The sequence below is a fragment of the Cupressus sempervirens genome, chromosome 4 (assembly GCF_028749045.1).
Source record: "Cupressus sempervirens isolate cs-2001-9-10 chromosome 4, ASM2874904v1, whole genome shotgun sequence".
NCBI classification, from domain to species: Eukaryota; Viridiplantae; Streptophyta; class Pinopsida; order Cupressales; family Cupressaceae; genus Cupressus; species Cupressus sempervirens.
The window spans coordinates 266,692-338,780 of record NC_143121.1 but is presented as its reverse complement, the minus strand read 5'-3'; the positions used below and the strand labels follow the sequence as shown (position 1 = coordinate 338,780).

Sequence of the window (72,089 nt, the reverse complement as noted above, 5' to 3'; positions counted from 1 at the left end):
AATCATTAAAACAATGTACTAAACAACATCTATTCCAATAAGATGTCTGTGCACAGCATCATGGTTGTAGAGACTGTAGATAAGATAAGACAACGATATTAATGTCCAACAAAAGACCAAAAAGAGGTCTATGGGACTGAAAGATTACAACAAAGCAGGGTTGAAGCCAGCAAGAGCACACAAAGGTGTCCGAAGAAAAGCAACAACAACAAACAAATACAAGCAACAGAAAGCACTAGGAGTCTTTCTTAGGTGAGAAGAAATCAATCATAGAATGATACACATGTCGATACGTAGAGGTACTACATTGTCTCCGACCTGTCCCAGAAGAGTGTCGCTGGTGCCTATAAGCAAAATGGGTTCTGACACATCTAGAAAGATCCCTAGGTCGAATAGAGCTAGAGGGCCTTTTCACACCACACAAATGTGTAAAAAAGGCAGTAATGAGCTGAGTAGATGAGTTCCGGTGTGGAAGTAGAGTCTGAATCATGTTATCCCGAAGCATAGTGGCCTCACGCAAATACAATGCAAGGCATCTCTGATCATAATAGCTGAAGAAATCATAGAGAGAGAAGCACTCTCTAAACAAACAAAAGAACCTCCCTCTGATCTCATAATAAATAGGGCATCAAAAAAGAAAGTGAGCCTCATCCTCTACCTACCCTAAAGAACAGAACAAACAAGTTCGCTCCTCCCTGTCAATATGATGATCCAACTGAGCTCGAAGACGGTGGGAACCAACTCTGAAAGAACCTAAAGAGATTCGCAGGGCATGAGACCAGCGTCGTGAAAGATAGCTAGGTCGAGCAATAATCCCATCTGAGATCTCCAAAAAGTGTGTCGCATAACACGACATCCATGGGTGTAATCCACCAGGAGGGTTAACCCAGGTAGCAGTAATGTAACATCTATAAATATTAAGACGAACATGCTCATTCAACTCTTACCGAGAAGGGAGAAGATGAGCAGGGGCATCCAAAGAAAACTGAAAAGGGGAGAGACGATCAATATCAATCCCAATCGAACTCAACAAAGAAGAGACTTGTGCATACCAACACCACGCACGAGCACCAGACTCAGCAGCCGCCATGAAAATCGGAGAGCAATAAGCTAAATAGGAGTAACAAGTAAATAGAGAAATATTGTAAACGCACAATAGTATTTTCCAGTGGCAGAGTCGAAATGCTAATCTAGGCTAATTATGACCTCAAATTTGATCCATGGCTTATGTGAAATTTAGAATTCACGTGGCAATCCAATAACAATGCAAAAATGGCCCAGCTTTATCCATTATAAATTCTGACTATTCTCAATTCAAAATAATATAAAAGAACATCAACTGATGCAATAAAATCAAATACAATGTGATGTAGTGTTGGCGATGAAAATTGGGCATATATAAGCACTAAATCAGAATTCAGGAGTATCTAAGGCAGAAAAATTTCAAGTTCAGAAGCTGGGGAAAGAACTTGAATAATTTGATGAGCATTTTTGTTTATAGAGACAGATGGTGTTGCATTGCTCCTAACCTTATCAACAAAAAATTAGAAAACGTACACAAATAGAGACAGTAAGTGATACTATTGCATGAGATTTCCAATGGCAGAGTCGAAAGGCTAATCCAGGCTGATTATGACCTCCAATTTGATGCATTGCCTATGTGAAATTTAGAATTCTCCAGGCAATCCAATAATAATGCAAAAATGGCCCAGCTTTATCAATTATAAGTTATGAGTTTTCTCAATTCTAAATATTATAAAAGAACATCAACTTATGCAATGAAATCCAGTACAATATGATGTAGTGGTGCCAGTGAAAATTGGACATATATAAGCACTAAATCAGAATTTAGGAGTACAAGGAGAAGGCAGCAAATCTTCGAGTTCAGAAGCTAGGGAAAGAACTTGAATAATTTGATCAACATTTTTGTTTATAGAAAGAGATGGTGTCGCATTGCTACTAACCCTATCAACAGGAAATCAGAAAAGCTACATAAATAGAGACAATAAGTGATACTATTGCATGAGATTTCTGATGAGCAATCAATTTAGTCCAACTCCATATTAAATTCAAATTTGGGTAGAAGGAAAATGTGCAGAGTAAATAATTGTACGAGATTAATAATATGCCAGTAAATGGAAAATCAATAGCAGAAATTAAACAAATAAGTAAACAATGGCCTATGCATTTTATACCAAATTTTGACTCAATTGCTTATGCATTGGATAAGAAGGAATATAATGAACAAATCATAAATTGGAAAGCGGAAGACAAACATAGCAGAGATCTCCACTTTAAACATAAAAATGTACTGAAGACAATGTTTTTCTCTCAATAACAAAATTTTAGGTTGCATGTTTTTGACTGTATGTCAGTTGTCTATGTTTGAATGTAGCATACAAATTTTTCAGTTAGGTAAAATGACTTTTACTACAGTATCTGCAAAATATATTTATTCGATATTGTTCATCAAAGGATTACTATAAAGGTCACAAAAACTATAGTATAAGTGAATCGTGTATAAAATATTGCTTCCAGCATATGTCGAAGGTGAAAACTGGATTCACTGTGGTTGAGTATGCTGAAGCTTTCTAGTGACAAAAAATGTGGGTTGCAGTCTGTTAGCTTTATCTGACCTACAAGACATTGCAAAATGGCCTATTAAGTCGGAAGGCATGGAAGGGAAATAAATATTTGACAAAGCAAAAGGAATAGAAAGATGAAATAGTTGTTGCTTACACTGGTGGTTTCTCCTATGATGGAGATGATGTTATCATTCATTGCAATAGAAAAAGTCCCTTGTATTTCAAACGTTCGTAGCATGTACACGACTGTAGAGAGTTTTTTTTTTTTGTAGGTGTCAAAGGGTATGTTTGCAAGCTGTGGCAAGCGTTCCTGAAGCATTTTCCCAGTCATGGTGCATTCAACAAGGTTATTTTCAGTTTCTATGGTGCAGTGCAAGAAAGGTGCATAGGCGAAGTTTGTCATTTGGCCACATGGAATACACTGGATAGTTACAATGGGCGACGATGGCATCAAAGAAGTTGGTTGGTTGCATTTGGTGCACAGCAGTTGGTATGGCTGCAGATAAGCATTTTTTGCTCGAAGAGTTCCGGTGACCTAGGAAAATAACAAGTATTCTAATATTAGCTAGAAGTGTGTTTTAGGTAGAATATTATTGCAGTAGTGTTGGAGAGATGGAGTGATTTCGTTAGTTACTTGGATACTAGAAGAGAGTATGTTCTGTAAGGCCTTTATTGTACTTTCATCGTTGAGGCTATCGACATATGTTGATGGTGTTGTTTTAATGCTATTTGATCCTCTAGGGCCACCACATACAACATTCTTGAGGAGGAGGAGCGGTGTTGTAGTAGAATGTAGGATTTGTTTGACTATTGTGAAAGCTTGGGCATGGAATTCAGGAATGGTAACCTGCAACAAAAATGAATGTGTCAATCAGCAGAGCAAGAAACTGTATATTGAGCAGGATAGAAAACAAGTATGGATGTACAAATGAAATAAGAAGATTACAATGGATGTGTCTGATATAGATTCTCCATCCTTGACGTGGAGCTCGAACTTCTTCGGTGTTTATTTGTGAGCTGCGACTATAACACCTAACGTGCCAATCGAGTAGTTATTAGGTGATTGAATAAGCTAACATATTCGTGTATCAGGCATCAATTTTTGCTGCATGTAGACTTTGTCAATTGTTTCGACATATGTTTGTGCGGTGAGCTGAATGCAATAGTCTGCGTCACCTCTTTCATACTGTGTCTTTCTCTTAAGAGAGAAACCTTTTATGTGAACACTTGCACCAGGCAAGAGCTTTGCGATAAATCTGTCGATTAATTGGTTGGTTATGTTTACTGTTATGGTCATGTGACCATCACTATCGACGAGATCAACATGCACTATAGGAGCCTTTGTTGGGCTTGTTGGATTCTTTGCATATGCAGGCCCATAAGTGACGAGGACATCACCTTCAAAGATAGTACCTGATTGCGTTGCACAGATATCTACAATTGTGGAGACATTGTTTTGTTCTGGGCTGAGTCTATGAAGGAAGGGGATTATTATTATACAGTCTTCAATGGTATGGCAATTAAGAATATAGTTTTCTAAGAGACTAATTATTTATACCTTTTCCCAAGGGTTGTATCATGAGATCCGTTGTGATGTGCCAATAGCTTTTGCTGTCCATACGAGGATATGAATAAAGTTCTATAAAATGTGTAAAGAAATGTTAGGACAATAACTACATATGTAAATAAATTAAATGCATGCATGGAAAGGTATGTTATGTTGTCTATATTATTGACATACCTGTTCGTGGGAATTGAAGTGTGTTTTTGCAGTTTGTTTGTAGCAATGCTGCTATCAGCTTCATGTGTGTTGACTTTGGCTTGATCCATCAAATGTCTGTTCATGAAGTAAACAATGACATTGTTCATATATAAGAGCAGTACGATGGTGAGTTTGACAAAGATAAAACAGATCTTGAAACTTGTTACTAACTTATTAGGATATCAAAATTAACTACAATTGAATGGATGTAATTGTGGTCCTGATTAGGGAATGCAGATAGTAAGTCTATAGTTAACTACCAAAAATGGAGAGATGCAAAGAAAGTTTTAATCAGATACCTCTGAAAATGTAAGTAACTTTGCTTAATTGAAGATTTCATTAGTTAGAACCTAGAAAATTATATAGCTAGAATTGAGAAGGGAAAAGTAGTTCATTTGATTGTTAAAACATAAACGAATTTGATTATGTTGCAGAAGGTAGATGTTGCAATACAAATGTTGATAGAGATATTTATATTAGAATTGTCTATAATCAGCAATCTCCAAATTAATGAGGAAAATTCTAATTCAGGGTGCATAGGCTAAGTTGATTTCACCTTCTTTCTCTTTAAGCAATAAGGATTATTTTAAATATAAAGACATCAACTAATTCTTTCTTATTCTTTGTCCTGCATTTTTTATTTCCAATATTTTGCAGTCTTCTTTTCCAGTAATATGCCAAGAAACTGTGATATTGAGAGCTTATCAGATACCAAAAGGACAAAGAACTATACTAGGCCATACTGAATTACGACAACCAATATATTGAACTATGACAAAAATTAACTTTGGCCACTTATAACTTACTCATTTAGTTGGGTTTATTATTGAAGCTATTTTCATAGTGTTGTGTTGGACCATAGGTTCAATATCCCTATTATTTCTATCTCACACCATAGTTGTTTGATCAATGCCTCTATTGGAGAAGGAGGCTTTTCATCTTCTTCTCAAGAATTTGTAGAAATTGGTTCATTATAGAATCATAATCATACTTTGATTGCTTGTTGCTTTCTATCTCATATTGTATGTTTTCCTTCCTAAGAACATTGGTCCAATGTTTGACTATTTTGTATAGTTGATGCTCTTTAACCTGAAAAGTTAATGTGACTTGTAAATAAATACGAAAATAAATGAGTCTCCATAGAGACTTAGAAAGAACCCTATGACTATCTTTAAATACATCCTCATTTCTTAATAATCAAATATGCTAAAGCAATAGAGGATAAATCTCACAAACCAAAGGGAGTTAAGTTGTTTTGAGATATTAGAGGGATAATCATAAATAACATCAGCAATAGATAGATTCTGATCCATATGAAAACCAAAAACACTCCATATCTCCTTAGGAAACAAACATTTAAAAAATACATGAGTAACATATTTAGGCTGCTGGCAAATAAGGGAAAGATAGGGGTCACCATTTAGTTTAGAGAAGGGTAATTTGTACAGAAGAAGTTACTAGAAGAAACATTGAATTTTGGGTTAAACAGGTCGATGGCAAAGGTTGTGGAAAAGTTTTAGTCCATTCATGGTGGGAACGTTGAAGTTGCATTTGAGATTGAGATGATCAACGATGATAAAGGAGCCAATCAAGATATTATAAATAGTTTTGGGTTTGGATGAATATAGTAGGAAGCCTTCAACTACTTCAACAGGGGTAACATATCTAAGGTTTCTCCATAAACTTTGTGTGGCTTAAGACTTTTCTACATGTTTGTCAGCATGGAGTAGGTTTCTCCTTCAAGTGATGGGGATATCATATTTGGAGTTGAATCCTATTGACTGATTAGATTACCTTCAATTATGAAATCACCAAGACTATTAATGCCTAGTTCAGAGCACCTAGATAATCCAAGAGGTGATATGGAAACATGAGGAATTGTGAAATGTGAAAGTATGTGCAGGATAATGGAAAGTTTTCTGAGAGAGCATGGCTTTGCGAATACAACAGCAATTCATGTTAACCAGGGTAAGGAGTTTAAAGTGGAGGTGATTAGGTCAAGTCATGAAGCCTTTGAAATCATTTTACTAGTGAATGGAATAGGATAGAGAAGAGGGATGAGTATAGTAACAAGAGGAACTGAAAATGTCTTGTGCAATAGGATGAAATGACAGGATTGTGATTTGAGTATGTATAGTATAGGATGGAGAGTCTTGAATATGTATTTAATGACTTTCTTCAATTTTGGTAGTATGATATATTGATCCTGTATGGTCTTTTTTTGGGAAACTCACTTTAAAATGTAACTTTTTTGTTAACTATTTATGATACAAAATGAGATCTTTGCCAATCCTAACAAACAGAGATGTAATTGATGATTATTTTAGTTTCGATAAATTGAACACTTGTTCTTTTGTCAAATAATGTTGCCTAGTTCTCCTTAACGAAGTCAAAAAGGAAAAATAAGGTACAAATCAGTGCATCTTCAAATTCTTGCAATGTAATGAAATTCAATTAGCTAATTTCACAAAACAATTCCTTTTTTTTCTTTATGTAATCCAAGAAAAAATCATGAATGATAATTTTATTAATTTTATGTGTGATAATTTTATGAATAATATCCAAGATTCAAAGACATATATTTTAGAATGTAGAAAATTCATAATGCTTATTGGAAGAATCTATTTAAGACCAAACAAATTCATTAACAGATTGGCGAGAAGACAACAAACCATTAATCTAACAATAACTAAATATGTATATAAATTAAATGGGTGCATGGAAAGGTATGTAATTTTGCGTATATTATTGCCATACCTTTTTGTGAGAGTTGAACTCTGCTTTTGCAGCTCGTTTGTAGCAATGTTGCTATCAGCTTCATGTGTGTTGATTTTGGGTGGATCCATCAAACAATTGTTCATGAATTAAACTATGACATTGTTCAAATGTAAGAGCAATACGAAGGTGACTTTGACAAAGGTCATGTGAATGAGACTAGTCAATATTCTTATGCATTAAAAGATATGTAAAACTTATATGTCTTTGTATAATGTTATAGTAAGAGGGAAGGTTGTAAAGGAAATAACAAAGTTGTGTTAAATACAATGTTCTAATGCATATGTAGAGAATCTAAGCTGATGTGTACAAATAATTTTCCAAGACAAAGACTTTCTAATTTAGAAATGGAGTTGTAGAGATATTGCAAAATGATCTGACCAGTATGTATCTAGGAGAATGAATTTTGTAGATTCTTGAGTAATATTACTTATCCAAAAGTGGTCTAGTAAAGTACCTGCAAATGTTGTTGCTTTGTCAACTATTAAAGAGAATTTGTATTGTTGCATGAGTTCGACGAGCTTTTTTTGTTTTTGACTAGGATGTAGCATGTCAATGTTGAAGTCTCTTGTAATGATATGTTTTGAAATTGTTGGCAATGAGGTAAAGATATGTTGCATTAGATTTGATATGTCAGTGATACATGCACCTGGTCTAATATAGACATTAGTAATTCGTATGGTATGACCGCTATGGAATATATCAATGGTAACTGATTCTAGAGAGCCTGTTGCAAAAGAACTTGTATTGAGTATTGTGCTTGATTTTGTACAACAAGTCAATAAACCATGAATAGAAAAAGAAGAATAGCAATTGTATATTTCATATAAGAAAGGGAGGTGTGTGTTGGTCTTGTATCTTGTTTCTTGCAGGCATAATACATGTGCTTTGACTAAGTCATGGTCATGAATGATTTCCTCAACATGTAATGGAAGGCTACGAGTATTTAGCAAGCATATGATAAGATGCAGTGTTGGTACGAGAGAGAGGCTATGTTGAAGTTTCCATGCTGCTTCAATTCGAAGTCACTCCATTTCCTTGTCAACTTTTTGTGAGACTTTGAAATTTTGATGTTCTAGTTTGTGCATCAAAAGTGTTGTGTAGGTTAGGCCATGTTGGTATACTTTTTGAGGATCAAAAGCAAGTCCATCCATTGTCAGGCCCTAAGCTCTATGAATAGTTCTTGCAGATGCTAATTGAAGAGGGAATTGTTTTCGTGTGATAAATTTACTAGCAATTTTTATTTTTCTGACTATTTTCATTATTGGGGTCCAAGAAGGTGAAATAGAACTGGTGTATAAGCTTTGCATTTTCTTCCGTCGCAATATGCCAATTGTACTATCATTGAATTGAATCCATAGAATGTCTTCAAGATTTGTTGTATGTAGTTGGAAGACTCCATCAACACCATTCACGAGTCCATCTTGTGTGTCAAGATTAGTACCTATTAGCTCAACTAGAATGCTTGGCTTTAGATATATTATAGCAAGCAATGATGTTTTCTGAACTTGGGAGTGAAAATTATCAACATTTGGCTCTGTTTGATCAACAACTTCAAAGACATAAAGTGTACCAGGCAAGAAGTCCAACATTTGTCTATTGTGTTCGAAAATGGTCGAGTTTCTATGGAACAAGTGCAGTAATTTAGGATCATTAGGAGCTGTTTTGTAACATGTTATATTCAAGTAGCCAAGGTCTTCATCGTTTTGTTGGCCAGTTCTTGCTCGATTGAGGACAGATATGAAGTGTTTGTTTCTTTGTCTCACTACAGTGGTTAATTCAAAGAACAAGACATTTTTGAGCCAAAATGTGTATGGGATTTTTTCGCTGTTTATTATTGGTTGTTCAAATATCCAACAATTGCAAATGGGTTGTGCTTGATATAAATCACCACAAAATATGATGCTAACATTTCCAAATGCTCTTGTTGGTGTATGTTTGATTTGTCGAAGTCTTCTATCAATATAATATAGCATTCGAGAACCGATTAGTGACACCTCATCAATGAGCAAGACCTGTAGTTGATCTAATTTCTTGCTTAAGCTATCAAGAGTGTTTGAGTCTAATGGAAACATCTTTGAAGAGTTACATGGAAGCTGGAAAATAGAATGTGCAATTATGCCACTTGCATTAAATGCAACTTTTCCTATTGAAGCAACAATAATGCCTTTGGGCTTGTATAGGTCACTGTCTAGTTCCTTATCATAGATCCAGATCATTGCTTGAAAAAGGACTTTTGCTATAAATGTTTTCCCAGTACTAGCACCTCCTATCAAGAACAAGTATTATGGTTTGTCAAATGCTAGTCTCTTTTTCATGAGAACATCTTTTACTATTAACTGTTGCTCTTCATTTAGTTGTCTTCGCAAGCTGAAGTATTCTTCATTTGGAAGAACGAATGGGTGTGGAATTTCTAAAAAAAGTGAGCATCTATTGGCATCGATGGTTTGTGAGGCTTTTATATGTTCCATGTCAGATATGATGTCATACTTCTCAAATTCATTTTTGTCTTTTTCTTGTGCACGGTCAATGCCAAGGTCTTCTATTAGGTCATTGTTTTCGATAGCTTGTGTTGAAGCTTCATCAATGTCCCATTTGTTATCTATCGGCAAGGTGGACATTTTTTCATTTCTAGCAATTTGTATTTTGTGTTTTTCAAATGCAGAACTCCATGATTGATGCCCAACCAATAACGAGTTTTCACTATTTCTGAAAGGGACATATAGCATAAGTTTTTCTCGACAGCAATTTTCACGATCAGTATGTGGATTATAGCGCACATAACGTATGATGTGTGGTCTTCTTCTTTTGTTGGGCTTTGATAGGTTGTTTGGGTAAAAAGTTGTATACTCTGCAAGCGACATTTGGTCAAGGCCTGTTGGTCGTTGTATGTACTTGTTTAATGCAGATGCATGCATGATATTTTTAGAGTCATCTTTCTCCTTTGCTAAAAGCTTAAGACTTTTGAGCATAACAATCTGAGTTTCTAGTGGGGACGTGTTGATGAAGATGGTACTCCTTAAGCTTCTTTGTAATGGTAAAGACAAGGCAATATGAACTGCTTGACGGCTGGACATTTGTTGGTAATTTAGCAATGCGTTCCCTAATTTGCGAATGAAGTTTGCCTTCTCATTATAAGTATAGTTGCATTGTTTTCGTATTTGGTTGAATGCTCGCGACAATCTTTTATCTTGTTTTGTCATGTATGAGCTACAATATGATGCAGCAGCATATGCATCCAAGATAAATTGTGTGTCTGTATTTGCATACCATAGTGCAGGGACTTTTTGAGAAAATGAATTTATCCACATATCGGTTGGTTGTCTTTTTAAAAAGACAGTGTTTCGAGACAATGATGCTTGCAAAATGGCAATGTAATCAGCCTCTTGAAATTGGAATTCATTAAGGAAATTGTCAAACGTAACTTCCTTTGTATAATGTTTGGTTTCTAATTCTTTGAAAAAAGCTTTAGCTCTATCTTTAATTGCAGGATCAATATTTAACAATGGTTCTAATATTGTTGTTTATCTCATTGGAGGAAAGGGAAAGATGAACCTACAACTGGATGCTCTATACTTTTTGCATGTTTTTGTGTGGTGGTGAGTTTGCATTTTGATAAGGTTTGGATCTAATAATGTAGAGTCACATGAAATGTACTCATCAATGAAGTCCTCTATGGTATTGGTTTTGCAATGGCCAGAGATATGTGCATCTTTGATCCATAACATAAAATGCACATGTTCATTGCCTCGGTTCTAGAATTTAGTGACGAAGAAAAAATTGGAGATTTTTCCAAAAAAGGAATAATTTTTTAGCATCATTTTTCTAAATGCATTGACCCTATGATTGAAATAGCGACTACAAATAACTGGTTTTTTGCTGATTTTGGAGTCGAAGTCTTTATCTTGTAAAGATTCATTTTGGCTTCAATGTTGGGTGTTTGAAATATGTTGCAATGCATTGCACAGTGGCTACCAAAAGTGTTCAACACTTGTTAATGTAACGAAAAAGGTTAGAGGGCCAAGTTGTCGAATCATGGCAAAAATATTTTTCTGTGTATCGTGTAAATAATCAAGAGATGTACAAATACTTTTAAGAGATCTAAAACCTATTGGAGATCTCGAAATGTTTTCTAGGTTTGAACGGTTACACACATCCCTTGCATATAGTTTTTTACCTTTTAATTCAGCCTTCCTTATACAAACCCATGCTATTGACGATATCTGTTGAATTATTATTTTGATAGCTTTGAAAAAAATGTTTGTTATATGTGTTGAAAATTCATTGTCTTTATGCATAAGCTCCCACTTAGCAATTTTTTGGTAGGTGAATTTTTTTGTGATTTATTGAGCTCGTGGAAATCCAAAGAACAGTGTTGGGAAGTTCATTTCTTCTGAATAAGTGTCTTGGAAAATGCCAAGAGGTTTGAAGCCTTCTGTTGGTGCAATTTCAACAATAGTTGTATGAAGGTCATTGATTGAATGCAGTTCGTTAAACCAATGTATAAGTGATTCACGTTCAAGATCATCTTCATCTTCAGGTTCAGGTTCATTGTCATCTATTTCGTCATCTATCTTGTCATTTGTTAGTTCCTGCATCTTCTTATTTGCGAATAGAAGTTGCGAATCTTTATTGATAGAGATTTTTTCCTTTATATACAATGGTGTCTTGGACAAGATCATCAAAGCATTCATGACATATGTAGGTCCTCACATTTCCTTGTGCATATGCATTTTCATATTGTAACTTGCATTTTAGTCTAATTGCAATAGTGTTTTTCTCATCAATGTCTCTAGGCAATGCATGTTGCACTTTATCAAAATCTATAGGAACATTGATTATTGTACCATTCAAGCCATACTGTGCTCTTTTGTATCCCAATTGTCTTATCTGTGCAAAAGCAATGCGCAAGGAGACAAGCGTTTCTTCTAGACTAGTCAAGGTTTGTACTACAACATTTTGTTTATTCTGGCTTATGTTCCATGGAGCAACATGATCAGGGATATTTCCATTTACAGTAGCATCTACACAACGTCTACAAATGAGATTGCCTAGTGCAATGATCTTTGTCGTTGGTTGAAGAGGGAGCATAGTAAAAGCATTGACAAATGCCTTAGTGACTTTGTGGATGTCTTTGTTGAAGCACAACATCTCGCAAATTGTGCATGCTTGAGTCGGTGTATCGTTGATTACGTGCAGGTATTGTTGTATCGATTTTTCCTGTGTTTCATTTGGTTTAGTTTGATATGGATAGCTTATAGCCGGATGTCTTGTGTGCGCGGCTTGCGAAAGACATATTTTGCCTTGCAAGTTGTAGCTATTGCTGCTTCTTTCGTCATATTGTTAGTGTCAGGTGGTTGATTGTTGTCCATGTTTGTTGATGGTTGATGTCGACTGCGGATTGTTCTCTTTAAGCGTCTAAGTGAAAAATGAATTTTAGCATTCTTTCTAGATGCAGTTGTAGTAGCTGGAGTGCTTACGATGTTTACAGGACACAATTTCCTTTTACTTGTTTTTGTTGACATTTCTTTATCTTGTGAGATAGTATGTTCAGTTATTTTGGTCTGATTCAATAGTTGTTCCTTTGGTTCAAGTGGTTCATAGTGGCAATGACCTATGGTATTCTCAAAACATAGCAAGTCAATGGATGTTCCTGATTGAATACAATTGCAGTAGATGTGCACTTTCGATAACAGATTTGGATGCCATATGTTTATGACAATATTGAAGATGTGTGACAGCCAATGGAGACATGTTGCAGAACCTTGCAAGTTGCTCCTGGCAAATTCTAGGCCAATCTTTCCAACTAGTCTACGTGCTTGGAAGAGTAATTCATCATCTGAGATAGGAAACTGGTTGTCCATATGAAAGCAACACAATGCAAATTTGTCTTTTACTTTCAATGCATTGGCCAACGATTGGGCCATGAACAATCGCAAGGCAATTGCATCGAATCGGTTGTCAACCAAGTTGGCTACAGTTGCAAACAAACTTTCACCATATGTAGAAGTAAATGCAGTGGACTGTTTCAGACCAATGTGAGCTAACTCTTCATCCATTATGTTTGAAATATTTTCTCTGGGAGACGATAGAAGCGACATTTGTTGTTCCATAGTTTGTATTCTGTTGTATGTAGTTACTCTCGAAAAGATAGGTTCATAGTGCTCAGCCAATGGATTCATATCATAGAAAAGAATTGATATTGTAGGATGTGGTGCATCTTTGTTGAAATGGAGGTAAGCTTTTTTTCGTGTCAATGACCAAATGCATATGGGTGTGTCCAGCCAAAGAGACAACCAATGGATACAAAATGTGTCACCCCAAAGGCCTGATTCACCCAGTGAGTTGGTTTCAGTGGCCGAGAGGCGCATTCTGTGCAAGTATGTGGCTAGGTCAGCTACTTTATGTAAATCATAAAGCAACGAAGGGTGAAATTCATGCAAAAAAGAGGTTGACGCTACATCAGAACCATGGTCCAAGGAGTGCAAGAAATAATCGACAAGTCCATTACGAAGTTCAATACATGTATATCAACAATGAAGCAAAACTTGTATTGTATCAAATAAATAGTCACCAATGTTGAAGTTAAATGGACTAATTTGAAAGCAATGCATAGCATCAAGAGCATCGTCAATTGATATATCTTGAATTATGTTACTTGATTTGTATCTGTCTGGTATTGTTGGATTTGCTAATGCTTGGCCTGATGTAGTTGGCATAGCTGAAACTATATTCATCATTTGAGGAATCAAAAACAGACGAAGCTATTGCAAGTTGAAGATAAGTAGATGAAAGAGATATCCCGTAGAGCCAACTTCCTGCAAGACAACGGGAAAGACATGTTGTCGACTCTAACATTGGAAAGACAACGTGCTTAGCTATGCATGAGAAATATTCATACAAATTCATGCTCTGACAAAGATCCTGATGCATTAAAGCCAAGGCACGACGAGCCTTGCTCACCCATGAAAAGACAAACTTGAGAAGAGGGACTTAGTTGAAATCCATGCATATGAAGAAGCTAAGCTAGCTGAATTCAACAAGTCGTATGATAATTATATTATAGATGGATTATTCTTATATGGAAGGATGGAACGAGACACAAATTGTTGTAAAATCTAAACAACGCATTAGGTTTTTTTGCGCCAAAAAATGGTTGTAGATTCATGGTCGGTAAATGAAATGGAACCTATAATTGAAATTAGTATGAAACATGTAGACTTTAAATCTATTATGCACATGAACATATATCTAAATCTTAGTAGGGAGAGTACGAGGAAGCAGATCAAGTACAAGACTAGTAGCAAATGACATCATACATGGTTATTGAAGAAATAGGAACAACTAAATTCAGTTGTCGTATACAATTGGTATGAAGTGAGCATTGCCAATGCCAAATATGCAAACATGGGATGAAAAATCGATGCCTAATGCAAAATGCTATGCCATATAAAAGTCCAATGTTGGAGCCTGACAAGAGAAAATATAGCTTCTAATATTAAGAGGACTAATCCTTTGTTGAAGTTTGTTGATTTGACTGGATGATAAACTAGAGAAATCCATAAGAACATAGAATATTATTTAATGTCTATATTTATTGCTTACAAACTATCTTATTTAACAGTCTAAGCTACTATTTTTCCCAATAACCTCTTCAAGATCTACTTATTTGTTGTTAGTAAGCCTATAGAGTTTACTGCCGACCTATCTTTTAATTTTAATGGTCTTGCATGACCATAATTAGTTTTTCAATGCAGTGATGAATACAATTTATGAGAGAGTACTTCTTCTCTAGCACATCTGTAAAGGATGAGGACCATACTTTTGTTGCCGATCTAGTAAATGTAAGGAAACTTGGCAACAAATAATATAACCGTTTCCACATAACCCATAATAGATCTAAAATTAACACGAAATTAAAATCCACATGCAAGAGAATAGACAACATACCCACAAAATGTGACACAAGATATACCCTGGGAAACCCTCATTGAGGGAAAAACCCAGCCTCCAAAAGCATCCATCATCATGTATTATTCAGCAAAAAATGTCATTGCCATACAACCATGGAAGCCTTCATGGCCATAGCCACAACCGAGCAAACTATGTGAACAAGCATGAATCCACACATCCCATGCCATGCTTTCAACCTTCACAAATGCTCCCTTGGCTAACCTGTCAAGCCTTGTCCCGCTCAACTCTTGCCTTTTGTCTTCTCCTTGTCACTCTCACTCTCTATACAACAACTACCCTTGTGGTTGCTTATATAGTAGCAAGTCCCACAAAACCACCAAGTGGTATTACATAAACCATGTGCTAAAACCATGTGCTACCTAACCCACTGACCCCACATTTAATATTGGGCATTTAATTCTTTTCCCCAATATTAAATAATTACATAAAATATTTTTACAATGTTACAATACAACTCATCAAGAATATTCCATGGGAATCTTTACATGTTGCATGTCCATCTAGATGCAACATTACATAATAAAATATAACAATATTATGCAATGTGTGCAACACCCATTATCTCAACAATCTCCCACTTGTTGTATACATTGCATAGGGTCAATCCATAGCCACATAAATGAACAAGGGAACAATCCCTCTCAGCACATCCACCATCATGGATCAAAATACACCAAGTGCTCCATCCTGGTACCTGCAACAAAATCAAAGTATCCAGCATCTCAAACATGAATGATCTCATCTCCTATTATGCCACTACCACTGGACATACACAGAAGCCATCCAAAGAGAAAGCCACCCAACCTGTCACATTAGAAGATCATAAAATCCTGTACCAACTAAAATTTCAAGCACAAATAACCTGATCCAAAGGTAATCACATGTATCTGTAGTTGTCAAAATATCCATAGCTGAAATAGCATCCACAACAAAGTGCCAAACCCATCCAACTATCCATACCTCAAAGGTATAACAAGTGAATCTTATATCACCGACATATCCAATCTACAACCTGAAATCACAAGCCTCAAGAGCAATACCTGCCACATATATACCAAGAAGCTCCCATTGCAAAAGATAATGTCAAATCTATAACCAATCCACTCAACACATCTCAAAGAAGTGAATCCATGTAGTATCAAGGACATCAACAATACATAAACTGATATCCTGCGAGAACAACTCTCATAACAAGTCTCCAATAGTCTCCCAAATTCTCCACAACCAACAAAGGAAAGAGATAAAGAAATAACTATGTCATATCTCACATGACATACATGAGCACAAACCAGTGATCACAATCTCCAACCAATCTCAAATCTAATGTAGGCAAAAACTGAACATACAATAAGATAACCAAGACTAGAGAAACCATGCAAATCATAACCTGTATCATGTCCTTCTACACACACCTCTAGATGTAAACTGTGCAAGTATGATCTCCTCCATAAAACCCCAACAAGAAGCCTCAACAACACCCAAACCATACCATATAACTAATCATGGATGTAAGCCTCTCACAAGAAGATCAAACTCATAAAACCATTCTTAAACCAAGGAATAACCATTCCTAATCCAAAGAATATGCCCAATATAAAACCATCTCCCAAACTCAACCAGCATAACAACATATGCACATGGAGATAACCAATGCTAAACCATCTCTCAAATGAACCCACCAGAACTAACTCATGTACAATAGTTCAAGATCCATATCCATGAAAGACAAGCATAAATATAATGCAACTGAGAGAAACAATGGGTTATACCTCTCAAGTAGCAAACCGCCGAGTAGACCAAGAGTGGGGAATGAGAATGCTCATCAAGATACCCAAGTCTCCAACCAAGACTCATCTAAGAACAATCTTCTCTCAAGTCCATATCAGGTGACTGCCCCTCGGACTTCCTGCTGAAACCATCAACCGTCCCAACAAATACTTCTCTAATCCAAGAGAAACCAACATCACCACTGTCTCTAAGTATCCATGAGCACCTGTAACCAATCAATCCATGCCAACTCCAAATGCAACATAGCAATATCATGAAGTATCCAGCTTATGATCAGTGTACTCAATACCAAGAAACTAAACCAAGATCAATGTCAAAGTTCCAACCATGGCCTCAGGAACATAAACATGACAACATGATCTTACCATCTCAACTATAGAGATAACATGCTCTACATGAACACACCATAACTTGTCACAACTCTAAACGCGTATCAAGAGTATACCATGACATAATAATGAAACCATCCTCACACCAAGGATAACATGCCAAATAAAAGCATAAACCACACCTTTGCCAAGAAACCTGTGAGTCCTCAAGATGCAACCATCTCCACACACCATGAAGAAAACCATCTCCACATACCAGGAAGAACCATCTCCACATACCATGAAGATAACCAAGAACTCCATGAGTCCTCAAGATCTAACCATCTTCAAACACCATGAAGATAACAAGTGCACCATGCAAATGTCAAAGACGCTTCTGCAGCAACAGGATCTAAGACAAACCTCCAACATCTGCAAACACTCAATAAATATATCAATGCCAACAACTCCCACTCAACTGTGGTACCAAGTCACCTATGGCATCATAAAATCCATAACCAGGAACTAATCCTGCACTGTCACCTCATCACTATCACAAGCTCCCACTAAACTGTGTATCCAAGCTATCCATGACATCATGATGAAAAACTCATCCTCTAACCATGAGAATCAACCAAGGCATCAAACCATCAAAGAAATCAAAGTGCACATCATGAGCTCCTCAAAAGAAACCAAATAACCATGATCCTCTACCAAGAAGATATACCACCATAACCAAATAAAAAATCTAAGCTAATAAACATCAAGGATGTACTTGTATAACCAATCATGTCATGCCAAAATACATGGCACCATGATCACATCCATGAACCGAGCATCTGGCTCTCAATATGTCCAACCTGTCAGCATAAAATAGTCAACCACAATCCTCCACCATGACTGTACCTGGTAACAACATCTCATCCCTTCTACATGAAGATAAAATCATGTGACTTAGGGCATAGACAACCCAAATCCAAGCAATAAATCTGGATATGCATCAATAATGAAAGATCAATGGGCAAAGACAACCCATAACCAAGCCATAAATGCAACCTGTAAGTATAGACCGCTTACAACACTGCACAACTTGTAGACCCAACAAGTCATCATGCATATCCAAACCAAACACTGATAGCTATATCATCATGAGACCAATCTGAAATATGAACTGAGTATACAATGACATCAAAACTTAAATCTCCAATGCCATAAACTCACAATGTTACCATAGTCAAAACATACTTATAAACTGTTCAGATCAATATATCAACAAATAAATCATTCCAAACCTACACCAAATCTAAACCAATGTGTAGAGCTCTCCAAGAGCTTTCCATTGACTACTCGAAGTCCAAAATCCGACTCCATATGCCCAAGTTATGCCCTAATCCGTGCCTAAAATAAACAACATCTAACTTTAGGGCTCTTAAAACTTGACAAAATTTCAAAATCACAGAACCAAACCTACACCATGTTGTAGTGCTCTGAATTAGCTTTCCAATGCCTGTAAGAACTCTGAAATCTGATATTCTGAGAGAAAGTTATGGCCGTTTTACTAAGACAGTCTTTTTACCATTTTCAGTACGATTTTTCATTTTTTATTTTTTTCAGTGACGAAAATTCCGACGGGATTAAATTTGACGGCCATCATGGGCTGAAACCAAAAAACTCTTTCATTTCCTCTAAACATGGCCAAACTAGGGCATATTATATATCAAAATTTATGGAAATGTTGACCCGGATCCAATGGTGAGGTCTGTTTTTACCTAGGAGGTCATTTCTGCAAGCTACCCCCCAAAACCCTCATTTAAATGAAACATCCGAAAAAATCCTTTTGTCCCAAAAATTTCACATGCCTAAATCTTTTAACATCCCATCATAATAGCAAACCCAAAACTCTCTGATCTGCAATAAATCATTCATATATCTTGCCCTTTTCTTTTATCCTCTCATGCATTCCCATGGATTCAATCTAGGGTTACAAATAATAAAACCATAGCTCTGATACCACTTGTAAGGAAATTTGGCAACAAATAATATAACCGTTTCCATGTAACCCATAATAGATCTAAAATGAACACGGAATTAAAATCCACATGCAAGAGAATAGACAACATACCCACAAAATGTGACACAAGATATACCCTGGGAAACCCTCATTGAGGGAAAAACCCAGCCTCCAAAAGCATCCATCATCATGTATTATTCAGCAAAAAATGCCATTGCCATACAACCATGGAAGCCTTCATGGCCATAGCCACAACCGAGCAAACTATGTGAACAAGCATGAATCCACACATCCCATGCCATGCTTTCAACCTTCACAAATGCTCCCTTGGCTAACCTGTCAAGCCTTGTCCCGCTCAACTCTTGCCTTTTGTCTTCTCCTTGTCACTCTCACTCTCTATACAACAACTACCCTTGTGGCTGCTTATATAGTAGCAAGTCCCACAAAACCACCAAGTGGTATTACATAAACCATGTGCTAAAACCATGTGCTACCTAATCCACTGACCCCACATTTAATATTGGGCATTTAATTCTTTTCCCCAATATTAAATAATTACATAAAATATTTTTACAATGTTACAATACAACTCATCAAGAATATTCCATGGGAATCTTTACATGTTGCACGTTCATCTAGATGCAACATTACATAATAAAATAAAATAATAAAATATAACAATATTATGCAATGTGTGCAACACCCATTATCTCAACAGTAAAAGTGTAATAGCATAATGTGTCTATTTATACTCAACTCATGTCAGAGGATGAGATTTAACTATGTAGAAATGGGAACATTGGAATGATACTCGATGAGACTCCATATATCAATATGGTAATGGCAAAACATTGTGGCGAATTCATTATTGTTGTTGAGCCTCTGTACAGGGGAGGATTTGGAATCGTAAGTGTACAATAAAGGAGGAACTACATTTTTACTTGTTAAAAATTCAGAGATGAGCCAACTGTATGTATCATATGGTGTAGTTATTTGCCAAAGGGTCTTAAGTGATTGCATAAATAACAAATATAGTGCTAAAGTTAACTCAGTACAAAATAGAATTAGAGGAGATTTGCGGAAAGTGAGTTGCTTCCCATTTTCCATGGCTTGTTTGAGATTACAACAAGAGCCTATTGCTCAATGCTTTTGGCTTAGTTTGGACTTAAGTTTCATAAATTCAGACAAAGTAGTACAAGGGTCGAAGATGAAGTATATTAGAAAATATTCAAACAATTTAGTTAATAAATAAGGGTTAGATATCTAAGATAAAGTAGTAAAGAATGTAAGAGCATTAGAGGAATTTTTTATTTTTCATAGTTTTTAGAGATTGTCGTAATTACTTAATAATCTAAAAACAGTAGAATGCATAAAAATATAAAGACATATTTTGAGAAGCAATAATATGATTACATTTTAGAATATTTGAATTTAATAGTTAAGTTGTCTTTGCCTAGGATTGTAAGATAACAAATTAGAAATAGTCTAATAAGAGAAACAAGACTGGTATGTACCAACAAGGATAAAATAGACAAGCCTAATTATGTATCAGGAAGACTAAAATTGTTAGAAATTAAAATGCATACAACAGTAAGAGAAGAAAAACATTATTAAATACTATCGACTAAATATATATAAAGTCCAATTGGAAAGGAAAGAATTAAGAGAGACAATGCTGGTTATGTACCATAAAAAGATCAAGTTTTAAGAAATTTAAAAACATACAAGATTGAGAATACAGAAGGATTACTAAATTCTATATAGTTCATGTTTTTATTTGGGTGATGAACCAAGATTTCTATTTCACATTGCAAGATAACATTTCTTTATCTGTATAACTACATGCAATACACTAGTTCATATACTGTGCTTAAATTTCGATAAGCAGACTACAATGACGAATATAATGGAGGCTAAAAGTGTTTATGAAGATAATGTTTCTTCAAACCAAGTTGGTTTAATCCATGTAAGTTAGCAGGATGAGCATTGTGAAAGGCAACACTCTTATTTGTTGTTAGTTTACAGTTGTGCAATATTTAAGCATGCGTCAAAAATTGTAGGACGAGGTCATGGGTTTATTTTTTACATTCTTCAAGATTATGTTTTGTGGTAGCCTATCCTGTCTTTATGCAAAACATGACAGTACAACTGGGACGTCAAAACTGGCACATATGCCTCTTGTTAGATAGAGTGTCTTAATCTGAAGTTGAAACACGTAATATTTAAAAAGTCTTTTATTTGATTTAAATTCTAATTTTCTATTGGTCCAAATATTTTTGGCAGGGGTAAATTTTATTTTTAGTTGCTGAAAATGGGACAAAAATCCGAAGCAAATAAGCTTGTATTGATTGCGACAGCCAATGATGTCAGAGATCTTCGAAATGGTTGCGTAAAACGATTCCAAATACTATAGGCCAAGGCCGTGTATTACATTCGATTAATGAAGAAAAATGTTATTATTATGCAAAGTAGAGGTATTTACATTCCTTTTTGACCAAGGACTTGGAGTTATTTTCAATAACAATGACGATTCTGGAAGGCATACGCAAAATCCCAAACATTGCCATTGTTCTAAGGCTTACGCACAGTGAAGTATTAACGATGGGAGAAATGATCTCAAACACACTTGGCACACATTTAATTAATCCTCAATTTATAGTTAATGATCGCCACACCAAAACAACAAAGTTAGATATGGAGAAACAACACCCTCTATTCATCGATGGTTATATGAATATATGTTTTAAAGTATGAAAAATAAATAATTTATAGATTTTCCCTAAATGTGTATATGAATATATGTATATACACTTAGAAGGAATCAGTAACAGAAACTTCTTGAAGTGCTATAGGTTTATGACAAATATTTCTATCAATATATTATAATTTGATTTATATTATTATTTAAAAATATATATTATAGATATTTTTAGATTATAACTGTATCTCACTTATATTCGTGTATTAATTTAATAATTAAATTATTATAAATTAATTTGAATTTTCATAATTGATAATATATTTTTTTATTTTTTTTATAATGGTATAAATTTATCAATATTTCAAGTTCAAATCTAAAATTTCAAGTAATAAATAAATATTGATTTCAAATTATTAAAAAATATACTGTAGAAAGTTTGAAATTTATGAATTATATTTTTTTAAATTTTTTTAAAAATAAATTGTTATAATCAGATTTGATTAAATCAATTTATCAATAAAAAAATCAACATCCATGGTGAGAATACTATTATGTTATTGCATAAATAAATATAATGAAAAGAATCAGTTGAATATGCCCTTAAAATTTAATTATACACTTATTGACTTCAGATATTCGTAAAAAGAAAACCAAATAAAACTTTTGTGATTATCGCTTGTTTTTTCAATAATTTAATTTTAATACATGCATTTGAGTTTACAAATGTTATTATGTCTAATGATGTTATAGTGAATATTAAGAATATTTAAATAATATTTAAAAATAATAGCATAGGTAAAGTTAATTTTTTTTTAATTAGTTATTATTAGTTGATTGAAATATTCATATCAATATGTTGCGAACTTTATATTAGTTATATAATAAATTAATTACAACCAAAACTTATATATTATATCAAGGTATAGAATTTTGATTGGATCAAGAATCAATGAAATTGTATGGTATTGAAAGTTTTAAAATTATTAGATAACATTGTTATTAAATTATCATTTAAACCATTTATATATTAATATTTATATTTATACTGACTATAATATGAACAATAGTTTATACTATTATCCATAATTAAATTAACGTACTTAAATCAAAATGAATGATTGCTGAGGTATAGGCAAGAGCGGACAACACATTGGTAAATTGTGAGCCTTTCGGCGGAGAGGTCTTTGATCTGAATCTAGTCGTGCCTCAAAATAATAATTTACATCAATAATAATAATAAATAACCTAGGCTTCGACTATTTACCTATCGAAAGAAAAAATGATTGCTGATGTATAACAAGTTAAGTGGCTCCAAACCTTGACATTGTCCACCATATAATTTCATGTACTAAAATGAAGCATTTATTTTGAAACCTATGTTGAAACATTTGTTTTTAAAACATATATTGAAAGAGGATGCCTTTAGCTTGTAAGAAACATCAAACCTGACTTTAAATGTAAAACAAAAGTGACATATTTATTGCTATTTTCATGATTATAAGTAAGAAAACCAGTAGTTGTCATGTGAATCAATGAGACTAAATATTTTTCTTCTTTAATCATAATCAAGGAAAAGAGTGTGTCAAACCATAGTGATAAATCTATTAATCTGTCTTCTTTTTTGGTAATCCATTAAGAATTTATAAGTAGAGTGAGCGCTTTAATTAAGGGTTCAAGGTTTAAACATACATTGTACTTGGGATTAACACAAATGAGGAATGTTAATAGCGAAAACTGGGGAAATGACTTTTCTTATGAAAAAGAGAAATGTGTACGTACCTGTTATGTAAAATGTATGTTCAACAGGACAAAGACTGTCAGATCGTTCAGACGTAGAAAGAGCTCAAAAACTGTATGCAGGCACCAACTATATCGATATACATGAAAATGATGTCATAGTCATTCCATAAGGACATAAGTTATGATCATTTTGAAATAATTTGGACTTTTAAATCTATCTTTCTCTCAAGATAACAACTCCTAAATATAAAATGTGTTTTTGACCATGAAAATTGTAGACAATAAAAATGATATAGCAATCTTGCATTAAAAAAGAAAACACACAAGCTTATTGTGAGAAGACCCACCTAGTCAAAGGAAAAACCCACTACTTACTCTCATCAAGATGAAGTGTCCCAAGATGAGCCGTTAAGCACAAGTAGCCACCGGAACATAAAGCCTTTCATATGTCTTACAGATACTTAAAAACAGACAAATGGGAGATAGATACTTTAAAAGAGACAAATGGGAGAAAGGAAATATATGGGTAAGCATATATGAATCAGGTGTGTTGTGGAAAAATCAAAATAAGCTGAAATGTTTGAAAATTGTTCAATATTTATCCCATGACTAATTAATAATAACACAAGCTTCAGCACTTAAAAGTAAATTGTGTGCTTATATCATTGGCCCACTCTGCTGGACAAAGTTTTGCAACAGAAAATTAATTATTTATAGCACAATATGACAATGCCTAGACCAGGTCAAAAGTTGATGTTGCCAAGCTAAGGTGACATTAGTTGTGTTATAATATACGCCACTAATTTATGAAAACTAAACTGTTAATAAATTATAAGAACAAAGTATGAAGATGATACCTCTAATTATCTTGATTGATTTATTTGGGGTTGTAGTTACATATCCAAGATTACATAGATGCACAACTGCCTTATGATAAATTCATTCCCTATTGAAGAAGATGCTATGATCTTCATCAGAATTTTCAGCAGACACAAAACTTGTCAATATGGAAAAGGAAATGCTGATATAGGCTAAAAGACACTACATACTAGTAGTGAGTATAGTTACAAAGACTATAATTTCACAATTGTCAAGTATCTCCATATATTTTATTGTCAAAATAATATCAATAATAAATTAAACGTTTGCCATTATTTGAAGTAATAATTTTTGATTCAATGCAAACAGACAAATTTATTTTCTTTTAAGTAAAAATATGAAAATAATAATAATTTCTTCAATTCTTCTACATTTTGGAAGAAGAGACCATGTAGGTATCATGTCTGCCTGGTGTTACAGACGAGATGGAAAATCTGGTGGCGGCCGTGCCTTTTTTCTGCACGGGCTTACATTTTTTTTTGGCAGCAGAAGTGAGTAAAGGAGGACGGTCTGCAACTAATTGGGAAGTGCTGGGGAGTAGGCTGAAAGGAATTTGATATAATCAAAGTCCAACAATATTCAATGCCTCACTTTTGGGCATATTTATCAAATGATTTGTGTCATATCTACCCAAATTGGGTAAATAAGATCTACAGTTTGAACTACTATTAATGTGTTCTCAGCTCTAAATTCAATTCAAACACAGGCTCAGTAAACAGCATTTTCACACAGCTTAAAAGCACTAATTTTTTACAGAAGGGACTTATGAAAATGTCCTGCAACTAAATATTCACCAGGAAATCAACAGAACACAAAGCTACCTAAAGATTGAAGTGAATTATGATACTTTTGTGCTAGAACGAGCTTGTTCAGATTTGAAGAGAAAATGAAAAAAGACCATAGTTTCACTCATCATCTCACCAATGCATTACTCAAAATTTATGCAACAAAGAAATAGTTTAGTAAAACAAAAGCTTAGAGAACAATGTCAAAGGAGTACACAGAGCATCTGTGCATAGTAAGCTATTTTTTTCCCTCTTATTTATCTTGCCTTCTATATCTGAGAGTAGAAGAACATGATATGGACCTCTAAGCTAACCTGGGGTGTTATAGTAACTTGTTATCTCAAAAAATAGACAGCCCATGAGAACTTAAATATCCTAGCGCAATGAAATTTGACTTTTAAAATGGATAAAGAATTGCCAATATGGGACATCAAAAAACATTGGGGAATGCATAAGTTTATTTTCCATGCAACCTGTCTATGCATCAATGAACTTGGGTTTCTCTTAAATAGGGATATAATCCACCTGCTGGAGATGATTCTGTTCAAAAACATACAAGTCACAGCTTTTAATGGATCCTCAAAAGTGGCTGTTAATCATTTCATTGGCAAAACTACTAACAATTTGCAAGCACTAAATGCAATGGAAAATTTCAGACACTAGTATGCTACTAGAAGCCTTTGTTTAGCCACTAAGGTTCATTGGATATTGTGAATCCATCAGCAATAGAAATTTGACTTCCTTACCTGATGGCTTTCCTTTTGCATAAGATTCATTAACACAACTAGATTTAAATGGGTCTCTGTATGCATAAGATTCATGAGCACATCCAGATTAAAATGTGGGAAAAAAGGCTCAAATGATTGGTGATAGTTTCATATGGATTATTTATGTTATTCATGTTAAGAAGTGGATGCATCTTTAAGAGCTAAACATGGACCTTTCTCTTGGAATTGGATTAAAAGGAAGAATTGTCTTTAGCATGAGGCAATGAACCAGTAGCGCCACCCGCAATTCTTATTTGGCTAGTTATTCTCTGCACTCTTGAAATAAGAAATCGCAACAAAACCATTTGTGCAAGGATTTATAATTAAATCTTCCCATTTTAATACACAAACATAGAACAACATCCACTTTGGCCTAAGAGAAAATTTGAACAAATTTGCAGATTGAAACAAATATCTATTAACCTCACATATGCAGAATGTTAAATCTTCAAATTTGAATCCACCATTAACAGATCCAAATCTCACCTCATGCATCAAGCTTTACAATGATGTTCTAGATCAAAGTTAAATATGTTAAAAAGCTTTTAGCTCGAACAAATGCATAAATGCAGAGTCAAACACATTGATAGAACTCTAATTGCTTATTTGTTTTGGAAATTGTGGAAGCAATGTTGGTAAAGCTTCTAAGGACTAACAGAATACATCCATGATGGCTTGAACGAATTTGTTGGGAGTGGGCTTCATGTTAGGATCCAAGATGTACAGCTTTTGGGAAGCTCAAAATTGAAAATATAGTTCGGCGGGAAAAATGTTGAGTTTTTCCACATGTTAAAAGCATTCCCAAATTCGCCTCCTATATCTGTTTGTTTCTTGTCAAGTTGCTTGAGTATTGTTCATTAAAATTCCTTGCTACTAGATTATCTCAAATGTGGATAATGGGAGTTTGATCTATGAATATGAAAGTATAAATAAATAGACTTATTTACTATAAGACTTGAATATATTCTTTCTTGAGCCAAAGCAAAGAAAGAGACTTGCGATTTCTTAAAATGTAAGTTTGAATAGACAAATCAAAGAGAGGCACATTTTTACTTCAAAGCAAAGCATTTGAAGGATTATCATAACCACAAGTCTAAAATACAACCTATTGGAAAAAAGCTATGCAATAGAAATCCCCATTACATAGCGAATATCTCGGAAGAAATGTTTCTTTACAGACGAAGTAAAAGCACTCCTTAATATAGACGAAAAACAGGAAATTTCGAAGCGAGTATTTGTTTGTATATTAAAGCTAAAAACGAGCAAGCTAGGTAAGATAAAACAGCCGTGAGTCGACTCTACATTATCACTGATAAAAGAGCAGAGATAAAAACATGACACTATATTATTACATGTAGGGAAATCTTGGAGCAAGTAAAACAAAATTGACATTCTACCATAAGAACAAAGAACACACATAAGACAGACAATTCAAGAGAAAGGAAATACCTTGAAATCAATATCCAACGCCTCGTTCGAGAAACTCGACGTAAATTTATCTATTTTCCAACACTCCCTCTGCCCTACCACCGAAATTTGCAAGTCGAGGGTTTCAACAAAACAGAATAAAATCCAGTTATCCATACGATGGCAAAATCGGCAAAATAAAGAACTGAAAAGAAACTTCTTGATGGAAAATTTGACAAACCCTAAATGAAACCTACTACTCTCCAGACTTGGACGCAATTTTGACAAACCCTAAATGAAACCTGCTACTCTCCAAATTTGGACGCAATTTTCACAAACCCTAAATGAAACCTGCTACTCTCCGAGCTTTGATGCAATTTTCACAGAACTAAAAACAACTTAATCCGAAATTGCAACCTAGCTATCAAACAATTCCACAGAAGACAATGCATAGCGAAACACATTCCGACCATTTTATTTTCGCTTGTCAAATCTCTCCGTGCAGGTATCAATTTCGCAACAATGACATTAAGAAAATCATTAATATTCACACTAATAACATAAATGAAGACAATAAATCCCCTGCCTCCTAACCTGCCAATTGGCTCGATGATTTAATTCCCTCTGTCAAATCGTCTGAATTATTTTTCCATTTTTTGACAATTAAACCACTAGCAAAAGACATTTGACCAATAGAAAAGCAAGAAAAATTAAAATAAAATAGGGAAAATGCAATAAAAATACATTTATACCATACCATATGTTCATTTCTCCTATGTCTACACCCATGATTAATAGCTTATATTACGGCTGAAAACAATAGTCTCCACCTTTAAAAAGGCCGGGACTAATAATAATAATAATAAAATAAAAAATTAATAATAATAATAATAATAATAACCTGCCTAATAACAACTAAAGAGTGGTCACTTCAAATATTCTCACATTGTTTTTTTTGCATCGTACCCTATAAAATCCCTTTTCGTCTATTCTGGCTCCACATTCTAAATCATTATCATCTATTCAGAGGGCGCGTAGCCTGCCTTCTACCCGGACCAGGCAAACCAATTTTCGATAGGCACCTCGAAAGTTCTGAAATCAATTTTGCAATGGCTTCTCGATTTTGGACGCAGGTAAGGCATTTTTTTTGGTTCTGTCGTTTTCTTTTTACTATTACAAGACATCGATCGATTTGTTTGGAATGGTATTTGAATGGCGAGGGTTTTGGAGATTCACAGGCCATTAGAGGCCATTTTGAGTGAAAGGAAGGGCAAAATCGCCCGTAGATTTAGTATGTAAATTTAGTATCTTTTAGGTCAAGTGGTGCTATGAGATTAGCTACGTAGAAAATTATATGCTCTCCTGTTCTCTCTTTGTTTCTTTTTTAATATTAGAGATATATATCGAAAAATCAATACCTTATAAAGAGCAGCAGTCCTAATAGGTACCAAAACGGATTATTAAGTAAACAATAAAAAACTTGACACAAGTGAGAGTGCTGAGATAACATCAAAACAGACTAAAAACAACAACTGCCACGGGCCAATAGCACTATTAATATATTCTGCATGGCCACATTTATAGATACAATGGGGAGGGACAACTGTGACTCCCTATTTGTTATGCTTCTTTTTCTTCGAAACCTGCCTCTCAGGTTTTTCAAATCTTTCTTTCGCTTATGTAATTATGGAGTAGTTTCAATTCTTCTTTGTTCAGCTTGTTTCTTCCTTAGGGGAAGAAATGAGCAGATGTGATGTTTGATTTATACTTCAAGGTAAGTCTTCCTTCGTAAAATCACAAATCTGTCCTTAAGAATCTTCATAGCAGCAGAGGCCTATAACTTTATAATCTTAAAAGTGAGTTCACTTTTGGATTCAGTAAGGTGCTTAATTTTGTCCTGAAAACACTCTCCGTTCGTCTTTTACCACCAATACCAAAAAAATTTCTTTGTTTAAGACAAGTCAAAAATGGATTGAAACAACATTAAAAGAATCTATATACCCAGCAAGAATCTGAGACGAAGAAACACCAGAGATATCAAGTCAATTAACAGGACGACCAAACATAAAATACCAAAAGGTAGTGGCACATCTACAAACAAAAAAAGATTATCAAAAGTCTTAGGCAACTCTTAGGCAGTTACAAAACTCATAAGCTCTAGTATACATACCACAAGACCGTAAAACCTTGTCAACAAGCTTCTTAAAGATCAAATACCCAAAACATGTTCTCCTAGGTTCGAAAAGTATAAATTTGTCATTTTAGAGTCAGACCTATTTAATTTCCAAGCCTTTTTCAACTCAGTATAGACATCTCCGGAGCCAACCAGCATACGATGAAGCTTGCTGACGGAGACTACATTGAGTTTAGGACCATCTTGCAAAGTGATTTTATACTTCAGGTCTTCATCACGGATTAACTTTCATCCTGGAAAATTTCCCCTTGGAGCATTAGAAATCATGTATAAGTTTTCTTTTGAGAAGAAGGCAACACATACTTAGAGCTCAACTGCTCCCAGTGATCCACTTTGCCATTAACCAGAATATCATGGATTTTGCAAACTGTAAAGGAAGGCCAACCTTTAGTAGAACATCCCTGCTGAATTACCAAGGGTTTACTATTTAACATTATATTTCACCGTAGGGTCCTGTTTCCAACACAGTGTTGAGGGTTGTTTGACACTGCCGCCCTATTCAAAACCAAATGTCTAGACTTGAGCCCAAGCTTTTCACAGTGAAGAAAACACCTCCGATCCATAAAATTAACCCCAAACTGCTCAAAGAGAATGCTCTGAATGTGAAAGGACCCCCAAACCTTACTCTTTCAAGGCTTGAATAGCAACTGATTGTTTCCCATCAATACTTTCCAAGGTTCACTTCACTGCATAGCTTAAAAAAATCTTTTAGAAGCCAACACAATAACTTGACCTTTCAAGTCTTTGATGCTGTAGAATCCCAAGGAATTCCTTTAAAGATTCTAGTCTTTATTAGACAATATCATTAACTGGAATGAAATAATTTTTTTCATTTGCAATCTAATGATTGATTTACTGTCTGGAATTAATAGTCTTACTGGAAACGATACAGATAGTATAATAGATTTATTGATGAAGAACATAGTCAGGCTGGAAATAATATTTAAAATGTATGTCCTCACAATTATATACAGAATGTGAGAGAATGATGATATAAACTAAGCACCCATATAATTAGGATTACTCCAGTCACGTTCCTTGTGATTTCTCCAGTCACGTACCTTCAATGAAATGGGAAAATCTCCAGATTGGGCCTGCGTTCCAGTAAATTTGAGTCAATGCATTCTTCTCTGAAATATATGACTTCTGTCTTCCCCCCACTATTTATTCTGAAGCCACACAGTGAAGCATGAACTGTTTTATTGTTCAATACGGCTGTTTAACACTTATGAACCTTCCACAATTCTGATGGCAGATTGTATCTTCCTCTCATAGCATCTGCAAGATGACACAAATTAATTCACAATTACATTTACCTTCTTCCTGCCTGATGACTTCCATCGTCCACCAGAAAGGCTAATTCTTTATTTACGCTGGCAAGATAAATTCTTCTGACTGTGTGCAATCCAATTACTGAAGGGACAAATCCACCGTTCATTGATACTCATGAACTTTTGTCTGTTATCATAGCAAAATACTCCTCACGATTTCCCGTTATTATCACCACCAGGCCAGGTGTACATAGTCTGACGAAAGGAGTTTGTCTATATCTTTGGTTGCTGACCAACTTCAACCAAATATTCAATTCATCTAGTCTGTCCCTCCATTGCACATGGCACCAATTTAAATTGAAATAATTTGGTAAATTTCTGGTGAATATCCAAAACTGATTCCATAATTAAATAATTATTATGTTAATCAACATTAAATATTATTTCTCAGATATTATTAATTAATTTATATTAGTTCATAAATTGAAAATTGAAACTAATATAAAATTATATATATATATATATGTATATGTATGTATGTATGTCTATATGTCTTATTTAACTCCATAAGAATACTAGAATAGTCCTCGTAGCGGGACATTACAGAAGCTTAAACCCTCTTGATGTTTAGGCAAGCAACTCCAATTCCATGCAATATTGTGCCTCTTTGTATTACCTTCACCATCAGACCAAGGAAGATCTCCTCAATGTTTTTTTGAAGCTTGTTGAGTAGACATTGGCCAAAAGCTAGGTCAGGAAGTGATAGATGGTGTGGGATGCCATCATTTTTTGGACCACCTGAATTCACCTTGCCAAGGAAAGCGGATGTGTTTGCCATTTAACACAACTTTTTCTCAACTTTGTGAAGCTATTTTGGATGCATGATACAACTTTGCTGGGAATCCCAATCAATCTTCTAGGAAGAGTTTTGGCAAGAATTCTGTAGGAAAATTTTAATAAAGTGATTGGCCGTTAATTTCTGACAAGAGATCTGCCCCCCTCGTTAGGGATCAATATATATTCTCTTGTTTAGAGGTTTGTTTTCCATTCTGGCTTTCAGATGATCTTGGCTTAAATTAAAAAATCTCCACAATATATACCTGTGGGTGAAAATGATCCACAGAATCCACATGCTATATGATTGAATATTTTTTTAAAGATTTTGTTGTTAGTACATCATGAGGATCTGTAATTCTAAATTCCTGGCAAAAATAGTTTGTAGATAAATCAAGTGAACAGTACAATGGTCTGTACTAACTATGGAACTGGAAAATTGTATGTTTCTTTGGTTAAGAGAATTGTACTCTGACCTTAAGGTTTAAGGCTCATCTTATCATCTCATTTTCAAAATTGTTTATCTCTTTTAATGTTTTTAGGGTGATAGTGAATCTGAAGAGGAAGAGAGTGACATTGAAGAGGAAGAGAATGAAATTGAGGCAGGGGATAGAGAAGGTGGTGATACTGCAGCTAGATCCAAATATCTATCAAAAGCTGCAAGTGACAGCGACGAATCTGATGATCAGCGGAGGGTTGTTAGGTCTGCAAAAGACAAGAGGTTCGAGGAAATGAGTCTTACTGTCGATCAGATAAAGAATGCCATGAAGATTAATGATTGGGTCAGCTTACAGGAGAGCTTTGATAAGCTTAACAAGCAATTGGAGAAGGTGATCCGGGTCACAGAATCTGTCCAAATCCCTAGACTTTATATTAAGGCTCTTGTTATGCTAGAGGATTTTCTAGTGCAAGCTCTGGCTAACAAGGAGGCTAAGAAAAAGATGAGCAGTAGTAATGCCAAAGCTCTCAATTCAATGAAGCAAAAGCTCAAGAAAAATAATAAGCTTTATGAAGTTGATATTGAGAAATATAGAGCCAGCCCTGTATCAGAAGATGATGTGGATAAATCTGATGAGGATGATGATGAGGATGAGGATTCTGAAGTGGATGTTGAGGAAGACCCAGCCAAATTAGCTGCTACAGAGTCTGATGAAGATGAAGATGGAGAGGAAGGGCAAGACGGAGATGGTGGTTGGGAGAAGCCAAAGAGTAAGAGGGATAAGTTGATGGACAAACAGTTTATGCGAGATCCAAGTGAGATTACATGGGAGATGGTGGACAAGAAGCTTAAAGAAATAATAGCCGCTCGTGGAAGGAAAGGAACAGGTATCTATAAATAGCTATACTTAAGAGTGAAAATTTGTCTCAATTACTATGAATAAATTTATTTTGCTGAGAACTTTCAGCCTTTAATTTTAAAGGTATGGCTAGGCTTGCACTTATATACTGTTTGGTTCTTTTGATTTTTCCTAATAGGCAGGGTTGAGCAAGTTGAACAGCTCACTTACTTAACAAGAGTGGCAAAGACCCCTGCACAAAAACTAGAGGTATTGGTGAATGTTGTTTCTGCACAGTTTGATGTGAACCCCAGCCTCAGCACCCATATGCCGATTTCTGTGTGGAAGAAATGCGTTCAGAATATTCTTGTTATGCTTGACATTCTTGCTCAGTACCCGAACATTGTCATTGATGATTCTGTAGAACCGGATGAAAATGAAACCCAGAAAGGAGCAGATCATGAGGGAACTATCCGAGTTTGGGGTAATATTATTGCATTTCTTGAACGAATTGATAATGAACTCTTTAAAAGTTTACAGTGCATTGATCCTCACACGAAGGAGTATGTTGAGCGCCTACAAGATGAGCCACTGTTTATTGTACTTGCACAGAATGTTCAGGATTATGTTGAACGGATACAAGATATGAAGGCAGCTGCAAAGGTTGCCTTAAAACGTGTGGAACTTATATACTATAAGCCTCAGGAGGTCTATGAGGCCACGAGGAAACTGGCTGAGATGCAAACCAGGACAGATGCTGCTGCATTTGAAGCTGATTTAAATGGAGTTGAAAATGAAGACATTGAGGGTGATTATGACAGTAAAGCTGCTACTGTAGAACCCAAGCCATCTGAAGATTTTAGAGGACCTCCAGCATTCATTGTTACTTCAGAGATTGTTCCGCGTAGGCCAACATTCCCCGAGCATAGCAGGACTCTGATGGACATTTTGGTGTCTCTTATCTACAAGCATGGTGATGAACGGACAAAAGCAAGGGCCATGCTCTGTGATATCTATCACCTTGCTATATTAGATGATTTTTCACGTGCTCGAGATTTGTTGCTTATGAGTCACTTGCAGGATGGTGTGCAACACATGGATATTTCTACACAGATACTTTTTAATCGGGCTATGGCGCAACTTGGTCTTTGTGCTTTTCGAGCGTCTTTGATCTCAGAAGCCCATGGGTGTCTATCTGAACTCTATGCAGGTGGCAGGGTGAAAGAACTACTGGCCCAAGGGGTTTCACAAAGTCGATACCATGAAAAGACTCCAGAGCAGGTTTGCATTCTTTGAGACTTATGTCTTTGTAGGAATGGCAAGAGGTTTGATTTTATGAATTTATTGCTTCTAGTAATTTTGGCAATTGGGAAATAGTTGCCGAGTTATTGGTTTGTTTGATTTCGGATACCTTAATTTTGATCAATAATTTTCCACTTCCTTCAAACATATGTACAAACATTGTCATGTATGCTATGTTTTGTATGCTACATATTTGTATCATTATATAACAATATGGATGCATAGAGCAAAAATCTAATGTTTATATATTTTGTTGTATTGCAATTAATTGTGGCACCATTTGGAAGGTTCTAACCATGATTAATCCTCATTGAGTCACCCATATAACTATTTGAAGCCTCAGTTTTGCCTCCTGACCTGCCAATCAAAGTTCTTTTAGTAATTGACATTATACCTGTAGTTTATAAAAAAACGTCCCCTTGTAAATTTTTTGGACCGTTGAAGATTTTCTTCAAAAACCTAAGGAGTTGATAGGTCTTTAGCCCAAGTAAATCCATTCAACTTATTGCATTACAAAACCTAAAATGATTTACTAATAAATTAGTGCGCTTAATGTGTGTTGTGTATGAGCATGCTTATTCAGTAACTTTACCGAATGTAACAATGCAAACTTAAATTAAACCATTTTTATTGTTTGGAATGTTTGGAATTGTCTATGCTCTCCATGTTTCCAGTTTGGGATAGCAGAGTACAACAGGATGTGTTTCCAAGGCAGATTTTTTGGAAGGCCATTTTTGAGGAAATGGCAAAAGTTGGATAGTAAAAATACTGAAATTTTAAAATATAATGAAATTTTATATGTCCATATGACAATTATAATGTTGATAATGTGTACATTATAGATATTATAGAACCTTAATACATAACATTGGCTCTGAATTTACTAAATTTAATTGCTTTTATTCATTTTTGTTAATGTGTACATGTATTAAAATATGATGTCATGGACGTGGCATTCATCATAAACATTACAGAATCAATATTCTTGAATTTTCAATATTTATGTTATTTTATTGTTATTAGCTAATGTGAAATATATTAAATAAAAACTATGTAATTGGTTTTGGTTTGGATCTTTCTTTGGGTTGTGAATTCAGTTTGTGGCTCCATTAAAATCTATTTGGGATTTGTGTTCATTCATATGAAAAATATGAAAAAATCACATGCGCCCGCACATGTTTGTGTATATATGCATAGTTTGCAAACTCTGAGTTCTCTCAGAATTGTCGAGTAACTCTTTTTTTAGGGGGGTCTGAGTTTTAACGGAGTTTTCTGCAATTTTTTCGTAGACACAGGGAAAGCATGGGTTAAAACACCAATGCAGATAAAATGCTCATGAGCACTTTTTAATTTTTATATAACTTTGCAGCATTTTCTCTCTTGAGATTTCAATTTTATTTAATACCATTTTTGTTTTCCAGAAAAATATGTTTGTGAATGAACTTTACTTTTTAATACTTTCTAAGTTGCGGAGTTGAAATTTTTGGGCTTGTCCAGTACTTTGAATTTGGGACTGCAAACTATGTTTATGTATATATATAGCTTAAAAGCACAAATTAAGTTTCGAATACTACAAAACATAATATTGATATGATCAACAAATCACCATATTGATATAATCAACAAAACCACCATAATCTCTAGTGTCATTGAAAACATAAAACAAAATATTATAAATATTTATTACTCAAACTTCAGGTTCAATATTAAAATAATATTATCAAGGTCAACATTTAGTTTTGAGAATCAAGAATTTTCTAAATCATTAACATTTGAAGAACCACAAACAGTGCTACTGCTATTTGCACTAAGGGTGCCTGTTTTCGGTATGCTTTGTTTCCATGCCCCAGAACTTTGTAGAGGTCCGAGGCTGACACCGTTGGCACATTAGCTGTCCTGAAGCTGCAATTTGTACAATGATTTTTTTAGTGGCAAATCTTCGCCACAGCAAATTGTAATTTGGTGAATAAAACCTACATATGGGGTCAAACACGTCGCCGATATATCAAAGTAATGAGACTTGGACCCGGCTCGGACTCGGCAAGGGTAACTTGACTTGTGACCCGGCCCGGACTTGGTAGTGACTCGGCAAAGTGATAAAACCTTTGAAATTTAGAGATTTTTTTGGATTTAAATTAATTCCATGGACCCATTCTTGAATAAAGATCAAAAACACAATAACATCATAAAATAGAAGGTAATTTGATCACATACGTAACATATATCGATTACGTAACTACAAAGTCAAAAAAATTAAAAATCAGCCGAGTCAGATGAGTCAGCCGAGTCACCTAGGCAAGTCAGGCGAATCAGCCGAGTTGACCCGCTGAGCCAGGGTCAGGGGTCATTTTGACCCGGCTGAGGTAACTTGACTCGCCGACTCGGATGACTCACCTGACTTGTGGTGAGTTTTGTTACTATGTGATATATTAAATAAGTTGGGTTCGGTCCAAATCTCAGGCTAATCATCCATTAGTTTACACATAATTGCTCCCATGTTTCTGTCCAATCGCCAATGTAATCTACGTTTATGACACAGTTATTTTAAAATTTTTGCCAATCTTTCTCTAAATTTTTTTAATTGGACAATGTTATTTCGCCCTTAGAATAAAATAATATTTTCCTTGGGGTTGATCATCGACTACTATTTTACTGACATGTGTCTCCAACTACCCCCATTTAGCCAACTATTTTATATTTTGGGCTTTGGGACATGTGTCTTAATTTCGGGAAGAGTTAGACTTTATTTTATAACATTTAAAGTTAGGCCTGAAATAGAGACGAGGTCATTGATATATCTTACATCAACGGTCCAGATCAACTCCTTTCACCATAACAATGATAACATGCAAACTGATGACGACCAAGTTGGCAATAGAAAAGTAGACATTATTAATTAAATCTTAATGTATTGGAAGACTACAAGTACACTGTACAATGTACACTCCACAGACCACCTGTGACTCTGTAAAGCCACCAAAAATTTAAATAATTTCTTGGTAGCAACTGACAGATTAGCCAACTATATTAACATTTTGCACTGTATGAAATGATTAATTTGCCTCTTACATTACAAAAATGTTTATAACCAACAAAGAAAATCGCTTACATTTATTTGCATGCCAATTTTTTTTTAATTTGCCACAATTATTATTAAATTTGGATACAGGAAGGAAAATTTTGCCAATAAAAATTAATTTTCTCCCTTGCCTTGAACGAAAAAATTGCCCTCGATTAGAAAATTTTTCTGCACATATAATGTATATTTTTGTCAAGAGAGGTTTCTTAGAGTTATCCCTGAATTTGTAACAGTTCAATTTTGACTCCATACAGCTTGGCTGAACCATCAGCTTTCTGCCTGAAAAAGTAGTGATTTGCTGTCTCTAGTTTTCAAGTTACATGGTTGTGATATCAGATTCATAGATTGATGATTTCCCTGGCATAATAAATGCTGACTAGTAATTTAATTGGATGCTTTGTTGGGAAAAAAAACCTTCATATCACTTTTGACTCTAATCTGATCAAAGGCTCTCTCTCCAAGCTGGATTGTACAGAGTTCTGATAGCAGGTGTACAAGGCTTTCTCTCTCCAGTCTGGATTATACAGACCTCTGATAGCAGGTGTACAGACTGGTGACATGAGTAAGGTTTTCCATATCCTAGAAAATTAATGTTGATCCTATGGTCAACTCTCCAACAAAAGAAGTAAGGTTTTCCATATCCTAGAAACTGTACAGGAAAGTGATATAACACAAGAAAGATTGAGATTTCAATAACATGAGAGTCGGTTTTCTAGGGCTTAATTATCTCTTACACCTGCGAAGCCATGCCACCAAATCTGATTGAAAGGGCTTCATATCCTAGCAATTACATATTATGATGTGTATTCCTCGCTCTGGCTTTGTCCCTCAAGCCTGTCATATGAAAAACAAGGTATCCATTTTCAATGCCGAGGTTGATAGTTTATTGTAGTTTTGTGTAGTAAAAAAAGTGACTGGAAATGTGTTTCGACCATAGCCCTAACTTACCTAGGCTTTACTTAAAAATATTACTATCCAGAGTATATATTAATCCACATCAATAAACTGACATCTATATATATTAAATTGAATATCCTAACAATTCCATATCTATGATGTGTATTCCTTGTTCTTGCATTGTCCCTCAAGTCTGTCATATGAAAAACAAGGTATCCATTTTTAATGCTGAGGTTTATAGTTTATCGTAGTTTTATGTAATAAAAAAAGTGACTGAATATGAGCATCACTTGGAAATTCTCCAACTTGTCACTGAGTTCCTCAAACAGGGGATGGGGTCTGAAAATGCGGGATGCATTCCCATGGGTCTGAAACTGTGGGATGCATCACTTAGAAATTCTCCAGCTTGTCACTGAGTTCCTGAAACAGGGGATGGGGTCTGAAAATGCGGGATGCATTCCCAAGGGTCTGAAACTGTGGGATGCATCCCTGGGCTATGTAGGTTAAGCAGGAGTAGTGTCATCTATTTAGTTTATATGCAACATTTTGTGGAGCTATTGACACAGATTTCCAAATTGGAATGTCTATTGTCCTTGTCAATTCTCATATTATCCTAACAAGTCCTCACCAAGGAGCAGATTCTCCACTGTATGATTTGTAATAGTTACCAGGGGACTGGTACTGATATGAGAGACTTGTACGATTATAGCTAAGTTTCCTGTTTGGGTTCGGTTCCGAGTTCGAAGTCTGAGAACCGGTTCACAAGCTCGTCAAAATTTTGGAAAGGGTTTTGGGTTCGTTAGTACAAAACATATACAAATTATAAAAAATACATGTATATATACATATTTATGAAATATGAGTTAAAATTAGAATCTAGCATACCAGCATAAGCAAATTTAAATAGGAGATAATTTCCACAGCAAGTCAAATTGTGATATTGCTATTAGGATTTAACTGCGTGATTTGGAGTCAAACTCAAATGAGTGCTAAGTGTTCCATTTATTCTCATGAGAGATTGATTCATGTTGAATCACTACTCATGAAACATGGGTCAATGAGTTTGACTCAAAATCACATAGTTAAATCCTGATAGCAATATCACAATGGGACTTGTTGTGGAAATTATCTCCTACTTATCAATTGATGAGCTTAAGGGGCTTTCTAATGAATGGTTCATAAGGCACAACACTTGGTGAAGGTTTTGCAAATGGGGTTGCAAGCTTTGGGTTTAATCATGGAGGAAACTCTGTAGTTAAGTGCGCTCAAGTTGGAGTAGTACTGGGATGGGTGACCTCCCAAGAAGTCCCAATGCTTCACCCCTGTGAGCATCACCTAGATCCAATGAGTGCTAAGTGTTCCATTTATTCTCTTGAGAGATGGATTCATGTTGAATCACTACTCATGAAACATGGGTCAATGAGTTTGACTCAAAATCACACAGTTAAATCCTGATAGCAATATCACATTTAAATAACAAAAACACCATAAACTTGTAATCATAGTGATCTTACCATCATATAGTCATAGTGCTCATACCATCATATAGTTCAACATCAAAGATTCAAACCATTAAAAATAAATCGTAGCATCAATTTCAAGTATCATTGTTTCACATTTATTGTTCAACAAATGGAATAAAAATCTATTAATATACTAAGTTCTTCAATCTTTATCTTCTTCTTCATATTCATCTTCTTCTCCTTCATTTTCTTCTTCTTTGGCATCAGTTGACTCAGCAATAGAGCTAAGGCCAGTGGGCTCAGCAGCAGCAACAATGCTGTTGGCATCAAATTCTTCAAAAAATGACAACAAGAGGCCCCAAAATATGACAATGAGAGGCCATGAAAAGCATTTCGTAACAACCTTTTAGGGTTGTGGATGCCAACAACTTAATATTTTGCTAAAAAAAAACTTTTTTGCTGTTTGCGGGGATCAAAAAGCATCTGGTTTGAACTTGGTTCAATTTTTTTGGCCTGGTTCACCCAGGTTTGAACTAGATCGAACCAGCAGGCAAAAATTGGAACCCTGGTCAAACCAAGTTTGAACCGGACCCGAACTTTGAACCAGTTTGAACTTTTGCATACTCGTGCAACTTAGGATAGCTACCGCAATTTTTGAAAGCAAGACATGTGGCACCTGGAGACACCATTTTTTTGGATGTAATTTAATAAATTCAGTAAACCTGCAGTGAAATACTTCCCATGCCTATAGAAGGAGACCATGTGATTGCATGGAAATGAAATGCTCAGGAAAAATATTGCATGTATCCCATGTCTTGATAAAAACTGGTCTTTTCTTCACCACGTTCTGCAATAGTTCAGCAATTTTTGTTGTCTTTTTCTTCTTTTTAGTAGTGGGAGACATCTCATTTTGCACGGGAGATTGGAGAAGTTTTATGTGTTTGGGTGCATCTCAAAATATCTCTAGCGCTAGAGACATGTCCTAGTCGCCGAGACAGGCCCTGTTTGCTAAGACACACCCCAAGGTGTCAGAAACAAGTCTCTTGGTAAATATGATTTGTATGCTTATTCTACTTAAAATAGGACTGATTTAATGGGTGAAAGTTGTATAGGCTGTGTAGTTACCAGTGGATGTTTCAATGGTAACCATGTGAAATGCCGGTCTGCTCGGTGTCATTTGTGCTACAAATGAAAACATTAAGGACAAGCTTCTCAAGTGGACCGATGAAGCATTGAATAAGGTGCAAGGAAAACAACAATTCACCAGAGCTATGGGAAAAGCTATGACATTATTTGTATACAATAAATCCATCACCATATAGAGATTTTAAAATCTTGCACCTGCAATTTTATTAAATTCGAAATTCAATCACACTGCATGCTGTGAATACTTGATTGCAGTAATATAAAAGCACTATAGAAACCTTCAATTTTTAGTCTAAGTACTTCTTGATAACAATAGTCGCAAAGGACAAGGAAGCCTGAAATTTGTTTTCAGCATAATTAATGCTTGTTAGTGTTTTTTGAGGGCAAGGTAGGTGGACAATGATTGTCATGAAATAGAAGTAGTGCTGGTGTCATTCTAAGATACATTGTAAACATTTATGACATCTTTGAATATACTCAAATGAGTTCTCTTATATTACATCCTGTTCTGTTACATTGTACTTTACATTCTCGTATGTGTTAAAGTTCAGGGTCCATTTGGTTGCAGGAATTACCGAATGCAACATTCTTAAAGTAATTTCTGGAATGCCATTTGGACCTGTTTGATTGAACTGGAAGAGGAGTCGAAAGATGCATCTTCTATGTTTGGTTGCAAGAATTGAAATTGGAATTGGAATAAGTTTTTTTTAAAAATTTTAATAGTTTGAGCATCAAACCACATTAACGAGTCTTTCTGGAGTTGGGCTTGCTCAATACATTTGAAAAAAATCTGTTTGAACTCCTCGACTATGCTTCTGTCATCGTTGGTCTCACTACTATTCACCAAAAAATAACTTCCCTCCAATAATTTGGCTTATGCAACTAGGGCTGGAGCCGACGAGATATAAAATCTGGTTTTAAAAAAATGGAATAGGATTAGGCTATTCTTATTCCACCTTTTTCTACTATGCTCATTCTGGGCTAAAATTAGAATTAATAAATTCTAATTCTACCTTTTGTGTTTACAACCAAGCGCTGGTCGCTTGGAGTAACAATCAGATTTGATAAAGTTGGTAGATGAAAAATGCTCAAGTCCAGACTAGGAATTCAGGATACATACAACATTTTTGGTCAGCGGCGATAATTGAGTTATCAGATATGGCTACAACTTTGCGAATATGATATATACATTGCATAGCTTTTGGTATGGTCACTTATGTTTATGTGATGATTAGCATTTGTTTTGGTAGAGTGAAGTGTAACTGATTCAGTATAGCAGTTTTCCAAGGTTCCTCCATGTCTCTTCTGGAAGAATGTTTACTCTTGACCCTTCATCTACAATGGTGTTTGTGAGAGTACAACACATGAATTCGATTTCTATCATTGCAGGGGTTCGTCCTACGCTGACAGTCAACAACATTGGGTCTGGCAGTGTGGGAGTTTCATTCGTGGTGCCTTCCTTTCTCGACCTCAGTTGTCCCCTGGTTGTCATCTGCCTTGCCGTTTACCTGGTCACCAATGGTGTTACTTGTTGGAGCCTTAATTTTTGCAAATTAGAGCCTCCATGAGAACCATTGCAGGGGTTCGTCCTACGCTGACAGTCAACAACATTGGGTCTGGCAGTGTGGAAGTTTCCTTCGCGGTGCCTTCCTTTCTTGACCTAAGTTGTCCCCTGGTTGTCATCTGCCTTGCCGTTTACCTGGTCACCAATGGTGTTACTTGATGGAGCCTTACTTTTTGCAAATTAGAGCCTCCATGAGAATTTTGAAGAGTATCATTACATATCGATTGCTTTAGCATAAGATAATGTGTAAGGCAACAATCTTTTGTTGGAAGCAGTCTTGGCAAAAGGGATTTTCAGTCACTATGACAGCCCTTGTGTACCATTGTTGTATGAGAAAGCTGGTTTATATATATACATAGATACACTACAGCACTAGACAGAGTTGCTTGATATCAAACACATCATGAAGAGCTTCCAAGATGCAAAAAGAATGTTTCAAAATAGAGGAGTACATTCAAATTGATACATAGTAGCAATGAACGGTAAATGAGATTTATAAGGAGAAATTATGAAGTCAATGGATAAAAATCTGATGCATATCTTGTTACAGGCATCGAATAAATGTTATATTCAGTATTGTGATTCTATCCAAGAAACATAGAAGTTTGTTATAGTAGAATCTGGGAGTGCAGTAGCAGATAATTACAAGAATGTTGTACTTTTGGCTTTTGAGATCTACTACTTTCATTCATTTTGTCCAATATCTGATAGCATCTCAGAACAACAGAGTCAACAAAGAGTAATGAAGATCTGATGTTCATGTTTTAAGTGGTGTTACTGGTCTGATATAACTTTTGGTAAATGTCAGGTCTGTTATTCTAAAGGTCCAATCAGCAATGAAAACACTGGCATCAATTTCCAAACTTATCAAAGACCTCATTTAAGGTCACAATCAACGTGTATGCTCCCAGCTTGACTCCACAGCCTCTTCAGTGATGTAAATTGAAAACTTCTTGACCAGACATTCACAGTCTGAAAATAAGAACAATAATCTCTGGAGAAGAACGTGATGGACATATGTATACACCAAATAATGCCCAGTTGCAATCACAGACAGTCCAAATCATGAGAAGTTTCATGAGCACCAAATTACAGTGGACAGTGTATTAGGCTTGAGAAAAGGTACAATGAACCTTGAAATAAAAAATGACGAGGCACACAAAGTTTTACAGTATTGAGAACTAGACTTGAAGAGATTGGTGATTAGAGTACATGTATGGGTATAGTCTACAGAACTACATGTAATAGAAGGAGCTCTCTCATGTTGCCGTGAACCTCTTCCATATGCCATGATATCTTAGTGTCTATGTCCTCTAGAACCGCCAAAATAAGGGATTTGTGATTGTAATCATTCTTTAATATCTAATGATAACTCATGTCTTTTGTAGGTATGAATAGGCGCATGGTAAGAGAATTCTGGCTTAGCACGGGATGCAAGGTGCAAGCAATATGGAGCGTAAGATTTCAATATGTTCAAGGTGCACTGAAGAATGAAGATTTATCAAACTGACAGAAAGATCATGCCCGAACATGTTGATGTGATAAGAATGATATTCATATAAGGCGCCAAGCAAAGAGTTTTGAAGTAGATTCATGCAAAGGACGGAAGAGGAGATTACCTGCATCAAAGAAGTATAAACAATGATAATTTTTCCTCCAGTAATAATCACCGCACATATACAGGAAGCCATGTCGTCCATGTATTCCTCATTCAGATATTTACGGAGATAATGAAGATTGGTTTGATATTGGAGAAGACGGATTTATGCTTATCTTGGTGCAAGGAGAATAGATGCATTCTTATGACAAGATTTTGGAGAAGATACATGCAGGATATGTGCACAAGATAGAATGATGGAGGTCGAATGTTTGAATGTCGGATTGAGCGAATACAAGAAAATCATTATTACCAGGGGTTTGAAGCCTATGGAGTCCAACTTATCAGATCATGAGCAAAAAAAAGCGATGGATTAATAATAGGAAGTGATAGATATGATGTTCGAAATGAACACATTGAAATTAACTCTTTTCCAAAGGTTATTGTATTTCAAATCTCGTAGTAGTTATATGTTGAGATCATAATTTTCAATCTAATCGAATATTTCCTTGATTTAATCAAATAGTTACAAATACGATTAGGTATATTGAAAAGGTGCAATGGTTGGGTGAATACCTTTCCATCGGTTATAAATATAGATGTATAAACCAAATGAAGGAGACAATTCATAGATACTCTTCCTAATTTTTGCATACTATATGCACTTTGATACATTATATTCTTTCATTGGCAAACATATGGACTTTTTGAACTAAGCTCGTGAATTCTAGATTATTGGGTAAATATATTTGTACGCGATTTTGGAGTCAAACTGCAGTGAATGGATCATCCGTAAGGAGTGTCTCCAGTGCTATTCTATTTCCGGCATGATCAATAAGAAATATTTATTTTATTTTATATTTATGAAGCCTTAAGAGTTGAAATGTTATATAATTTTGGCCTTCATAGTTATTTTTAAATAATTTATATGATAGATAAGTAGACGGGATCAATTATAGCATTTTAAAATCGAATATCATAGATATTGAGAAATATTTAATTGTTTCCGAATTTGTGTTTGGTTTGTCTCCGAACCACAAGAGTTAATTACATTCTATAATATTTTAAAATTGCGTCCATATATTTCATTTGTCGCATCTTGATTACTAAATTATTTATAGTTGATGTGCATAGAATTTTATAAAGTTGTACGTTTTAAACTTATAATATTGACTCTATCGCCCTTTTGATTTCGGCACTTGTCTTTATATTACTTTTGACTCGCAATTCATACACTGGCAATTATTTCATATCTTTCCTTTGAAGAATTAATATACTCATTTGTTGCAATCGTCCATAGTTATTTTTCATTTAAAACATTCTCACATTTATATATTCATTTACTATTCTTAATTCATAATTTGCAAATTTGAAGGTTTCTATAATTCTTGTTGTTAGGAAAACTTTAATTACATTCACATTCTAATTTATTTGCTATAAGTATCCTGGACTTGAGTGATTTGTTCAAGATCAGGTACACCCGCCTTGGCCTTGCAGAGCTAGAAGTGCAGGGAACTTAGACTACATTGTTTAGGTCCGTCAAGTTGCCCATAACTAGTTGGATATTCCAGCATCAACAATCTATGGTTTTGGGAACCAACATTACTTATGGTTGTAATTGCCACTTTTAATTATGGTAGTGTCTCCATTAGGTCCAACCTATAGTAGGAGAGTGGCATGATGATGTTGGCCTTAGATGCTGATCTCCATAGGTCCTCGACCTATACTAGGAGAGTGGCATGATGATGTTGGCCTTAGATGCTCATTGTATTGGGTATTGGCAGTGTTGCCTCTTCGTTCTTCTTCCATGGCTAATCTTGTTTCAATTTTGGCTTCTTTCAATCTCTCCTTGTATGCCTCTTTCTCTGTAAGTGGATTGGGGTATATAGCTATCTTTGCTTGGAGTTTGCTAATTACTTGAACTTCCTCTTTTGGGCATGTTACCCCTATCATGTTCACTACCTTCCCCTTTGGTCAGTTAGCATCCTCATGGTTCCTTGAGCACAACATTTGCATAACATACTTCTGTGTGAAATGACTCCACTCATTGCACCTTTGAGATTGTATCATGGGCCGCTCCTTCGCATCGTACTAAATGTAACTTCTTGGTGTGTTGTTACCATTATTGTCTAAGTTGCCAGTTCGGGTTCGGTTCCAAGTTTGAAGTTCGAGAACTGGTTTGCAAGATTGACAAAATTTTGGTAAGGGGTTTGGGTTCGTTAGTACAAAAACATGTAAATTATATATATATATATATATATATATATATATATATATATATATATATATTTTAATGAAGCATGAGTTAAAATTAGAATGTAGCATAGTAGCATAAACACATTTAAACAACAAAAACTTTAAAACACCATAAACAGTTAAACTTGTAATCATAGTGATCATACCATTATATAGTAACATAGTTCAATCAAATTCAACATCAAAGATTCAAAACATTTAAAATATCATGTTCAAGTATCATTGTTTCACGTTCATTGTTTAACTAATGGAATGAAAATCTATTAATATTCTTAGTTCAAAGTTCTTTAATCTTCATCTTCTTCTTCTTCTTCTCCAACATTACTTGCGCTAAGGCCAATGGGATCAGTAGCAGAATCAACAATGGTATTGACATCAACGTCATCAAAATCATCAACTGTAAGCCGAGCAGTGGAAGCATCCAAGTTCGCAATCTATGCACCTACATCCCACTTCTCTGTCTCCCCTTCTTTCTATTCTTGACTCTTGTGCGAAAGAAGGTGCACATTTTTATGCACAAATACCAGGTTCTTTGCTTTTTTTGATTGCAACTTATTGTGCTTCATCGAGTGGATGAAAGAATAGGTGCTCCAATTTCTTTTTGATGCAGAAGAACTAACAACCTATAACGACAACATAGGGTAAGCAATTAAAAAATAATTAATTCAATCTTATTTAAAATTTTAAAAAAATCACTTTCTAGTCAGGATTCTTTTGAAGATAAAGTGAGCTAATTTAAAAAAAATAAAACTTACTTGTGATATAACTTTGATTGCAAGTGGCTGCAATGTTTGGAATTTTTGGCCATGGAGGTACCACAAACCATGAGCATCCTTCTTGAATTGATGACGAAGAGCATCATTACTTAGACTTCTAGCATTGACAAACTCTATGAACTCATCCACAATTACATCTCTCATATCGTCATCAGGAAATATTCTTCTAAATGCTGCCTAGTACCCGTCAAACACTTCCATATCTCTATGTGGTGGCAACCTTCCTGGTAGATCACAATATTGTGAGCTATAGTATTTGGGGGTCAAGGCATAGGCAAGCAAATGTAATGGAGTGGTCATTTTGTTCCATCTTTCATTAATAATTTTTTGCACTTGTTTAGAAAAAGGTCTCTTGCGGACCTTGCTCCTTCTCATTTATAACTTGCTTGATCTTCTCAATCATTGAGTCTATGCCATCATAGATCTCTCTAAGGCAAGGCCTATCCATGTTAGTGTCCCTAAGCATGCTCATAATGGGCTCGGTGATCTTAAGGAGATATTCCACACGTTCCCACCATGACTTAGCCAATAGCCTATCCTTTATTTTGTTTGCCCTTTTAGTGTTCTTTTGCTTCAATACACCCCAATTGTGGCTGATTACCATACCTTGAAGTGCATCTTTCACCTGCACAAGTTGTCTTAAGATGATTATATGTGATGCGAAACGGGTCTTAACAACCTGTGACATAAATTAGAGCAAAAAACAAAACTATCAGATACATATTTTAGAAAAGTATACACTTTGCACAAGTAAAATATGAAAAATCAGAAATTGTCAAATATTAAAAATTAAATTACTAACTTGAGTTCAAGTTCATTTACCTTCAATAGCTCCAATTTTGAGTAGTTTTTGAAAAGAGATTGAGTCATGTGGTGGTTTGTGATAAACATATGTATGTCCTTAACCTCTTCATACATTGTTTGGATCCACTCAATTTGGTTCCCAATTTTTTGTAGCATAAGATTGAGTGAATGGATTGCACAAGGTGTTCAAAATATATGTTGATATCGTGATTCAACCAACAAACCTGCTGCTCTATAATTCTTTGCATTGTCTGTTATGACTTGGACAACGTTTCTTGCACCCACTTGTTCAATGGCCCCAATTAGGATATCAACAATAAATGGCCCATCTTTTGCTTTGCCCTCACAATCCACTGCTTTTAGAAACATTGCCCCTTTGGGGGACATTGCAAGGACATTGCTCAAGGGACAGTTCCTAGAATCCTTCTAGTCATCTGAAACAATTGTCAGCCCTGTCTCAACCCATGAGTCCCTTATGGGCTTCAATTGATTTTCAATCCGTTGGACCTTGTCATCCAATAAGGTGGTGCACATTTTCTAATACTCGAGGCCACAATACCCTTTTAGAGCTTCATTGGCACCTCAACATGTCCTTCCAAAATGGAGAGTGGACAACATTAAAGGACAATCCATTTGCACAGAGGCACCTTCCCACCTTAATGTCAACAATTTCTCGACCCTTATTTTTAAAAGCAGTTTCTAGTGGCCCTTTTCTTTTGTGTACAATGGGGACAGATTCAGTGTTAGTGTCCACTGCGGTACTAAAGATGGGGTGGTCTTGTACTATAACATCGGCCTGGGGGGGCTGCATTCCCTTTGCTCGTTTACTTTTATTGGCATTGCGTCCTTCTCTTTCTTCTGTTGCCTCATGCTCTTCAATATATTTTAACACAGTTTGATTTGGTACAGGGGCACTTTTTTTGCCAAGGCATTTCTTGACTCCTCTTCCAGTGTAACCACATAAATGACCTAACACACGATAATAAGAACTATTTCTTTCTACACCACATCCCTGACATTTCCAAAGGAATGCACCACCTCCTGGAAGGGGTTTTAAAATGTTTACATAGTTCCATAAAGGAGAATCAAAGTTGGGTTCCATTCTTTGTTCGGTGTTGCCTATTGATGAAGAGGTAGATGGCATTCCTTTTCCTATGACAAGAAATTAGATACATGTTCATAATTTATATGCAAGAAAATGATTTTTTTTGGAATAATGGAAAAGATTCAAAATAACACACGAAGATTGAAAGAGAAATGGAAAAATGAAAAAAGTTAAAAACTAGAACAAAATCAATAGCAAATGGAATAAGATCTTACCTTTTCCAGCCATTGCAAGCTTGCAAATGTGTATGAATGATGCACAAACACTTGAAGAACAACAACAAATTAATCTTCAAACTCCTCCTTGCATAATCAGATGCTTGCTCAAAAACTTATGTGCTCTCCCTTAAGACAAAATAACCTAATTAGAAATAGAAAATGACAATGAGAGGGCACAAAATCAATTAATAACACCTTTTAGGTTTTATGGATGTCAAAATAATATTAAAAATTGCTAATAAAACACTTTTCCAACCGTCCGTCTTTGCGGGTTCGAACTAGGTTCGAAAATTTTAAGGTGGCTCACTCGGGTTCGAACCAGGAGTGTAAAAATCGCACCCTAGTTGAACCAAGTTCAAACCGGACTTGAACTTCGAATCAGTTTGAACTTTCCTTGGTCCGGAGGGGGGGAGGGAGGTACCTGTGCAACTTAGGTTATTGTTACTTCACATCCATTGTTGCTGTGTCTTCCAGGCAAAGCATTGTAATTTGTTTGTCGTGGTGATGTGGTAGGTAGCGTTGCTTGCTCTCCTTGGGTATAGAGCACTTGTGTGCTCCTTACTTTTAGGTTGTAGGTGCACTCCTTATTGGAGTACCCTAATAATTGGCAGATGTTGCAAAATAGTTAGTTGGGACAAGTATCCTTGGTGTGCCCTTTGTTCTTACACTTGGTACGCCATAGTTTCTTGCCTTTGCCTTGGTAGTTGCCTTCTCTTCTCGAATTTCCTTTAGCATCCTCATTATGTCCTTTGGAAGGGCCTGTATCGCGGGGGATTCCCCTTCGCTCTCACCTTTCATACTATCATCGTCACTACTTCGTTTCTTTCCTTTCGATATCTTGTTTTCACTTTCAATGTCCATTGTGGATTGTAATTTGTGTACAAGGATGGTAGTACCACCTTCATCTTCTTTCAAAGGGATGGGATCAACCCTTTGATGAACCACCTTTTCTTCAAGTAGTTCACTAGCTAGTTGTATATCTTGCTGATGAGTTCTTTCAATCTACTTTAGTATGATTGTTCGGACTCATTTTTCCCTTGTATGTGTTGTAGATTTCTACTACCACTTCATCATCGTAACAGAGCAATTTGAACTTCTAGAATTTTTTTTTTTCTGGTTGTACTAAGTTGCCTTGTCACCTATTGGCAGGGCTATGTACCAATCAATTCGCAGTCCCTTGTAGGGTGGTAGGAAAATCATTTCACCAATAGTCATGGTCATCTTGGCCATTTGCTTCCCATATTGTTACACATGTTTTACATTGGTAGATTAGATTGTTCGATCTATCCCCACCGAACTTAGGTTGATTTTGCTTCTCCAAGGGGTTTGCCATTTGCCACATATGGTAGGTACTGTGTACATTATTAGAGGACAATGGGTTGGTTCCTTCGCATCCCTATGCATCTTCTGCACCTTCGACTACACAAGAGTCTTCTACTACTCCACCTATGTCATTCACATCTTGGTTGTCTCCTTTGTAGTTGTACGAGTACTCTCTTCTCCTCAGAGTCATTGGCTACATTCTCCTTATTCTTGATCCACGTGAGAAAACAAGATTGTCGATGCCTTGTAAGGTAAGTCCACTACCTCTCCTTCGAGATTTCCCTCTTGGCTATTGTTCTCTTTGGAATGTATGGATGGTTCTGTAGGTATGAAGTCACCACCTTCCCAACCGCCATTGTCAAATCCTTAGTGCACCCAAGAACTATTTGGGAGTGGTAGTTCTCTGGCAATCGCTTCCCACTTTGGTCTTGATGGTTGTATTTGACCGCTTTGTGGCCATGGTGGGAAGCAACAAACTGTTTCATTAATTGTCGTAGCCATTGGAATCCCTCCTCTTGCTTTTGGATACATAAAGACCTCTTGACGATAGTTTTAGCTATCTTCTCCCCTTCTATCTTTGTCTTTGTGCGTTGCCTTCTGTCCTTGTTGGAGTTACGTTTGCTAGTGCCCTTTGGTTTCTCCTCCCTCTGGATCCTCCCTTCCTACCTACGTTGTTCTCTTTTTGTTGCTTCTTGTTGTCTTTTGACTTCCACCAATTTCTGTGCGAGTAACCATGAAAAGCTTCCCAGAAGATCGTGCATTGCCTCATTCACCGTGAGTTCAACACATACCGTATGTATGTCCTCATCAATACTTGTTGGTCAAAATTACGACCCATTATGCTTCCATCCTTTCACCCATTATCGTTCTAACCTCCAAGTTCAAACTTTAGGTAACAACTCCAAATGTTAGATGCCTAATCTAAGATGTATTGCCAATATAATGCAATTATAACATAGAAAATTGGCCAAGAGGGTATAGCATATAAGGAGATATGATAGAATGATATGGCTTTTCGTAACATCGTAGTTTCCTTCCACAATCAAAATGCTAGTTTGCTTCTTCTCATCATGGATATAGATAGACTTGATAGTTGGTTAGATCCATGGACCGATGCTAATTGACACCATTTGGAAACGACTATTTGATTATTACACCTTAACTAACCAAGTATTATTAGGGCATAAAAGTTGTCTATAGAGATGTTGAAGGATGGTGTTGGTGAGCACATGCACTGAATCAAGGACAATAAATGCCTGGCTTATACATTTCTAACTCATGTCCATGTCACCTAATGGACCTATACTCCTTTCATTGTGCTGACAATTACCACTATCTCACAAGATTGTGGATTTGGAGGTAGTGGGAGATAGGTCCCTCGCATGACATAGGTGTACAAGAGGAGTATAAGCGCAGGATTCATGCATCACTCCAACACATATTGAAGACTCAGGGGGAGTCTAGTGACCTTGACTAGTGCTTCAAAGAATTGACGGTAGGTACATGAATTAGTTGGCCAATATGGAGGTAGGCACTTGAAGGATATTGGGCTTTGCTTGGTTATGGGCCCATAAGGTAGTAGATCAAGATGTTAAGCGGTTGTTGCTGTTTGTTAGAGGGGGTTGTATTCAAGAATTTGTGCAATGCTTGAAGTCTTTGGGATGGCCTACTACAGAGCCCTTGACGATGTTGGAGGGCTGGGGCCTCATGGAGCTTGTGGTCCTTGTTGAGGAAGGTTGAGCAAGCATTCTGGAAGGGGGGTACTATGAGCTCAAGAGGACCCAACATGTGCATCCACATGGGTGAAAACATTGGCCGCTTGGGAGGAGTTGGCCACTTGACTCTAGCATGTAGAAGAGGAGTTGGTGTAGCGTAGGGGTCAGTTGGCAGTTGGAGGCACATTTGGCCCAGTAGAGGGTTGAGAGAGCAGCAAGGATGTAGGGTTGAACCATGAGATGGATGAGTGGATGGTGGTGGAGTCTTGCCTTGCTACAGCTATGGAGGAGATAGACATGAAGGATAAGGAGATCTCGGAGGCAACATGCATGGTGAATCCACTTGGGAGCGATAGGTGTTAGCGGATTGGATTTGAGCAGGTGTATAATTTGAGAAAGCATTTGGCATCAGCTACACCACCGACACCCTCCTTGTTAGGGAGGCTCTCTCAGCCCTCTTCTTAATTTCTTTTGTATAGTTCCTATTAGTCCCCATTTTGTTGTGTGTTAATGGAGATGACTTTCTTTGTGGGGAGGGTGGTGTTGTCGGGGTAACTAATGTATGTTAGTGCTTGTCGAGGGTTAGGTAGTTGGGTGACAGTTGCTGACAGTTGGCAGTTGCACTCCCTCAACAGCTTTATTTGTTCATGCATGTCTCCGAGATATATTGTCACTAGAAGTATTGTTGGTGTCATCTTGAGATACATTGTACACGAGATAATGGATATATATGTGAGTTCTCTTATGTAACTTCTGTTCTATTACATTTACTTTACATTATTATGTGTGTTGAACTTCATCTTACAACTCTGGGACAGGCCTCAGGTGGATTCATCTAGTTTCACAACTTTAACTGTACAGCCTGTGTATAGCAATACCATCATGGCAAAAATCTTGTTTGTTGGAAGATATGGAAGGGACCATTAAAGTATTCTGACTGATGAACTATCATGTCTACTTCAATCTTTGAGAAAGTATTTCACTTCGGGATTTATTTTCCAATTTGTCCTCTGTTTTTGATTGTCTGCTGGTTCAAGATTCTCTAATATATATGCGGCTGTAACTAACCTTTTGAGTTTTGTCACGATGAACATTGGAAGGATCATATCATTAAACTTTTGACCTAGTTTATCTAGTATATCTTTGGAACATTTAGTTACTTGCATGTAGTTACCAAATTTGGTTGCTTTCTGCTCTAAAGTCAATGATATTTTATTGGCTCCCTATCAGGGAGGGCCAGGATTGTGGCTCCCTATCAATGTGGAGAGCACATTGATACACAATTGTTTTTTTTGTGAAAACATATCTAGCAGTTGAGACTGTCAAATACTATATTGCATCTTGTATTTGACAAGGATGAGATACTTTCAGAATTTCAAAAGTAATCTCTGACAAGAAATTTTGTATTGGAGTAAAAGTACAATGAGCTGGATATACACCAAAAACATTCATTGTTCTTTAGACCATATTCTTGCAAATCTGAATGACTTTGATTGCCAATCCGACTCGTTTGAGAAATTGTTATGCTTGCAGGTTTTTGTATACATGCATATGTGTTCACTATGGAGAAAGACATTAATTTTGAAAGGAACTTTCATCTGTTTTTGCTTTAGATAAAGATTGAAATATAATCCGCATTTGATTTTGGTTTAGAGAAAGATGTTAGTAGTGAAAAATGTGTTACCATTCAACCATAATAATGGATTGACATTGTTGGTGACTTGGAACAAAGACGGTTCCAAATTACCCTGATGAGAACAAGATATATCTAGGGGCAGCTAACTCCCATCTTCAACATACCATTTCAGACACCGGGCCAACTATAAGGCTCGACCCTTCTTCTACTTTAGGCTCTGCAAAACCTAGGTGGGTGTACCTCAGATTCAATCTATATTGTACCAGTGCTAAACATATCTTTGAATCTATTAACAACAGATTTAACCCTTATTTTTCCTAATGAATCATGCAATAACATAGATCTGCAATAGCTAAATGCTAGACAATGCAATTCATAAGCTGAGTGAGGGCATCCTGTTTTGGCTCTTCAAACATAAAATATAAAGAAGATTTGAATTTGATTTGATTTTATGTGGGTGGGGAAAGTGGATGAAAACCAAGTATCGACAACAAGCTAATGATCCTATAGCTGATTAGTGCCTCATCCATTGGGCAAATTCACAAATCTCTCTCATGCATTTTTGGATATCTAAAACACATATGCTATGCTCAGACTCCAAATCTATCCATTCACCTTGTAAATTGGATATCAATGTTCAATCGAAATCTCATTCTTACTTGATATCCTCCTCAATAAATCTGCAACCCTGTTGATTTCCTTGAAGCATTGACATAACTCATTGAATTATAAGCAACAATGAAAAAACATACAACCTTAAGGGACTAGAATTATGATTTAGACTCTGTTCAAAGATCATAAAACATCACAAATCACTGATAAAGGAAACAAGATCTAAAATGAAGCTCAACACCTACTGTTCTTTGCATTGATTTCTTTGAAATATTTAAATGAAAATGCAAGAAATTGACTCACAAAGTACCAAATAAATCAGATTGTACAATAAACATATGTTGTCATACAAGAGAGAAAATGGTGGGAATGAGAAATTGATGGGATGGGAAGGGGGTATCATAGCCAGAGCATAGCTTCATGGTTTGGAACCAACACATCCTAGATGCATTCCATTCAAACTTCATCAATTCCATGAAACCATTTCTGTTTCAGTTTCCAACTCCTAAATCTTTCCAACATTTTCCAACCTCAAATGAAAGAGAGAAAGATACCTATATAGAATGAAAAAATTCAATCCTAACCTAGAGATATTTTCATTTCCTCTTTCATTTCACAAAAGATTTGATTCTTCAATCATGACTCCAACTTCAATCCTGAAATTCAGCCCAATTGGAAAAACAAATATCCATCATAACTGAAAATTGGAGACAAGTTATACTAGAATGACATAATATTCTCAAGATTAACCCAATAGACCTTTTACTGTGTGTTTTTACTAGGCTTGTATTTGTATTTTCAATTTTCATCAATTTCACCAAGGAGGCCTGAAATTTACATTTCTGCCTATAACTTGAACTAGTGACTTCCTATGTGAAAACAAACTCCATAATCGGAAAGTTCGTGCTCTCCCGGTTCCGGCGATATATAATATACCTATATCCGCTATTTGGGAACTCCCAGAATTTTGATTTGAAAATCAGGCTCTTGCTAGGCTTCATAATTGGATTATTACAAATATTTAATCTTTTTATAAAGTGTAAACTATAGGGTTAATTCAAACTTTATTTGAAAAATTGACCTACACGTTCAGAAGAGGAGATAATTAAAAATTAATTTTTTGAACGTGGTAGCTTTTCCCTCCTTTTATCATTCCGGGTCAAAGCTGTTTGACCATTCTTCTGACACGTGTCGTCTTGTGATTGGCTCATTCCTGCTTAGTCATTTGACATATGCCACATGGTTGCCACACGTTTGCCATGTCATTGGTTGCCATGTCGCGTGATGAGTCAGCATTGTGCCACGTCATCGCGACATAGTGACCACGTGACGTGTCACTGTTAGCACCACCTCAACATCCGGTCATCAATCCACCTCATCTCGCCACGTCAACGCCATCTCATTGCCACGCGTCACTTGCTGGTTAGGTTGCCATGTCACGTGGTTAACGGTTGAGCAACTTCGCTTTAGTGATGTGGAAACCATTGTCGGATCCCACCACATGTTGTCATCTTGTTCCTCGGATTCCATGTCATCTCCTCTGTTTGCATACTTGTTCAAAATATCTACAGGTCACCTCCAGCTGTCATCCACCGGTGGGCCCCTCAACACATCAGCCTTGCCTTTTAAAAGGTGGTGTTTTATGGACAATAATCATACTCTACATTTAAAAAGCTCTCTCTCCGTTCAATGTGGGACAATTATTTAAAAGAACTGTTCAGACACCCCAAAAATTGGGTGTGCTTCTTGCATCTCCTACGGTGGAGGAAGTGTTTTGGAAATTCTTCCTCAACGCTCTGCCATGGTCTCCCCACCTGTCACGTGGAGTTAGACTTCCTTCTATGGCTGCCTCGATGTCAATGCCGCCTCTTCTATATCTTGTAACCCAAAAATCTTTTGATACGCAATCCAAATGCAGGTCTAATGGCCCCTGCTATTTTTTATCGTCTCGTGCGCTGTAGAATTCAGTCAGACTTGTTAAAAAGACACCTTCTCTGCTTTACAATGTGGCTTCCTCACCATCTTGTCAAACAGTTCCACTTCCTCTTTGCTTCTAGCAATTAAACGATTTACTTCTTGCGTTGAAGGAACATCGTGGACAATTTCTTGGTATCTTTCTTCATCATGCAAAAGAGTCTCTAATGTCATGCACCTCTCCTCTTGTGTCGTCCTTTGGTCAAAACGTCCTGCATTTATGACTTCATCTGCCATGTCAATTTTGTATTTGCTGAATGTTGTTACGAACGAGGCTTTCAATAGAGCCCATATATCAGTCTTTACCAGCAAGCTCATCCTCATCATCCACATTGCCCCTTGTCTGAAGTTCATCTTCTTTTTGGTAGCTTGTTATGGTTTCGACAACAACTTCCATGTATACGACTTTGACTTCTCTCTTCTGACCAATTCAGTGAGCCCTAGCCACAACTTGTTCCTCATTTTTTGGGTTAGGATCAGGATCATATATGACTACAGTATCTGCTGATTGGAGATTCAAACCCCTTCCTGCTGCACGAATACTCAGTAGAAAAAGGAAGTATTCAGAACCAGGCTTGTTAGAATTGCCAATTGCTGACTCTTTGTCTTCAAGACTCGTTGTATCATCAATCCTTCTATACTGAAATTGTATTTTCTGAGACCCTTTTAAGTTGGCTCATACTGCTTGGATCCTAGAAAATCCTCATTGGTAGGATGTCTGGAAACACTAACCGAGTTGCCGCTTGAAGCAAAATCATTTCAGTCTACACATTAAGCTGGACTTGCCCATTTCTCAGTCACTCGAGATGAGATTGAAAGGACTTATCACTGATGGTCTGAGGCATTTAAATGCGGATGGGAAGACATTCACCCCCTTCAAACAAATCTATGGTAAAGGGAGCTTCAGCATATGAAGAATAAAATGCTTTGACTTGGGTATACTTTACATCATATTTCATTCCATTTTAAAACCCTTATAAGGATCAATGCCTGATGCTACACACTCACTTGAATCAGTAAAAAATTCAATGGATAACAATCCAACAATATTTGGCTCCTTTTGAAAATGATCAACGCATCCCACTGACTGAATATATTAGCTTGAACACATAATTTGGGACAAACTCAAATCAAAGCAATGAACTTCTCCACTAATCTTTTCATGACTTCCACAACCATTGTTGTTCTGATGGAATTAGTCGGGCCCCCAAAGTGGGTTCGGCAAAAACAAATTCGTTTTCAAACAACTGAAATTTCAAAGTGGCCTACTGAACATCTTGAATTGATTGGGTTCAAAATCGAGCACTGCTCTGCCATTAAAAACTCATTTTACATCTTATCCGCGAACTGTCAACTTTGTGCCAGAAGGTCCTTTGACTGCCCTTAAAAATTGACCGAAACACCTGACTGGGCTCTGAAATCAAACATGTTGATTCTTTGTTTTGCATACTCTTATCCTGTCGAATCTCGTCTCATGACGAATTCTCAGCCCAAAGACATTAACTGTCAAAATTGCCCTCTTAGAACTGCCTGCAAAAAAAAATGTCAGAAAACTATAAATCACGTTTGGATTTCAAAACTTAGTCAAACGGATTCGAAACAACTCATAGGTTCTCTAGTATGGATACTAAACACTCCCAAAGTTGTGATTCATGAAACATTACTGGGTGCGAGATATTCAATTGCAAACACAGTCTCCTGTCGCTGTTTTGACACTTGGTGAAAATGCAGATTTGGACATTGCCCAAAACAGGACTTCACGGAATGGCTCAGAATGACAATTTATCTTGGGACGAGTGGATATACTGAATGCAAGGTGTTAGAAACATTAAACACGTCTTAGGCCTCAAAAGTACAGCCAGGTACACATGCATCAAAAAGTGTTTATAGGGCTTAATTTTCTCAATGGTACTCAAAATCAGGGCTTTTGAGTCCCAACAGACATCATGTGGCTGACAAATTACTTGAGCTGCTGAATTATCAGTCTGCTTCTGAAAATATGCAGTTTGGTTTGATCACACTTTTTGCAATATATTTGTGTTCCAGCAAATGGATATGCTTAAATTTTGAAAAATATTTTTGTCTTATCAGTTTATCTGCTCTTATTTTTGGTGTGTCTTCCATCAATTTGGTGTGTCATGATTTTTCCTAACATTATTCTTCTACTGTATTTTTATATGCTGTATTTGTTTTGTCCTGTTTGACATCAGCATTGAGATGAGCATTTTTTCCTAGACTAATCTGTCGCCTCTGAAAACTTTCAGGAAAAACTTGAGCGGCGGAGGCAAATGCCTTACCACATGCATATTAATCTTGAATTACTTGAAGCTGTTCATCTGATTTGTGCCATGCTTTTGGAGGTGCCAAATATGGCTATAAATGCACATGATGTTAGAAGAAAGGTGATAAGTAAGCCATTCCGGCGTATACTGGAAATAAATGAGAAGCAAACATTCACTGGTCCTCCCGAGAATGTTCGTGATCATGTTATGGCTGCAACTCGAGCATTGAGCAAGGGAAATTGGGAAAAAGCATACAAAATTATTGAAAGTCTTGATGCTTGGAAGCTTCTTCGAGAAAAGGATAATGTGCTAGATATGTTGAAGTTAAAAATTCGTGAAGAAGCTCTGAGAACCTACCTATTCACCTATTCCTCTTGTTATGGTTCTCTGAGCTTAGATCAGCTTACAACTATGTTTGAGCTTTCTGAAGCACAAGTACATAGCATAGTGAGTAAGATGATCATAGCAGAAGAACTTCATGCGAGCTGGGACCAGCCCACAAGGTGCATTGTCACTCAGAATGTGGAGCCTACCAGGTTACAAGCCTTGGCAATACAGTTTGCTGAGAAATTGTCTGTTCTTATTGATAGTAATGAGAGAGCTTTTGATGCTCGAACAGGTGGTGGATTAGAGGGACCTCTGGCAACAAGGAGGAGAGACACACAAGATTATGCTGGTGCTGCTTCTGGTCGGTGGCAAAATGATTTTTCTAGTGGACAAGGCAGACAGGGTAGTTATTCTGCCCGGTCAACCTTTACGGGGGCACGAAATGCAGGTGGCCAGGCACGTACTGGTACTTTTGGAGCCCAGTTTTCAAAAGATCGATTTGGTCAAGGTGGTCGGGCCACAGCTGCATATTCTTCAGGTTATCAAAGCACACGCTACCAAGATGCATACAGTAGTGTTGGTAGAACTCCTTACCAAACAGGTTCAACTTCCTCTGCTGGTGTGAGAGGTACTCAGCCTGATGGAGCAGCTCGGATGGTGAGCTTAACAAAATCAGGCAGGTTTTAGTGGCTTATCCATTCACTAATCAATAACTAGTCATCTTCAACTTCATAGTTTAAACTCTAGATATTCTGTGAGTGAGTACTTTTTGAGTTGCAACTATTTTATTTTTCATTGCTGGGAGAGTTTACAAGTTTAATTGGCGAGTTTTTCTAGGTGTAACAAAAATGGGGTAAAAATGTAAACCTGTTTTTGCTATTGAACACGCAATGTCTTTTGAGATCTCAAATTTTACTGCAGTATATTTTGTAACTGAATATTGCAAAATAAAATGGTCTCTTGAAGAATCTTTATCTTACTTAGTACTTTCTAAGTTGCCCATTTTTTTGAAGTTGGAAATTTGGACTTGAATGAATTGAATACTGTGAACTCTAATAAACCTATGTTTGATACTAAATCAGGTATGTAGTTAGAAGGTCTCTCAGATTTTCAAAAGCCTTTTAATTTACTAAATTACTTTAGTTTTGATTTCAAAAGTCCACTAAATTCATTTTTATATGATTCAACACATGCTAGCATTCAAAAAATTTGTTTCATCTATTCTCTCATCCACACATAACTGCATCTCTCATTATTTTAGACCATTAAAGAACAATAAATAGTTATACCTTTGTATTTTATTGAAGAAATAAATCATATAGGGACAAAGTACAGAGGAGGATAATGATATGAATGTATTAACTAGGAAATGTGAAGTACACAATAATTAGTTATACGTTTGTATTTTAGAAAGGAAATAAATAATATGCATTGCAAGGCTAAGTGGTGTAAGTAAAGTGGCATCATGACGTGGAGGATAATGATATGAATGTACTAACAAAAACAACAACAAAATTGCTATTGTGGATCTGAGATTGTATTTTTTTGCAATATTTCGGTTTTATGGTGTATTCTGTGGGGAGGATAGCCCGCACCAAAAATAAGCACATACAGGCACATGAGATTGGCTCCTCTCCTGCCCAACTCCAGAGGGGAACCTGCAGTCTTCAGGGGATGAGTCTAATGAGTTGACCGCTACTGCCACTTGGGGCGGGGGCTAACTAAACTAAACTAAATGCCAGCTGTTGAGATTAAAATGAAAATCTAGACCAAGTTCGGATTAAATAAATGTTGAGATTCATAATAGAATGAAGGTCTTAAGATTATGGTGTAAGAAATCTTACATAGAATTTCAATGCCAACAGTTTATGTACTTAACCTGAACCCATCATGAAAATGCAAGTCTTAAGTAAAGAAAGATTGTAATATTATGTGCACGGCAATTGTTAAAACAATAGAAATGAATAACTGCTGATATGTTGTCTAAATAGAAGTTAAAAGCGTAGATGAAATTGTTGGGGTTATTGAACCGACACTGGTATAAATGTTATGATAATTGAAGCTTTGAAAACATAGTATTGAACTTCCATCCAACTCAAAAGCGCAGCCCACTATGAACACTCAACTCTCCTGAACAGTTAGCAATGAATATTTAGAAGCTGAGAAGATAGGATCACATGTCAAAAAATTAACTAAATGAAGGGAGTGGCAGCGAAGTAGACATGCTTAGCTGGGGATCTATGGTACTGACATATATGTCCTGAGGCTACTGGAAGAAACCTTGGTGTTCTCCAGGTAATGCACACAGCGTAGAATCTTAGTCTGGCCTGGAATTTGATGTCTATATGGCCGTTCTAACTTTTGTACAGCTGAGAATTTATTATTACCATTTTTATAAAATGGTAGCTATCATAGATAATGGCTTACGAATTGACGATTTGCGGCTCTTAAATAAGCCATTTGGTGGCGGCTGTCAGAATCCGTAATTTACCTCCCTGAAAATCTTTAAACTATTGTGATATTGCTATCAGGATTTAATGTGTGATTTTGAGTCAAACTCATTGACCCATGTTTCATGAGTAGTGATTCAACATGAATGCATCTCTCATGAGAATAAATGGAACACTTAGCACTCATTGGATCTGGGTGATGCTCATAGAGGTGAAGCACTAGGACCTTTGCTATCAGGATTTAACTGTGTGATTTTGAGTCAAACTCATTGACCCATGTTTCATGAGTAGTGATTCAACATGAATCCATCTCTCGTGAGAATAAATGGAACACTTAGCACTCATTGGATCTAGGTGATGCTCACAGGGTTGAAGCACCTGTTCCATTTATTCTGATGAGAGATGGATTTATGTTGAATCACTACTCATGAAACATGGGTCAATGAGTTTGACTCAAAATTACACGGTTAAATCCTGATAGCAATATCACAATTTGACTTGCTGTGGAAATTATCTCCTACTTATCTTTAAACTAGTCTATAAGTTAACAGCTTTTAAAAAGAATCAAGTGAGATGAGCTGAATTTTTTTATGGTACTGACAGATATGTCTTGAGGCTACTGGAAGAAACCTTGGTGTTCTCTAGTTAATGCACACGGCAGAATCTTAGTCTAGGCATGGAATTCGATGTTTATATGGCCATCAGCTGTCAGAATCCGTAAATCACCTCCCTGAAAATGTTTAAACTAGTCTACAAGTCAATTTATTTTTTAAAAGAATCGAGTGAGATGAGCTGAGATTTTTTTATGGTATTCACATATAGGTCGTAAGGCTACTGGAAGAAACCTTGGTGTTCTCCGGGTAATGCACATAGCGTAGAATCTTAGTCTAGGCCTGGAATTTGATGTTTATATGGCCATTCTAAATTTTGGACAACTGAGAATTTGTAATTAACATTTTTATAAAATGGTAGCTAACATGGATAATAGCTTTGGGGTTAAAGTATAATATATCCTAAACCAATTGACGATTTGCGGCTCTTAAATAAGCCATTTGGTGGCAGCTGTTAGAATCTGTAAATCACCTCCCTGAAAATCTTTAAACTAGTCTATAAGTCAACAGCTTTTTAAAATAATTAAGTGAGATGAGTTGAATATTTTTTTTTGGTACTGACAGATATGTCTTGAGGCTACTGGAAGAAACCCTGGTGTTCTCTGGTTAATGCACATAGCGTAGAATCTTGGTCTAGGCCTGGAGTTTGATGTTTATATGGCCGTCAGCTGTCAGAATCCGTAAATCACCTCCCTGAAAATCTTTAAACTAGTCTATAAGTCAACATCTCTCTAAAACAATTGAGTGAGATGAGCTGATAGTTTTTTATGGTACTGACAGATAGGTCGTAAGGCTACTGGAAGAACCTTGGTGTTCTCTAGGTAATGCACACAGCCTAGAATCTTAGTCTAGGCCTGGAATTTGATGTTCATATGGCTGTTCTAAACTTTAGTACAGCTGAGAATTTATTATTAACATTTTTATAAAATGGTAGCTATCATAGATAATGGCTTAGGGGGTAAAATATAATATATCCTAAGCCAATTTATGATTTGTGGCTCTTAGGGTCCGTTAGGTTCGTGGGATTGTAGAAACCGGGATTTTGCAAATCTTCAAAATGATATTTGGAATTTGAGTAGGCATGTTTGGTTGATGTGGAAGATGAATGGGAAGATGATTTTTCCTTTAGAACAGAAGATGGAAGGAAAAATCCCAGACTTAGAAATTATGCCACATCACATTTGGTTTGGAGGTATTTGACATTGGGCATTGCTTGAATAGTGACATTCTACATTCTTCGAAAATGGTAACTCATGCAAAACAAAGATGTTTAAAAAATAAAAAGAAACACTTTACATGTAAATGAGTTCGCATACAGAGAGACATAGAGACGAATAAAAAAAGAATGTATCTGTCAGAAGAAGAAATGACTGACAAACAGAGAAACGTAGTGCACTTCACAATAAAATTCAGATAACATCTGATAACAGAGAATATGAAATGAATGTTACAATATATACTGATAACAGAATGTACTCCTCAAGTAATTGGATAATGCTGCAATTCTCATATGGGGTTAATGGAAGATAATGATCAAAGATGAATAAATATTCAAAGTAAAGACAGTGCACTCTCAGAGGAATAAAAAAATGCTAGAGGGAGAGAATATCTGCAGATTGCAAAAATAAATTACGATGCAGGCAAGAGGATTGGAAGACATAAGATTGTTCAACTCCAAGGGCTCAATTAATTCTTGAAACAAATTATGGAAGGATATCTTCAACAGCTCGGAAGTACTCTCAGATTTTAGGATTGCATGCAAATGTTTTCTTACCTTCGTTCCTCTCAAATAATTGTTGAAAGGCAAAACATAACCAAAATGTTTTGATCAAGTTAAAACAGGTTTTGAAAGGACCTGAAACTTTTTTACAAAGGACAAGAAAGATATAACAATGAGGATCTTAAAACAATTGTGAAAAACCACCCGAAAAACTTGAAGGACACACCAGAGTTCCCAACAAGAGGGCAAACAACCCAAGAAGCCATAGACCATTAAGATTTACATTTTGGTCCAGTCTTGTGTGAACGTAAAGACATATCAAATGAAGGTTTGGAGAATTTGCCTTTTTTGCCTTTAACTGATGTCCAACCATCCTCCACCTTCCAAGCAACCTTCTGCGGATCGCCACTAACCCCCAAAACCCTTGCCATAGGAGAAGCACCAACAATAGTGTTTTGGACAGAGTCAGCAATAGAAAAAGAGATAACATCAACATTCTGACTCAAAACCACCAAAGGGACTATAATCAAATCAATAGAAACAACATTAGGGGATGGGTCATAAACAACATTCTGATTCAAATCCGTCGTAAGGAGAACATTCGAATCATCGGAAACAACAACAAAATCCTTTGCCAAAGTGTTAGTATGAGAAGAGCTATCTGAGCCATCCACATCTGGGGATACTTTATGAACTGTATAGTGACCACCCGAAACCCCCAACCACTAAGAAGGAGATTTCTTCGATCTAACCTTGTCAAAAGAGCATTGCACATCGAGATGACCAGTCTTATGACATTTTCTACATCTAAAAGGAATACCCTCCTAATCAAGGAGCTGAATCCAAGAACCATTGGGAGAAGCCAACTTTAACAATGCTAGGAGCCCCTTGGAGACATCCATCTCCACAAGGATGTGAGCATATGTTGTCCTATATACATTGGAAGAAACCGAATCAATCAATATGAAATCCCCAATGGCATCCCCCATGGCCTCCAAGAAAGATTCCTACCAAAAGTGAAGGGGAAGATTCAACAACCGCACCCAAAGAGGCATCTTATTAAATGTTTCAGTAGTTGAATTAAATGTCGGGTGCTAGGGTTTGGCCATCAAGGGAAACCTTTCCTCCCAAGAAAAACCACGACACAACACGACATTTCTGTCATCAACATTAGCAAATTTTACAATAAAAAAACCCCTTGCCACAGGGTAAATCTGCACAACATCCGAAATGATTGGTTCCCAATATTTAGAAATCCAAGCATGCAGATCCGAAAAAGAGTGCTAAAAGCCCCTAAAACGAAAAATAGCAGCCGTAGAAGAGTAATCCACCACACATATGTATTGATCTCATCAACAATATATTGTTCAAGATGAAGCACAAGCAGATTACTTACAGGAACAGGGTTAGTCGATCTTCTAATAGAAGGCATAGCCTAATAGAGCCCCTTCTTCCCAGGAGCAATAATATCTGCCGCATATGCAGCCACATCCGCATACGAGAGAGCAGATCACACAAGAGAAGCATTCACATCATGAATAGTTGGAACAACAGGTATAGGACCAACAACCTGAGCCGCAACAGCCGCAGCTGGAGGGTGAAGGGAATTAGCAGCACCTAGGGTGGAAGCTTGAGTAGCAATGGTGGGAGCAGCTAGGGCATGAGCAACAGTCTGAACGGGAGGCTTCTAGGCCGTTGTAGAAGCCAGAGAAGACATCGAAACCTAAGCGAGAGTCTTCATGGGAGGAAAGAGAGTCTTCATTTCAAACGCCTCCCCTTAAGTGTCCGGAGATATTATTTGTTGAAACTAAACATTACCAAAATGTTATAAAACACAACTATGGTTACATTTTACACTCTTCAAAAAAGTGTAATCAATTTTTGATTTTCAATTCTAGGTAGCTAGTGGGAAGTCTGATAACCTGGTTATGAGGTAAAATTAGATTTCTGTAATTCTGATTCAATTTTAAAATTTTGACACATTGTTTCAAATTTGTTTTTTTGGCAAATGTCAATTTTGGTCTAATTCCATGATCCAAATGGACCCTTAAATAATCAATTTGGTGGTAGCCGTGGTAAATCACCTTTGAAAATCTAAGTCAACAACTTTTTAAAAGAATTGAGTGAGATGAGCTGAGATTTTTTAGATAATTTTGAAGTAGATGATTCTATAAGTTTGTATTCCTTGATTTCTGAAATTAGGAAAAGGTGGTGGTATAATAGAAGTCAATAGGGAAAAAAATGGTTAATATTGAGAAATTTGAGATGATTGATTAACTTTTTTTTTTGAAATTATTAGTTATTAATTTATTCTAATATTATAAACTTTTTTACATATTTAATAATTTATATTTTATTTTATTTTTATAATTGTTTTATTATAGGTAAAAAGGCATGAGGCCCAAGATTGTGTTTAGATTAAAAAACCCATCACAATTGGGCACCAAAGATTAGAGATGGATATGTATCATTGGTGTGGTCTTTATATAAATATCTTAGAAAAACTTAACCAATTAGTGCTTGTTTTATTTTTTCAATTTTATAGCTTTACTATTAATAATCCCTTGCAAATATAACCTGAAAATTAAACTTTGTTAGAATGAAAATTGGAACTTATCTCCTTTTAAATTGATCTTAAAATCAAATAGCATATAAGAATTTTTTTAGAATAATCAAGAATAGGCTAGTTATTATTAACATTAAATTTTCATGATATCACCTAAATAAATCAATCATACAACTTATACATAGACATGCATAAGCTATCAAAAAATTAACATGTTTATTTTGATTGTAATAGTTCTAAACCAATTTAACTCCAAAAGCAAGTGTCTAACTTATAATATGAGCAAGATTATCTATTTCTCTATTACCTTCTCTATAGACATGTCTTTGAATTGATCAACAGTTAAAGCATTTTAAGTTTTGAATTAGGGATCCAGTTTAAAGGTCTTTCTTTTTCTTAACACATTTAAGATAATTTGGGAGTCTCCAAATGCATTTAAGATAATTTGGGAGTCTCCTTACAACCAAACTTTCTATGAGGGCCTCTAATTCGGCTAAGTTATTAGACATTACTCTTAAAGGTTTGACATTTTTAAGTAGGGAAGGTCCATTATCTGAACAAATAAGACCCTAAGAATGCTGAACCTGGATTACCTCTAGAGGCCTCATCAAAATTTAACTTACCATCTTGCAAGCAGAAGTTCCCATTTACATTTTTTCCTAGCTATCTTGTTGGATTTTGCATCTATCATTGAAGAGTTAATTAGTTTAAACCATTCTTTATGGATATCTGCATCCCATCTTAAAAAGGAACCATCCTCCTTATATGAGTTTATGATTATTGTTAGGTATCTCAATGTTACAAGCCTCCATGTGCTATACTATCTAAAATCTTAGGAGAATTTTGCAATTGTTTCGTGGACATGACATGAGCTTCTTGGACACAATTTGAACGAAGCTCTTCTATTCCTTGCTAAGGACAACATAAACATAATCAAACTTTGAAGTGTTTGAATCAGAAAGTTAGTTATAATCCTTAACCATGGCCAAGATATCCCAACTTTTATACAATGAACATAAAATTAAGAGAGCCTCTAAATGGTAACTCATAGACCCAACTTCTTGGTGGTTGGGGGTTTCAGATGATCACTATACGATTGAGAAAGTATCAACAGATGTGGATGGGTCAAATAACTCTTATCATACTGACACATTGGCTAATGATTCTGTTGTTGTGTTCGATGATTCAAATGTTGAGCCTATGACGGATTTGAATCAGAATGTTGTTTATGACTCGTCACCTGCTTCTATTTCTATTGATTCGATTGTTGTCCCTTTGGCAGTTTTGAGTCAGAATGTTGATGCTATCCCTTTTTCTGTTGTTGACTCTGTCCAGAACACTGTTGTTGGTGCTTCTCCTTTTAGGGGTTAGTGGGGATTGGCAGAAGGTTGCTGGGAAGTTGGAGGATGGTTGGACATCAGTTAAAGGAAAAAAAGACAAATACTCCAAACCTTCATTTGACATGTCTTTATGTTCACACAAGGCTGAACCAAAATGTAAATCTTGGTGGTCTATGGCTTCTTGGGCTGTTTGCCCTCTTGTTGGGAACTTTGGTGTGTCCCTCTAGTTTGTCAGTGGTTTTTTATAGTTGTTTTAAGAGCCTCATTGTTATATCTTTCTTGTTCTTTGTAAAAAGGCTTCGGGTCCTTTCAAAACCTGTCTTTACTTAATCAAAACTAATAGACCCACCTTTTGACATCTTCATTAAATAAACATTTCACAACAAATACCTTATTTAAGTGAGTCTTTCTCATAATGTTTTTAATGCCTTCATTAGACCCTCTATAGTTGTTTCTTTTGCTATACTAGAAGCTATCGACAATGCAGGTGACAAAGTGTGCTCCCCTTAAAACCATAAATTCATAACAGAAACAAAGAAACAACAGCTAATGTAGAAACAAAATATGGAGTTCGTATTTGTGCCGCAAATTCGGAATTACATAATTCACAAGTACAAAATGCTAACCCACATGGGTGCCTTTATTATAGTAATATGCAAGACTAAGCTGTGAACTACCACCCAGAGTTGTCCTAGACAATGTTTGAGCCTTCCTTAGATAGACAATTATATGCCGCCTGAGAAGGTTCTAGACATTGAAACTTAATATCAAGGGCAGAAAAAACCTAACAATACATATAGAGTTGACCAAATACATCTTTGACAATTATTTTAAATATTTCGGGTAACCCAACTTTGAAAGGCCATAACTCATTGAGTGTTGCTTCGATTGGCTATTATAACCACTTTTCAAAAATGTCAACTCGTGATCTACAGATTTGGAATGATGCTAGCACCTTTTCATCGAGTTTTTGGACCTCATCCAGGCACTCTAAGGCCTCCAACGGTGAGTTTGAAGATGTTTTTACAAATATTTCCACTGAAAATCTGCAATAACTTTTTTGATACTTAAGCTGGAGCAATGAAATTTTTATGGTAGGTCTATAACTCTAAAATGAACCTCCATGTAGAAAATGAGAACATTCTGAGCTTGTATGACAAACTTATTTAAAAATAACAAGTTCTCATAAATAGTAACCGCCCTGTCTACTAGTCCTTATTAAAATAGAAAAGATTGAAAATAAAATATTTTTGGGTGATGCAAGATTGCTCTTACACCTAGGATGCTCTTGCCTTAGACACCTGGGGTAATTTGAGAAGTGACTCTATCACGTGTTAGGTGTTCAGAAGAAAACCAAGACGATAAACCTCCTCCCTTGCTAGCCATAATGAATTTTTGCTAGCCTCCCTTTCCATTTGATCAGGTATTCCTCACAAGTTCGGTTCTTTGTACTTTTGCCAACACGACTATCCAGTATCTCCTTAATCTCCTTTGTAGCCAAACTAGCTTCTAAAACACTCCATTGCGCTTTTGCAACTTCATCTCCATCACCTCCTTCATAATACTCTGTTAAGTCTGGAATATTAAATACTGGTGAAATATTCAATTCAGAAGGCAACTCCACTTTATAAACATTTGCAGAATCATGCCTTTTCACTATCTTGCACAGTCCAAACTTCTTCATCTTCAGCTTATTATATGTACCCACTACAAAACGCTCATTTCTCAAATGAACTATGAATTCATCTCCAATCTGAAATTCCTTATACCTCCTTTTCACATCTGCCTTAATCTTATACTATGTATTTATCTTTATGATGTGTTTTCTCACCTCCTCATGGATGTTCTTCAAATGTTCAACAAATTCCTCTACTTCAACACTACTTATCTCGCCTTTATCCAATCGTCGCAATTCAGAAGCATTTTTGGTACTACTCCCATATACAATCTGGAATGGTGATTTACCAGTACTCATGTCCACAGAATTATTATATGCAAATTATGCCTGTGGTAAAATAAAATCCCATCCTTTTGGCTTGTCTCCAACCAAACATCTTAGCAAGTATCCCAAACTGCGATTCACAACTTCTGTCTGTCCATCAATCTGTGGATGATGTGATGAACTAAACTTCAACTCCGTCTTCAATTTCTCCTGCAATGTACACCAGAAACACCCAACAAATTTTATCTTGATTTGAAACTATACTCTTTGGAAAACCATGTAGTGTCACCACTTCTTTGAAAAACAACTCTGCCACATGTACATCACTAGTCTTCTTGCAAGGAAAAATGTGCCATATTTGAAAACTTGTCGACCACCACAAAAATAGAATCATGCCCACGCTATGTCCTCGGTAATCGAAGAACAAAATTCATGCTTACATCCTCCCACGACTTCTCTGGTAGAGGTAATGGCTGATACAACCCTATATTCTGTTTCATTCCTTTTACCATCTGACATACTCTGCAACTTTGTACAAACTTCTTCACATCTTGTTGCAACTGTGGCCAGTAATAATTCTCGACAACCAAAGCTATGGTTTTATCTTTGCGAAAATGTCCAGCCAATCCTTCACTATGCTTCTCCTTGATGAGATTCTCTCTCATTGAACTTCTAGGAATGCACAACTAGCTTCCTTTGAACAACATGCTATCCTGGATCATGAAATCAAACTACTTTGTCCTGTCAAGTGTAATAGGTTCTGTACAAGCCTTCTACACTTCACCAAAATGAGGATCATTTGGATACAAAGTACTGAGTTTCTTGAACCCAACCACATCTATCTGCATTTCTGTTAGCAAAAGTTGTCTTCTACTAAGAGCATTTGCAACTGACTTCCCACTTATGTGTTTCAAAACAAATGTATACCTTTGCAAAAACTCAACCCATTTCAAATGCCTTTAGTTCAATTTTCCTTGACTATTTAAACATTGCAAAGCTTGATGATCAATATACAAAACAAACTCCTTAGGAAGAAGATAGTGTCTCCACTTCTTCAATGCTTGAACTATAGCATAAAATTCCTGATCATAAACATAATATTTTCTTTTGGCATCATTCAATTTCTCACTAAAGTAACCAACAAGTCTACCTTCTTGGCTCATAATAGCTCCTATTGCAATACCACTAGCATCACAATTTACTTGAAACACCTTGTTAAAATCAGGAAGTGCTAAAACATGCTGCTCAGTAATTTTCTATTTCAATAGATTAAAACTCTTATCTGCTCTTATAATCCACTTAAATTCTTTCCTATCCCGTCTCATTGTTTCAGTCAAAGGTCCACAAATATTGCTAAAACCTCTTATGAACTTTCTGTAAAAACTAGCCAGTCAATGAAAAGATCTTACCTCTGTCACACTCCTTGGAGTAGGCCATTCAAAGATAGCCTTCACTTTCTTTGGGTCCATTTTAATACCTTCTGCTGAAACTACAAATCCCAGGTACATCAACTCCTTTACAAACTACACTTCTTCAATTTCATCAACAACTTTTCTTTCCTCAACTTATCAAACACTTTGTGTATATGAATCAAATGCTCCTCCAATGTTTTATTAAAGATCAAAATATCATCTAGGTAAACAATAACTAACTTACCCAGAAACTCCTTTAGTACCTCGTTCATGAGCCGCATGAAAGTGCTCGGTGCATTGGTTAGCCAAAAAGGCATGACTAACCACTTGTATAGTCCTTTTGTCTTGAAAGAAGTCTTACACTCATCACCTTCTCTGATGCGAATCAGATGGTATCCACTCTTCAGATCTATCTTTGTGAAATACTTAGCTCCACTCAAACAGTCCATAATATCATCCATCCTTGGCAATGAAAATTTATACTTGATTGTGATCTTGTTGATAACGCGAGAATCTGTACACATCCTCCATTTTCCATTATTCTTTGGTGCTACTACGTTTGGTACAACACATGGACTCAGACTCTCTCGAATCAACCCCTTCTACAACAACTCATGAACTAGTATGTTGAACTCTTCACTTTCTGCTGGTGTCATTTTGTGCACTGCCTTGTTTGGAAAACTGGCTCCTGGAACCAAATCCATTTGGTGACTGATCTTCCTCACCGGGGGCAATCGATCAAGTACATTATCTGATACAATATCAAAAAACTCTCTCAACATATCTACAACTTCTACAGGTACCTCCTCTACTTCTTCTTTGCTATCTTTTAAAATTATAACAAAACACATATGCTCACGCTTCATACATTTGAGAAACTCTTTTCCATCAACAAAACATATTCTGGCAGCGCT

The 72,089-nt window shown here is 36.0% G+C and overlaps 1 protein-coding gene and 1 long non-coding RNA gene across 2 annotated transcripts; one reads left to right on the top strand and one right to left on the bottom strand.

Annotated features, from left to right (window-relative positions):
* Positions 1-2,436: 2,436 nt before the first annotated feature.
* Positions 2,437-2,855, bottom strand: LOC149559621 (uncharacterized). The gene is made up of 2 exons (XR_016363296.1): positions 2,740-2,855; positions 2,437-2,636 (listed from the first exon to the last, which is right to left on the bottom strand). It is a non-coding gene; the product is annotated as an uncharacterized LOC149559621 (long non-coding RNA).
* Positions 2,856-28,481: 25,626 nt separating this feature from the next.
* Positions 28,482-60,113, top strand: LOC149559620 (eukaryotic translation initiation factor 3 subunit C-like). The gene is made up of 4 exons (XM_089824214.1): positions 28,482-28,615; positions 32,324-33,107; positions 33,258-34,339; positions 58,790-60,113. Exons 1-4 carry the CDS (start codon positions 28,592-28,594, stop codon positions 59,819-59,821), a joined length of 2,922 nt encoding a protein of 973 aa, XP_089680340.1. The 5' UTR covers positions 28,482-28,591; the 3' UTR covers positions 59,822-60,113.
* The last annotated feature ends 11,976 nt before the right edge of the window (positions 60,114-72,089 follow it).

Bases quoted from the DNA above. Each gene is read 5' to 3' on its own strand.
- LOC149559620 (XM_089824214.1), top strand. From the start codon at position 28,592: ATGGCTTCTCGATTTTGGACGCAG. The intron at 28,616-32,323 runs GTAAGGCATTTT...TAATGTTTTTAG, and splicing joins CTTCTCGATTTTGGACGCAG to GGTGATAGTGAATCTGAAGA. The intron at 34,340-58,789 runs GTTTGCATTCTT...GAAAACTTTCAG, and splicing joins ATGAAAAGACTCCAGAGCAG to GAAAAACTTGAGCGGCGGAG.